Genomic DNA, 72,089 nt, shown 5'->3' with positions numbered 1-72,089 from the left:
TCTCGTCTTTCAGAAAGATTTCGTAGAGCTTGATGAATCATTTGTGTTGCTAAACTGGTAATATCTCCTACTTGTTTCTGTACTGTGGCAAAAGTGTTTTGCTACTATTCTTAAGTCTGCATCATTCAGCTCCCTTGCAGCATCTGTAGTTACCCATTTGATTTTGGTGTTTTCAATGAACCTACCAAGATCTGTCTAATTCTCTAGCATCGCTCTCAGGAGTCCTGGGGATGAAGGAGAGACCCTTGGACAACAGTGTTATCTACTGCCTGCTGAAAGGTTTGCCGGTCAGGTTCACAACGTACTACCACCACTACTACTGCTATTCCAGCCAGTTCTACTGTCACCACAACTGCTGCTATTCCAGCTGGTTCTACCGCTACCACTACAACTGCTATTCAATCCAATTTTATTGCCACCAGTATTCCAGCCACTACTACTACTGCAACCCCAACTAATTCTACTCCTACTAATGCCATCCTGGCCAATCGTATAGTTTATGCCACTTCCTCAACCACCACTAGCAAGGTAGCCAAAACATAATTGCATGTGAAAAATAATTACCAAACTGTTTGCTTTATTTATGAATGCCAGCAACTGGAAAACATTCTAAAAGGGCAGCCAAGTCATGCAGTTAAGGCAAGAATTGGTAGATTTACTATACATCATGGGAGTTTTCACACATTACTTACATCAATGATGAGGTGAGATAATAACCATATCCATTGTATGCATGATGTACTAAGCTACCTGTATTGTATTCTAGATCGTCAATGGATACCTACGATTGATTGCAAATATCCATGGGAATTGTTCTGTTATTGGAACATTTTCACTGACAGCCATCATTAACCGTGCTGCTGTGAACATTTCTTCACACCTATTATCAAAGGTACATATATTCACTGTACATATGAAACGTTTATACAAAGGCTATATATCTACATAGGAAGTGTTAACCTCTAAAAAATTAGTTGCTGGTGCATACATAATTATACTTGCATATGAGCATTGGCTAAATCAACCTGCACAGGCAATATACTTAGAAAGAGGATAGTGTACTTATTTCTTTACTGTATTAAGCTTTAGCTGAGTTGTTTTGGCAACAATACCTAGTAGTTAACATGCACTTGTACTCTGCCTGATATAAATGCAAGACTGTAGGCAGAAAACAAACATTGTATAACTGTTCTGTACCACTCACTCAATATTAGACTGCACAGCTACATTTCTGTATGAGGTAGAATGCTGATATTGATCATGGTCTTAATGCAACAACACGACAACATTTGCACTCTTGGAAAGTCTAAAAACTGGTTGCCACAATTTAATGTAATGAGCCTAAAAACTGGTTGCCACAATCAAATGTAATGGTGAGGTTTATTTAGCTTTTTAGGAGTGAATTGCAAGGTGAACTGTGAAGATGGAGTCACTAACTACGTTCATGTACATACATACATGTACACTAAAGAGCTACTGTGTTTGCTTTTTAGATTGCCATTGACTGCTATGACATTTGTTGTATACCCTTACACAATTGAATTTTGCATTATAAGACTTTCAATCGAACTTTAAAGTATCTTTCCACCTGTCAAATGAGGTGCTGTAATGGTCTTGGTTACCGGCACTTATGTAATGTTGCAAGAAACCACAGGCAGTGATATAATGCAGTTTGTGCCATGTGGCGCATCTCATGATGTCAGAGACTAGTTGGAGCGACTTCATAACTGAATCATACATTATTACATGGTAATTTCCCAGTAGTAGAGGTACTCTATTCTGTTTCATACAGTACTTACAACTGCATGGGTAATTTCCCAGTAGTAGAGGTACTCTATTCTGTTTCATACAGTACTTACAACTGTATGCATAGAGAAGTGCCTAGCAGTGACAATTATGTTTAAAAATTCACAAAAACGTGATATTATCTTATGTCACAATGGTGAACAATGTATTGTAGGTATGCATAAAGAGCGAACCGCAAAAAGTAGACCAGTTACAAGAGTTTCTCCAGAGGGATGGATTCCCACATTTGGTTAATAATCAATACACTAATATTTAAAGGACACGCCCCCAAAGGTATGTAAAATGCTTAAAAATACAGTGATTTTCATGTATTTTCGAAGCTCCCACAACATTACGTAGTGGTACCCACAAAAAAAAATTGTCTGCTGATTACTCACATACCTCTAAGGAATACTCCACCTTATTTTCATGGCTGTAGCTGCAGCGGATATGTGGGGCCAGCACAGCTTCTGAACCCAGTTCGTCATTTCGCCCAATGCATAATGTATTGTGGGATTCACACGTTACCAAGACTATGGGAATTCACCTTAAACTAATTAGTTTAACCGCAAAAAAAATGGTCTGGAACATTGTGTACATGAATAATACTTCAGTTATTCAAGGAAATTGTACAAATGGTTGTTGCCCTAGAGCAGGCCATTCAGTTTAAAGACAAAAGTTAAGGAGAGCCGCTTCAAGAATAGTGCCGTGTGAGTAACTTAGAATAGCTTTGTTCTAGTTTCTGTAGGCCTATATATAAATAGACACCATGTTTTCAAAGCCAACTTTTAGTAGGTTTCTTGTGCATTTTTGACCTTACCATGTCTGTAGATATGCAGAATTCTGTTAAATAAATTTTATTAGGTTCACAATCCCAATGGCTATTTTCAATATGCTTCATGTGCATAACAGATTAACTGGAAGAAGGAGCCCCATCCGTAGTTCATGTGGAGAGTTATAGTCCAAGATGGATTTGCTACCCGTACTTTTGTATGGGATTCACGAGTCATTTACTGTCAAAAATTCTTGGCATGCCACTAATCTTATTGTATTGATCATTTTGTTCTCATAATAATAAGCATATATCCTCTATAGAATGAGTTTATTTCTCAATATGAAACACTCCAGCTCCTGTTTTGCAGTGGTCCTAATATCAGCCAACAAGCTAAATATTCTGCAGTGGTGAATAATCTTTATGATTTTTACTTTGCCTTGACCCTGTCAATTTAAAGATCACCACTGCAGCACAAGACACACACAAGCAAATAGGTGGAAATCAGTTTTACCACACATTCCCTACCCTGATTTTACCTAACGTATTTAATATTTTCCCTCAGCTACAACCAGATTATACTAATTTCCCGCCATTTAGAAACTGACTTTCTATTGTAGCATCTGAGGTTGAATGTCTGCCTCGCCAGCCATTGTCTTTTACTCACTGTTGACAATTATTCCCCTTCTACCACCTCTGTCTACCTCGTCTGTGCTACCTCGTCTGTGCTACCTTATTAGCTGGTCTTCACCTTCTGTATAGTATTGCCCCCACAAGAAAAAAAGATATTAGAGTAGCTGCACCATTTTCAACTAGTAAGCCTATGCACTACAGTATGTGTACGAACCATGGGTCATCTGAACAGATCTTCCAGCTGGGTGCAGGACTAGTATAAGTACCCAGTGGGAGGGCTATCCATACCTAACAGGTGAAAGTGTGGGCGATCTGGAGTACTTGACTACACTTATTAGATAAGACATAGACAGTTGGCATTGTTAACAAATGCCAAGTCTCCATTTATACATGTAGCTTTAGGTATATATTGTTGCAAGTTTCTAAAAAGAAAACAACAACAAAAGTATGATAATGTGATTACAGCTGGACATTTAACTGACTACCATGCAGGCCTGTTGTTAAGTAGTTAAGACCACTAATTAATATTGTCTAAATTCATGAAGTGAGTATGGACTTTACTGTACTAGCTTTTTACAGTGCTTGACTGCTACTGCCTAACGCTTTCTTTATGCACACACTCAAACAAGTCATGACACCTTTATAAAATTTCAAGGCTTACTATTGAATCTGCTTATAATTTGATAGAACACTTTCTAGGAAGCATTGTTCATAAGTCAGTGTAAAATAACAATTGGACAAAGGATATATGCTATACAAGTACAACAGTTGTACTGTGTTCTTATATGACTGATGCACAATAATGTTTACAAATATGAAGTTGTTTGGTTAGTAGGTTTCTACCTGTAGTGGGTAATAGATTAATCTAGCAGAGGGTAAAATTTAAGTGCTACATATGTATTTTTCTCAAAACCATAAATACTGTTGTACTATTTTAGTGGTTAGAGAGATCTGGTAGAAGCAAGTTACCCTGTAGAGAAATCAGCTAGAAACAAGTCACCCTGTAGAGATAAGCTAGAAACAAATCACTCTGTAGAGAGATCAGGTAGAAATAAGTTACCCTGTAGACAGTTCAGCTGGAAAAGTCACCCATAGAGAGATCAGCTAACTAGTAGTCAGGTTCACTATGTACTTTTGTTCAAATTTTATGGGGATTAGCAAACCTATAATGTTTGCATTTGCACAGATTCCTGCATGGTCAGCATTTTTTAAAGATCGCAGTGGGTAGTGATGAAAGCCGGAATGGAACCAACAGGGGCACGCGCCAAATTAAAAAACCATTTTCAACAGATTGTGCACTGTTTCCAACTTTCACACAATAACTAGAATTGTGCTAGAATTAAGTTTGTTTCTGCTATAGACATGTTAGAAGTCATTTGCTTGACGGCTCTATTTAATGCCCACTGCAAGAATGCATTGTCAGAGTTTTCCATGACTAACTTTAACTCCTTCACTGGCCTCTCTTGCTTCAACTTCGTTTTTTTATGATGCTCAACAGATCATCTAGCTTCCACACATCATCCTTTGTTTCTCGAGCAATTCGTAACCTGATTTCACTAGGAAGCTTTGACATCACAATGGGAATCAATATACTACTGTATTGTTCTGACCCGATTCCTAGTGTTGCCAACCCCCGCACATGCACATTGATTTTATCAAACACAAATCTAAGTGAGCTAGGTTTGTCATTACTATTGCTGGTAATCTTTATTAACTCATCCATGTGAGCTGCTATAACAAGCTGTTTTTTGCCGAAACAATTTTGGAGAAGCTCAATAGCATTATCGTAATTATCCGCAGTAACTGAAAGTCCTTCAATGCAATGCGCGGCAGGTCCTTCCAACCACTACTTCAGGCAATTGAATTTATCGACATTCGAGATACTCGGGTTCTCGTGGACGACGGAGTTAGAAAAATCCCAAAAGGTGGTCCAGATTGTTAAGTCACCCTTGAACTTTGGGAGCTCCAACTTCGGTAGCTGCGTCCTGGCTTGCGATACTGTCGACGGAGGTATGATAATGGAAGGACTAGTGTGCGGATTGCTTACAGTAGGGGGTGTGGCGCTAGCTTCAACAGCTGATTTAATAACTAGTTGTAGTTTTGACTGACACTCTATTATCTTTGCAGTTACATTATCTGCCTCTTCTACCTCCCCATTTATATTGCTCACCTCACATAAGTTTAACACTTCGGAATCCAGATTATTCAAACAACTTGACTTAAGACTGAATTACTTACTGATCACGTGTAGACGGGACTTGGCTTCAGGTGACAAAGGAGTGGTCGAGAGTAGTTGTTCGGCTTCTTTTTGGTCACACCTCTATGGCCTCTTCGAGCCTGCCTTAACCGCTCATTTAACCGCTCATACTTCTTTTCCTTTCTTCATCCATCGAGCTTACAATAGCTAACTGTATACAGCAGTTTCCTTCAAATCTTCCAGACAACTAACTAAATAAATGAAAAAAAATGAGAACAAGAGTTGTATACAGCAACATAGTATCACCTTTGAGGGTGTCTGTAAACCCAGCACCAAGGAATTTACGTTTAGGCTTCGGCGTCTCTTCTCTAGACGCTATAATCTCGTTGAGTAACACCTCTCAATCGGTCGTCGTTGAGCCCCATGTTGGGTGCCAGATATTTCAGAACGTTACTCAGTTAGATCAACACGGTGTATCTACCACAGTTTCTTTACGGAATGTAATTAATTTTATATCACATGCACACATACGTAATATTGCGTTACAGCATACACGTTGTTCTACAATTTCCATGAAAATATGTATGAAATGTATACACCATTTAGACCACGCTATTTATATAAAAACAGTAATGAATTTAACGTGAAACTTGATAGTGAATAATGTACAGTACGATAATTATGATATTAGTTATGATTGTGTACATAGGCTAGTGTAAATACACACACATTACACATGTGTGCTGTACAGGCATTTTAGTTCCTGTACAGTGTCAAGCTTCAGCATGATATTACCGCTAAACTTGATGCCACTCATAATGACACTGTTTATGTCAATACAGTCATTGAATATCACTGGTTTTCCCTCCCTCCCTCCCGCCAATATCCACTGTAGCTGCCAACCATCCAGTATCTTTGTATGCTGTCATCAGTGACATGTACATATAGTGCACATATGGTAATTGTTTCCACTGATCTAGGTCATCACATCTGACCCTTCCACACATAAAATCTTGAAACAGAATGTTTAGCTAAATAAGAAAGAATGGACTCAATTGTTGAGATTGGTCACTTTTCTCTTTTGTAGCTAAAATGAGACACTGGGTGTTTATCCATCTTGTGTCATAATTTCAGCTTGTTATCGTAGAGGGTTCCAGAGATATGGTAAATTTACTGTCTAACACATGACAAAGTAACTGACATTCTATTGGAGAAGTGGGTGAGGCTCTACATTTGATCACTGACAATAGTCGATAAGTGGGCATGGCTCACGAAGGAAATTGGGTTGCAGCAGAAAATGTACTCGAAACATTTCAGTCGTGATCCAATCACCAGGATGACCAGATAACACACATGCAAAAAGTTTAATACCAAGTCATTATCAGAGAGTATTTCACCAAAATAAAATGTCACCAAAGCAGATCACCAAATATGTTGATATATGGTATTTGCTACTGTGTTTGAAATACAAAATAGTACCTATGTAAACATAATGGTACCCCACTGAGCAAAAACCCTGCATAATTTAGTTTTTGAGGTAAATTACATTGAAACTAGGGGGGGGAAATTGTAAACTTAGAATAGGAATCAAAGATGTGGTTTTGAAAAAACTGTGTAAATAGGGATGTTAATTTACAATACTGCTCAATGCAAGCCAAGCAGCTTGATTTGTGCACATTGAATTTGAGACTTCTATTTGTTACCGGATCTGCGAAAACTCGACATAATGGCACAACCTAAATTTTAATATAGGCTATTGATTCAATGGATAAAGTATTTGCGTAAATGAAAAAAAATCGTAAAATTTTTAAATGCTTTGTTCTTAGTGAAGAATGGGTATAATGATAAAAACATGGATATCATCTTATTCGCCTATTCAAAGGGGAGATTGAAGATCTTTGTTTCGTAGCAGTAGCCTAAAGGATACGTGAGTTATGGGCATTTGTTTACGTCACGTGGAAGCGATCATACGCGATTGATTTTTCTTCAATGATTTCATCTCTGTTTGTAGTGAAGAAAGGTTGTAGGAGAAAAAACCTGCCACGTAATGGACTTCCTTATTCATGGCGAATACGATGGTACAAGTTGCAACTCTGTACTGCTTGCATTTGTATGTTACAGTCGTTTTTGTAAGCACCTGTAATATATTTTGCCAATACTTGCTGTACAAATCGATCATTCTGTTACTGCTACTTTGTAGGGTTATAACTCCAAAAGTTGTTGGCATACAAGGCTGAAACCATAAATAATATAGGGCGTAAACGGGATTGGAAACGCGCTCGTATTTACCTAGCAACAGCTTTCTATCTGTGTTATCAGTGCGTAGTGACTAAATTCAGTGAAGTTTTGGTTCTTCTAGTTATCGGTTTAACAGCTAAAGAAAGTGTATGGCAGGTGCAGGTACTTAACTCGGTTCTTGTTGTCTGCTAACTAATTATTTGACGTTGTAAAGGGTGTGGCTTACAGCGTGCGGTTTACCGCATTAGCAGTGACAAAGTATACTACTAATTGCCAGCTTCGCCTACATTTTGGTTACAAATTGAACCATATTTCCATAGCTGATAACTTCATACCAAAAGTTAATGTTCAAGTAGTCCATTCTCCTGCCATCGGCTGAGAATTATATCCATGCCATATATTATTGTTTTTTACTCTCTATCTACAGCTAATGAATCCAGATTTGTGAAAAGTGGAATTGAGTCAATTTTGAAAGAAGAATCTTTTACAGTGCCATCACATACAGCAAGAAATGTAATTAATATAGCAAAAGAAATGAAGAAATGGATTGAACAGCCTGAGAACAATGCGGAAACGAAAAGATTTGAAGAAAACTTAATGAAATCCATCGAATCATGCTTCACATACAAGGGAAAAATTCCAAAGAAACAGAGGGAGAAAATGTGGAGTGCATACCACACACTGTGTACATCAGCTAACTATCTGAGCTTATGGAAGAACTTTTGTAAAACAGTGGGCACTAAAGGGTCACCAATTTTTTGCCAGTACATTGGAGATCATGTGCTGAAGGAACTAGCTAAACTAAAATACCCAATTTCAACTAATATTACCATCGAAACTGAAGAGGCTGCACTTACATATGAAGAAAGGAATGGACTTCGCTATGCTGCAGGGTACGTGCCAAGGTCATTAAAGAAGAAGCTATATCGGTCAAGCCATCAGCATAAAGAGGTATTAATTTCTCTTTTGAGAAATCTGCTCAATGAAAGAAATGATGATTTTGATGACTCAACAGATTGGATCAGTTTGATAGACAGAGGTGGAGTGAAAAGAGTCAACAATGATACATACCAGTTGTTTGTGGCCTTAGAAACACAATTACGAAAGCAGATCAATTCACAACATATTCCACTACTAGGGGCAGAGAGCAAACAAATTCTGCTGAACAATGACAATGTCCAGTTCTTTTGGAGCATAGTTTGTACAGAATGGGAAGAAGAGATTGGCAATGTCCTACTTGAGATGATTGTAAATGAATGGGTCACAATACGTGGATTTTCATATGCTAATAATTGGATAGAGAAGTATAAGCAGGATACCCAGACAACTACTAGGAAGTCTAAAGGATTACGAAAACAACTATTGGCAACTAAAAGTGAATAAAAAGCAGCATGTACAATACTCACTTCACACACATGTACACATGCACGCACGCACACAAACCCACACACTACTAATCTGCTACCAATACTGCTATACATATGCACATTTCATGTAGCTAATGAAATAAAGATATAAATCTAGTCAACATTTCTTTGATATGCGTGCTCGCTTTGGTAGTGGCTCATTAATATCTTCATTACTTAGTGAAGTGTCTTGCTTTCCTTTGCGACAGTTTCCTCCCCTTGGAGCCCTGGCTACTGAGTTCACAACTCTCAGTGTACAATTTTGTACTTGTGCAGCCAAGTCAACATGCATCTTAGAGAAAGATGTAAGCTTGATATGTTCCATCTTGATTTTGGGAATCAGTCAGAGGATCACAGACGTGATGCACTATGTGGCATTAGTTACCACACATCAAATACAGAATCGTATTTTCCAGAAAGTACGTATGAAAATGGTGCTTTTGATGCAGATGGCAATGTAGTGTATTCTGAATTTCCATCTTATAATGCAGATTCTGGGCCAAAGACTTGGACATGTTCGTCTGAATTGTGCAAGCTAGGCCCTCTGGAGCAGGTAAACACCACTATTACCAACATATATGAAAGAATTGGAGAGTGCACACCTTTAGATGGTAGATTATATGTCCAACATATGAATATTTGCACCATGATGGAAGCACATGACCCAACATTGCTAGGGAATGCTAAAGAATGCCACTTGGATACAAATGCTTGCCAGTCTACACTTCTTTATTTACGTCGCCTCGCTCCTCATTACCCTGATATTCGAAAAATAGTAAATGTTGTATATTCCGTACTTAAGGCTGACAATAATATGACTATTATTGGGCGTGCACTACAGTTAGGACACCTTTCAAAATTAGAGGTAAGCACTAAAAGTATTAAAGACAGTAGAACATCTGTTGAAGTGTCCTGTGAGATTGTGGATGAAAGCCAAATTCTTGTTAAATTTAAAAGGGCATTTACCACATACCAAAAGCGGTGTTTAGAATTTGCAGAATATCCATGTATCTCATGTACGAAGTTGTGTTTTAAAAGAGAGTGTGTGCAACTTGACCACTGCATTAAGCCAATTACTGGTGAAGCATGGGAACGATTACAAGAACACTTAATGGACAATCCTCCTCCAGATGATGGTCTTCCAGATGGTTATATATGTAAATATTGTTTGGATAAGTTCAGAGGAGGCACTCTTCCACCTCGCTGCATGTTAAATGGCTTTGACTTTGATGCAGTTCCTGCAGAAATTATGAGATTAAATCAATATGAAAAGGTGTTGACACAACGAGCTAAAGTATTTCAATTTGTTACTAAAATGTTGCCAGTAAGTAGTAAACGTTTGCCACCCAGTCACAGGCTAAACAAAGTACGTGGTGCAGCATTCCACCTCCTGTTACCTATTGAGGAGACCTTAAAACGACTCCCATTACCAACAGAGCCTATGCCAAGTCATGCAGAACTATTTATTTTAGTTAGAAGTATACCAACAGCAAGGAATGTAGTGTGGCAGGATATGGTTGATATGCATAAGGTCTATGAAGCTCTTTGCAAATTAAAGGATATAAATCCACTCTATAGTCAAATTACACTACCCTCATCTGCTACGGCCTTGAACTTGGACCAAAGAATTACTGAAGTAAAATCATCAGGAACTGATGGAACCGAAATAGCAATTCATGAAGAAATTGAACCTGAAAATGAACAGGTGCCAGTCAGAGAGCCTATGGTTAGAAGAGTAGAAATAGAGGAAGAGCAGCAGCTCTATGAGAATTACACAATTCAGCCCCTGCATGCACCTAGAGCAAATGAAAAGGCTACAACTCTGTATCAATTTTTGCGTGTTAATGAACCTGCATTGGACAATCGGTGTAAACAGCTTGAAACAATGTGTTTCCCAGACTTATTTCCACGTGGATTCGGTGGACTTCACCAAGCTAGGGAAATTGCATTAGGGGCTGCTAACTATGTAAAGACACTTTTACTCTTTTACTGTCTAGGGTATCACGATTTAGGTTCAACCTACAATTTTTATTTTATCACTTCCATCAGGCTACTTTACGACAGCTGTCAAGTGGCATATTCCATAAATTAAAAATTTTGCGGCCTCACGAAAAACTAACTGCTGGTGAATATTTAGAGAAAATTGAAAACCAAGAGCTGGAAAGTGAATTGACCAGCATATTTGGTCACTTACGAAACAGTGAATCATTTTGGGTCAAACCGAGAAATGATCTCAATTGCATGACCATGCATTATGGTCCAGCAACTTGGTTTTTGACAATAAGCCCTAGTGAGTGGATGTGGCCAGAATTGGGTGAGTATTTGCGGAAAGTGAACCCACCAGAAATGTCTCATCTTTCAATAAGTGAGCTTATTGCAGCAGACCCAATTTCAACCACTAGATTCATAGAAAACAAATTAAAAGCCATGTTAGAATTTCTTACTTCTGATGATTGTCCGATTGGTAAGGTAACGCACTACTTTGTTCGTATGGAATACCAGGGTAGGGGAATTGAACACTTTCACATTCCCATTTGGATTGACAATGCTCCAATAATTGGATTAAATAGCGAGGAGGAAGTCATTGCCTTTATTACAAAATTTGTAACATGTCAGATCCCTGATGCCTCGCTCTCTCCTATATTACATGATAGAGTGCTTAAGCACCAAATGCACCGCTGCAATTCTTATTGCATGCGCTCCAAAAAAAACCAAATGTGGTATTCGGAAAGTTTGTAGGTTTGGTTTTCCAAGGCCCGAGACTAAAACCTTTCGCTTGAGAACTGTTGTTGAGTCAATTGCTGGTAGAAAAGCACTAAAGACCAATTCTCGTCTTTATGACTTGCCTCGCAAATCTGGTGAAATGAGAGTGAACGATTATAATCCAGCAATTTTGCTAGCCTGGGAAGGCAACATGGATCTGCAGTATATAGGTGAGCGCTCTGCAGTACTTAATTGGTACTGTACTAAGTATGCCACGAAGGCTGAACGTAGTCATGCAAACTCTGCGTTTACTGAAATTACTTCCACTAAGTCTGTAGCCAGTCAGTTGTGGAATATTGCTCTTAGGAGCCTATCTAATCGAGAATGTGGAGCTTTAGAACATAGTGACACATTGTTAAGCATACCACTGTATTTCACAGATCCTTCTACTGTAATAAGATGGGTTGATGTAAATATGATCCGGAATCGCAGGGTTAAGAAGCATCATTTAATTAGTGAACTTCCTGAGGATTCTGAAGACATCTTATACCCATCTTGGGTTGATAACTTTTATCCAAACAGGCCCCATGAACTTGAAGAAATGAATTTGTATGATTTCTTAGCATGGCATGACATGCTAACCAAGAGGCCAAGTGATAGTGCTACCTATTATGAAATGTTAGGGCGTTACCTTAAAAAGCGACAAAAGCCATACTTAATTAATCACTTTAGGTACAATCCAGAGCTAGAACCTGAAAAATATTTTACTCCATACTTTTGCTTTTCAAGCCGTGGAGAGACTCTGGTACTCTCCTTGGAGATAGTTCTACGTATATGGAAGCATTTCATTCTTGTAAGGAAGCATTAATTGATGGCCTTAAATACCATGACCAATTGACTCGTTTGAGAGAAGCTCATTCCAAAGTACGCGAACTGATTCGAGAGCGAAGAGCTGAAATTGAAGCTGAGGAGTTAGAAAATAGTGGTCCCCCAGCTGGTGGTCCTTTGCATTTTGTTGCCACAGAGGTGCAAAATGCAATGATTGAGTTTGAGGATGCCATCCACCATGATGAAGTTAATGTAGATGAGATGATTCTGAAATTAAACGAAGATCAATTACGTGTCTTTAATAAGGTTAAATCTGTCATTGAAAAACAGTATTCAGATGATTCAGTTACACATGAGATTCTTCGACTATTCATAAGTGGGTGTGGTGGCACTGGTAAGAGTTATCTCATAAAAACGATAAAGGCTTGGGTTCAGTCTACCACTGGTAAAGATGTTGCCATAGCAGCACCAACTCGCGTTCAACTGTACTGGTCTTACAATCCACAGATTACTCATGCTGCCAGTTGAACATGGCAAAACTCCCGAGTACCGCCGTTTGTCTGATGCCGCCTTAAAAATAGTCAGAGACAAGTTACGGAATGTAACTTTATTCATTATTGATGAAATATCGATGGTGAGTAATATAACTTTATTATACATTCATCTTAGGTTCACTGAAATATTTCAAACTGAATCAATTGAAGATGGGTGGTTTGGCCAGAGAAATTTACTGGGGACCTTTTACAACTCCCTCCAGTATTTGAAGGACCTGTTTTTAAGCCACTTTCATTAGAAAGTGCGCAAAAGTACACAGGGTGTGCAGGAGTTGTAAATTTGTGGAGAGACCTTTTTCAATATGAGGAACTTTGCATCAACATGCGTCAAAAAGGAGACCCAAAACTTTGTCTCTTTGTTGTCAAGGGTTTGTTTAGGACATGTTACTAATGAGGACATTACCATGTTAGAAGGATGTAAGCTAGCATTAGATAGTGATAGTGTGTCTGGTAAAATGAAGCAAGTAGTTAAAGCATTATCTGACCTTCCTAATGATACAGTGTGTTTGTTGCCTACCAGACATATGTGCGAGCAATTAAATCAAGAAATGCTTAAATGCCTTCCTGGAGAAGAATTTTGCTTGTTAGCAGTAGACAGTGTTGATTGCCCTGAAAACCTTCGCCAAAAAGTTACTAAAAAGCTCACAAATTACAATGACGACAGCACACTGACTGCTGGATTGGAAAAACAAATTACTATTAAAATAGGGCGTAAAATTATGCTTCGTAGAAATATTGATATCTCCCTTGGACTTGTTAATGGGGCTATAGGTACTGTATGTGCTGTAAAATACAGCATAGACCAGCTTAAAGTAATTGACAACGTTATTGTAAAATTTAGTGACAGAAATGAGCATCATTTGGAAAAAGTTAATAGTTTCAAATTTTAGACAAAGCTTTTGTTATTAGGCGACAGTTTCCAATTACCAGTGCATATGCCATCACAATCCACAAGTCCCAGGGATTAAGTCTTCGTAATGTTATTACTGACATAGGGAACTCAATTTTTACATGTGGTCAGAGCTATGTGGCTATGTCTAGAGTAACAAGTCTATCTGGTTTACATTTGATAAATCTGGACCCCAGGTCTATAAAAGCATTGGATTCTGCTGTAATAGAATACACTTATCTAAGAGAAACATTTCGTCCAGCCTTGCCATCATTGCCTACTCATAAGAAAAGGTCTAAACTTGTTCCTGATAGGCAATGGTGTGTTTCAAAATCAGCTTTAATGATTCAAAAGTGTACTAGTGGCTCCGCAGACTATTTAACTATGCTACCTAACAAAGGGTTTTCTAATAGTGATGGTTTGTCGAGTTTTGCAAATAGTGCTATGCAGTGCGTAAGTTTTACGTACTGCACTAATTAAACAATCCAAAACATGTCTTAAGCACATGGCTATAAAATATGAAACTAGTGATAAGGTCCCACTAGATTATACTAGTTTACGTGCTGAAATCGGCTTTCCTTTTGTTACAAGTTCTGAGCTTAATCCAGATGATTTTGTAGCTGCAGTTTCATTGTATGATAGTGAATTATATTCTTTGATCAATCATGGCATAATTGAGGAAGAAATGTGTAGTAATTGTGATGATTGTTATGACTTTAAAGAGTCTGAAGTAATGATAAGATACATTGATGTGATTGACCCACCTAAAAGTGTCAAACTTGATGAAATACTTTCAGGTGATCAAGATTGGAAAGTGCATCCAACTATAATTTGTGCTAAATGTAAGGTATCCTGTAAAGTACGCAGTAGAATAGTTGATGCCCAACAAGTTCTTATAGTTAGGCTTAACGTTTTTGATAGTACAACTAAGATGAGAGCACGATGTAATTTTAATGCTGTCTCAAGTAGTACAATGAAGGTGGGTGATCGATCGTCTGTTTAAATTAAAATCTAGTGTCCATTATAATCATAGCAAAAGTACTGGTGTAAGCTATTACAGTGTTGTATCTGCTGAAAAGAAATGGATACATTGCACTGACTAAACAATAAGAGTCGCACCATGGCCAAAAGGTGCAAAAGATCTGTGCATGCTGTTTTATGAAAGTGCAGTGCCCTTGATTAATACTTCTAAGCCTGCAAATAATCATAAATCATCTAGCAGAAAATTTCATCCAGAAATGCCAGTTGTTACGTCTACCACTAACCTAGTCTGTTGTAAAAGATTTTTTAACATAGATCGTGTTTCTTGTTATGCTAATTCTGTTATTCAATGCTTACTACAGTCCCCTGTACTAAGAAGAGCTTTACAAAACAGTTCATTAGATCCTATTAGACGATTAGCTGATGACTATGCTGATGCCTCATGCTTGCTAGTGACCCCTATCAGACATGCTCTAGGCCCACCATTTAGTCTTCCCCATCAACAAGATGTGTGTGATTTCTTTCAAAAACTAACTGACGTTTGCACCGAAATTGATGCAAATGTTTCATTACAAGCACGTTGTGATTTTCGTTGTTCTGCTTGTGATAAACAGTTATTCTAGACATCTGCAGAACCGGATGTTAGTTTTATTTGTACCCAGTAATGTTGTAGATATGGGTGAACTACTTAGTGCCGCAGGACAATGGAATAGTCCTCCAGATTTTATGTGTTTCTCTTGTAGAGTGGGACAAATGCAAAAACGCGAAATACTTATATCTGCAGGAGATGTCATTGTTGTAGTTTTAAGTATTTTTAGCTACTCTGCTGATGGAACAATTCATAAAAAATTAGTGTTGGTAAACCAGGTAGACACTTCTGTGATATCATTAAATGGTGTCACGTATAGGGTGCATAGTACTATATATCATCATGGAGTTAGTCCCCACTCAGGTCACTATACAAGCATACATAGAAACGGTGATAGATGGTGTCTATCGGATGATATGACTGTTAGGTTTGTGTCTTGGCCAGAGGGTTCACTTGGTCTATATATGCTATTTTATCACCGTGTTGAGATGTTATAAAGGTCTTATCAGTATTTGTGTTATCCTGACTTGCACAGTGTAATAAATTGGCTTGTACTGTAAACATATATCAGTCACAAGAGAAATTTGCTATCTAGAGTGATACAGGAACACTGTGAGAAACATATAAACTTGTGTATATTATGCTGGTATCATACATAAAGAGTAGCTATGAGTGGAGGTGGGAGAACCTCTGTACTCTAATTCTTAATAATACAGAGGAATATATTTGCAAAGTGATTGTACATTTAGTAGGCATTTTTACAAGGCTCACTGTGTGCACTAGCACTGTAAGGTCATTGTACAGTATGCACAAATAACAAAATAATTTTTGTTGAACAGACAGTGCATTATTGTTAAGTTCCTTTATCCAGTGTGCCACAGTAAGTATCAGTGAAGACCACCTATGCATACTAGAGTAGCTATGGGTGGAGGAGGGTGATGAGTAGCTATGAGTGGAGGAGGACCATACCAAGAGCTCATTATTCTACCATGCGACAGGAAATCTTGATGAATGAAAATCTGATGAATTTTTACAAATTGGTTTCTTTAATTCATCAACCACCTTAAAAGTCAGTGTTTAAAATGTTTAAATCTATGATTTCTTGCTATTCATTAGATTAATTTGTCAAATCTCATTAATTGTTGTAAAATCATCAAATTTGTCAATATTTCCTGTTGTACAGTAATATTTGATTGAGTTCTTGGCCTATATGTATACACCTTAATATTTCAAGAATTACACAGAGTGACCATCTACCATCTGTTGTTTTGTCTTTAATTATGTGTCTGTGCATACCTTAAAATATCAAGGTGCTATTATGTCATGAACTAGCTACGGGTGGAGGTGGGACCTACTGTATGGTCTATATATTCCAATGTTTGTGATTTGATTTTACCAAAAAAAATTACACAGCAGGATAGTGCACTAAAGTATTGGAATATTGACCATACAGTAGTTATCTTAGATGCGTTATGTATATGTTAACATAGTTTGTCTTTAATAATATCAAGGTCATGAAATAGCTACGGGTGGAGGTGGGACATACTGTATGGTCTATATATTCCAATGTTTGTGATTTGATTTTAACAAAAAATTACACAATAAGGTAGTGCACTAAAGTATTGGAATATTGAACATACAGTAGTTACCTTAGATCTAGTCTCGTGCCCAGACCCCACCCACCGCGTTGAATAGGGTCTGGTGACATTTGCAGGAGTTTTGGGCCCTACGCCATTTTTCTTTTCTGATTAATCGGACGCCTTGATTCAGGTACAACGCGATTTGATAGGCTGGAAGTAGGAAAATGGCCGACTATAGCTATGGATACAAATGCGTAAACAATACGGCGGCGGGCCCAAAAAGATTGCGTAAGTCACCAGACCCTACTCAACAACGCAGTGGGTGGGGTCTGGGCACGAGACTACCTTAGATCTGTTATGTACATGTTATATTAGTGAACATAGTTTGTCTTAAATATCAAGGTCATGAACGGGTGGAGGTGGGACCTACTGTATGGTCTATATAGTCCAATGTTTGAGATTCGATTTTAGCAAAAAAATGAATATAAATTACACAGCAGGATAGTGCACTAAAATATTGGAATATTGACCATACAGTAGTTACCTTAGGTGTGTTATGTACATGTTAAATTAGGATTTGTGTGGGGTGAACATTGTTTTGCTGTAATTATTCCTAAATTATGTTGATTTTACAATAGTGTGTCATGGCAAAATTTATGTAATTGATGTACAATGGGTCAAAAATGAAGATACGTTTAGGCATGTATATCCCAAGGGAACAGGAGCGGTGGAGCAGGCCAAAGAGTGAGGGGGCCAGGCCAGCTATAAACTGAAGACCAAAAAAAAAGCCTTAAAAGGTAACTAATTACTGACAACAGCTGCTCTCCACCAATTCTATCTCCTTATTTATAACTACAAATGTAGTTAAGGAATTTGCTATACTGCTCTGAATACTGTGACTGCTCTATTAGAGTATTCAGATCCTGACTGTTCTATTAGAGTATTTCAATCTTTTCTTGCCCATAAAAGAGGGGGAGGGGCTTGGCCCCTCATCTCCACTTCCTATGCAAGGGAAAGTAATTCTATATCAGTTCCTTACATTTTTATACATTCTTTTCTGCAAAGAATTGAGGGTATAAGAGAGTGCCACTTAGGGCCATCTGGTCTCATGTTTATAAGCTTGCTATTTATAAATTGATACCTAGCTAGTTCTGTGTAGGGTATAATGCAGGTTAAAATTACATACATTAGATTTGAACAATTGTTCCCAGTATCAAATTTATGTTACTACTACAGTACTACTAATGTAGGAGGGGTCATTTCAATAGGTCACATATCTTGTTCAAGTGTGTACAAGTATAGCACATGTATATGGATAGGTATAAGTTAGGGCTGAGCGATAGTGAAATTTTCACTGCCCGAACGATATCATGACACTGTTCACGATAGACAATAGTAAAACAATAGTGATAATTCACCTATTTCCTATTAGTTGCCTTCAAATAGAGTTGTAAGGAAGGATGTACCCATGCATGTATTTTGCATAAGATATTAAACAGCCTTTTAGGCTGATTCTTGTTCCAAAAAGTTATTATTTTGAAGTATTTTGCAGATATTTCTCCATATTTTACTTGTTAATTACTGTCTGATAGTAAATTTTCAAACGATATAGGTGATACCGATAGTGATACTATCCCGATATTCCGATATGCACATACTATCTAGCGATATGTCATGTGATCAACTTCCTCTGCATTAACACAGAATGTCCTACTATACCTACTATAAAACAATTGGTTGTTTACTTACATCTTTTAAATAGAATTCCTTGCATATTATCTGATCTATGTCCCATAGCCACTTTCATGTTAATTAAAACCTACTGTATGTATTGTATTCTCTTTGTACTATAGCAAATATATTGTGGATTGCTCCAGCGATATAAAAAAATGGCTAACAGATTTCTTCACATGTAAGTTTTGTCCAAGACCAAGACTGATAACCTGGTGTATGTATATCACATATGCATGTATGCACACAACACATGATATTCAACCCTTCTTTTGTTTTGAGGTATCCTCTACCTATCCACGTGCCTATGCTGAATAAGCACGGGTATACACTCGAGATGAGAACAAAATTTTGCATGCTTTGTTTATTTAATGTGCAGTTAGTGTGCGTGTGCATGTGTGTACATGTGCTTCTGTGTGTGCGTGTGCATGTGGTGTCTGTTAAAATATTTTTGTTTGTTGATTTTCTCAGGTTATCACATGTAGTAGTACTGAGGTGGACAACCTACATCTTGGATAGACAAGCTAGAAAATAAAAGGTTGGCTTGATGACTTGGTGTGCTGTTCACGTGTGTGTGTGTGTGTGCTCTATTAGAGTAGTAACTGTTCTCTTAGAGTAGTTGAATAATACTGAATTTTTGCCAATGTTCTTTAAGGTATTTACACAGTTTCAGAGATATGGAATTTTCAGACAATCTCTGTTCCCAAGAGGTTTGGAAAACGTTCCACTGTACTATAATTTTGTAATAAAATTTACGTAATGTCTGTTGTCATTTCTGTTTATGCTTTACTATAGGTGGTACCCAACATTCAAGTTGATCTGTATGGAACAAACTTTAATTATGTCATAGCATTATGTTGACATTATGATGATAACGTCATGAAAGTATGACAACATACAAGAGAAAATGGGGGCCTTTTTTACTCTGCATGAAAATCTATTATCTATTCACTATGCTCAGTGATCTCATTACCACGATGTGTGCTAGTGGGTCAGGTAGCACCGCCCATACCCATACCATATCTGCTAACATAACAATTAAATTTTCTCTCATTTGTGAATGCACTTTGCTAGCGCACGTGGGAAATTAAAATTGCATGGATGTTTGGTAGATGTTTAGCGCGAAAAATTTGTCTTTAGCGCGAACTGTTCTGGCAGAGTGGTAATTTTTTGCTAGTGCGTTAAACTGCTGTATTGATATCGGCAATGGCTAGTGGTAAGTTTATAGTATTGGGCTAAAAATTACCTGTAGGGATACAATCGATTGTATTCAATATAGATGAAATTCAACATCAGCTGGAGGTCTCGCAGTTAGTAGCTCCCTCGGCACCTCCGATGCAGCATCAACCACTCCAAGGGCAACAGCCACAACCAACGGTGATGCTACAGCCACCCATGATGCTGCAGCAGCAACCACTTGCAGTATTACAGCCACCAGCTGCGGGATCATCAGCGCCAGTGCAACAGCCACAAGCAGCGATACAGCAACCCCATTTACCTCAGCTACATGTAAATCCATTGCAGTTTGTGCAACAACCACTACAGATACAGTCTGTGCAACCCCAAGCAATCGGTAAATAGAATTAATTTAACCCACATTGATCAATATTATTATTTTAACACACAGGTGTACATGAATTTTTTTCTGCTGTGCAACTCTCACAGCGGACCACCAGCCAACTAGGCGTTGTGGTGAAACGATTGGGTAAGAATATGTAATTTTTTTCATACACTATCAGTGGCAAATCCAAGAGGGCACGTCGTCGTCCCCCCCTTAAAAATTGAGATACTCTAATAGAACATTCAATTATTATATACTCTAATAGAACGGTCACCACAAATAGCATTATTGCAGGACAATTCTTGGTTGCTGAATATGGAATACAGCAAGGGCACACTAAGAATATTTTGTAAATGAAATGTTATGGTCTTGTGTATGCCATTCTTTAGGCTCATATATAGCTAGCTTGACTACTCGTGACAGTCACTTATCCTTATACAACATTTGTTCACTCTACATCAAACTTTTGAGTCATATAACTATATTATGAAACAGTTGTAGTTTCTGGAGAGCTGTGCCACTCAGGCTTCCCTGCTCCATATGCCTACTGGTGTGCAGCCTGGCCTGCTGAATCTGCCCTTGACTATATTGTATACATTGTTTTGTGGAGATTGTATGTTTTGGTGTATTGATAGGCCATCGCAGATATAGTCTAACAAATATTCATAGTATTTATAGTAGCTATTCATTAGTGCATGCACTGATCAGTGTCAGCACTTTCCAATGCAGTGGTTTATGACCTAAATGTATGCTCTGTTATTGCATGTATATAGATATAAATATAAAGGTGATGGAAATTTTTATAACTTTATGAACTATAGTATGTAGCTACTGTCTCTTGTACTTTTATCCATGTAGGACAAGGGAATCGTGGACATGGTCGTGGACAATTTAGGCACCACCCTTATGATAACAGGAACGGGGAAGGCCAAATTATCCAGTATCATTATTGGGGGCCTAACTCATAGTTTGTAACATTATTATCAAAAGCTTTTTGTTGCTACCTAATGGCACATATTCATTTATTAAAAACGCGTAATTAGAAAATATGGCACAGAGGGCATCGCGTAATTAGTGTTTTGTTGTCAAGGTGTAGTTGACAGTGTTTTTGTGTAGTTAGTAGTGCTTTGCTTGTACTGGACAGCAGTTTTGAACAAGGTTGTAATTAGAACACCAGCTGACTAATTTGGCAAGTAGCGGCTCCAGCGGCTCACGCTGTGGTTAAGTTTGTTTGCATTCACTGAACACATTGCATAACAATCTCGGTAACAATACAGGAATTTAGTTTTAAGGTTTGTGTACTAGCTGGTCATAAGTTGTTTAGAAATAGCAGTGTTATTGGATGACAAGTGATACTGAAGAATTACCATCAAACAACTTGTTACCGTGGGTCAATGAAAAAGATGTGCCTGGTGCTAGTTTGTGTGGAAGAGACCCATCCACTTTAACCATTCCACAACTCAAGCGCTGGTTACAATGCCGGCAAGCCTCTCTTAAGGGAAAAAACCTGATCTTGTTGCTAGGTTAGATGAAAACTACTTGGTATATAGCTAACACATTGTGTCACAAATCACAGGGTAACAGCTTACATCAGAAATGGGTGGGATAAGGATGTTGTGAACCCTGAAAGTTGTCAAAGTGCTACTGTTAGTTTTTCATCACTGATTCCAGAAGATAGCTGGAAGAGGCTTAAAGATATTTATTCAGGAAAACAGCCAGAAGATGTTTTTGTGTTCACCAATGCACAAATGATCAGTTATTTTGTGGAGAGAACTCTTGCAGATGGTGAACCAGCCAATGATGTGAAAGCATTGAATAATTCTGCTATGAGTCTGTTTAGGTGTGGGCACATCCAAGATATCATGATATCTCAGGCTAATGGTTTTTTGAACTTACATACCAAGTGCATGCCAGAGATGAAAAAGGACAAGATGTACAAGCTGTTCTTGCATTTAGATCCTGATATACTTGCTATAGTAGGTGCTGAGTGTGGATGTCCTGCTGGTAAAGGACCACATGCTAGCTGTAAACATATTGGTGCTCTGTGTTATGCTCTAGAAGAGTTTAGCAGGTTTGGTAAGATCCCTGGTTTCTTAACCTGTACAGACCAGCTTCAGTGTTGGGGTATACCACGAGAAAAGAAGTTGGATATCATACCGGTTTCAGGTCTTTCATTAAGAAAGTGTGAGCTGATGAAGGAAAATTGTAATAAAAAATCCAGGAGTGTATTTGATCCTCGACCACTAGAGTACCGCACAATGGACAGCAAACTCTTGAAGAGTTTAGATGTGGTTTGCTGTCATTTGGTGAACTAAGCGCTTTCCTAGACATCCTTCTTCCACCTGAAAAGAAAATTAAGCATGACCACACATATTCGTTACCACCTCAAAGTGAACATGAAACAAACTGGGCACTATTACCATCCATTGAAGAGAGTTCTACTTTTGAAGATGATGAATTGCCTGTAGTTCAAAGTGATGAAATGACCTTACAATGCCTTCTTGTTAAGCTTAACCTAAGAGTTACTCCTCATGAAAGACAAAGGGTAGAAATGGAAACAAGGAGTCAATCTTTGCAACCAGAATGGCACTGCTTACGCTACAAGCGGATAACAGGCTCTAAACGTGGAAGAATCCTGATTCAGAAGAAAAAAACGGTTGCACTGATTACATATTGTCTCTACCCCAAACCATTAGATCCCTTACCTGCACCAATGGTTTGGGGACAGCACCATGAGTCCATTGCTATACAAAAGTACATTACATCCAAAAATCAAGTGACTGTTAAAAAATGTGGCTTTATTATCCATCCAAGACATGGTTGGCTTGGGGCATCACCTGATGGTCGTGTGGTTGACAGGCTGTGTAATGAAGCAGAAGGAATTTTAGAAATAAAATGCCCATTCTCCAAGCGGGATGTTACACCATTAGAAGCTTGCCAAGATATCAACTTCTATTGTGAAGCTAAAAATTCTGCAGTTACCTTAAAGAAAAACCATGCCTACTATCATCAAGTTCAACTACAGTTGTATGTTGGGTCAGATCTATACAAATGGTGTGACTTTTGTGTGTATACCACCAAAGGAATGTCAATAGAGCGAATTCTACCAGATTCAGCATGGCAATCTGACAGCATTTCAAAACTTGAGTCATTCTTTGACAATTATTTACTACCAGAAATTGTATGCCCTAAATACAAGCCTAACTATGTTATATAATGTTCACCCTGTATGTATGTACTGCAATAGAGTTAGGGTGATTTATTTGGGTATACACAGTGGGACATCCATTATTTGATCACAAATAAGTGGATTGGGGAATTGTATTCATTCACGCACAGAACTCTACTTTAATAGAACATACAATGGTTGTCAAAATACTCTAATAGAACAGTCAATCGTACTATGCATAATTGAGAGTTTAGACAATCGAAGACCTACTTTATGTATGTGTAATGGTGGATACCACCTGTAGTGGATAGCTACTTACCATTGTATGTTATTATGTATAATTTTTGTTTGATATATACATTTATTACTTACACAATGGTGGATTAAAGTTGGTGAGTACTGCAAACAAAAAACACTTGATTTGCTGTGTCTCTAAAAGATGCTGGAAGTGCCCTATCAAATATGTGAAATTTTTTTAATTGTTCCATGGCTCGTTCCACATGAATGCGCAATGAAGCAATTCGCCTAGTCTCAACCAGCTCTGAATTACTTAGCTGCTCCTTTCCTTTCATAAAGGGAGGAATGTTTAATTTGACCCCTATTAAAGCCAAATCTTCTGCAATATCAAAGCCCCTATCAGCCATAACACTATCATTGCTTTCCAACAGTTGCAACAAACCAGACTTTCTGGTGAGTTCCTTGTCTGAGATACTTCCAGGATAAAGATCTGACACAAATGTCACTGCTCCAGATGGTGATATTCCTATCAAACCCTTGTAAGTAGTATGGCTTTTATACTTGGAATATGTCAGTTGTTGTAATTCTATGATGGCAGGTTGTTCAACACCACAATAATTCTTGTGCAGGGATATTTCTCTTTAAAGGGTTTAGGCATATTAAGTGACACAAGCTCTTTTGGAGGCCAGAGTGGAATGTTTTTAAACTGAAAAAATAGAAAATTAATCCAGGTGTTGAAGATCCTGGAAACAGTAGGCTGTGATATACCAAACCGATTAGCTAAGTCTTGTTCAAATAGACCCAATTTTACACGTACTAACACAAGAAAAAATTCATTAAGTGGTGAAAGTGCTCGTGGTCTTCCTTTATTTGTCTTCTTATCATTCTCAGTAGATGTGCTACCCCAGTAGTTCAGTTTGTTAACACATGGACCCAAGAAATTAAAACAAACCATTAACATGTGTAATGACGAAAATCCAGTGTAGAAATTAACTTTACTGTTATCATCCTGAATATTCTCCAGCCGAAAAAATTGATTTTTGTGTAATGTTTGGCAAGCTTTCTCTGATTCTTGTAGTTTTCTGTTTGTTTCTGATAAGGTTTCCTCTAGTGTTTGAAGGTCTTGGCATGTTAGATCAGTGTTCACTCCAATGTCACTATATTTAACTTCTTTGGGTTTTACTGCATTCTTTTTTGTAATTAATGGGTGGTGAACAATTGGTCTGCGTGGTGGTGGTACTGTGACTCTGGTTGGTAATTCTGGTAACTTTAAAGTTGGATATTCATTCTTGTGCAAACGTCTTCTTTTTGCATTTTTAAAATGGTCACTGCAAATTCTGGTGGAAGTATTAATGGGTAAGTCAGATCTACCTATTTTATGTACCCATACTTTCAGCAGTTTTTTGTTGTGCAGTGGTAAACCAAAATAGCTGATGTTGGTTTCACGGGTTGACCTGTTGCTACACTCAGGAACAGCACAGGAATTAACCATAATTCGCTATAGGTATCCAGAAGCAGTAGTATGAACTATATCTTCACAAAAGTACTATGTCTTGCTACACAAGTTAAATGTTTAGTGTGAGCCACTACACAAGTGACTTGCCAACAAATTAGTCGCTATGCCACTTGCCAACAAATTAGTCAGCTGGTGTTCTGATTACAACCTTGTTCAAAACTGCTGTCCAGTACAAGCAAAACACTACTAACTCCACGAAAGCACTGTCAACTACACCTTGACAACAAAACACTAATTACGCGATTTAACACCCATGCCCTCTGTGCCGTATTTTCTAATTACGCATTTTTAATAAATGAATATGTGCCATTACTTTGATGATAATCAAATTAACTTAGCTAATGAAAGCACTTGTCCATGGTAATTTATAGGGTTAAAGACTGATATACTCTAATAGAGCAGTCAGAGAGAGTTGTCAAACATTTGCCTTCATTTAGTTTTTAACTGAATGCAGTATGTCCAGCACTGGAAATCATAGCTAACTGATATACTGTGAGAGATCAGGCCAGATTCAACAGGCCCAGCAGCCATATAGGGACTGAACATTGTTATTTGTATCATGATATAACAATCTTGACTATTCTAGAACATTCTGAGAATTTTGTATAAATAGAGCTGTGTTGTACAGTATATTTTCCTTCTCTTATTTCATTTGAATGAATGATTGCTGCTGTATCCCTGGTGAAGCTGTTGAGGAGACTGCTACTGTTGGCTAGCTCGGTGTTGTTCCTATCACATATACTTAACCACTCGCCTGCATACCACATTAGACCTGAGTTACATATACTCAACTTATTGTCTGTCCGAAAATTCTTCCAGGAATTTCCCAAACTTTTCACCTATTATCCTTCATCTTTAGTGTGTTCCCATGATGTTTGCATTGTGCTCCTAGGTTAGCAACATTTCTACAATATTCTTGGAACAGTTTATAAATGAATGCTCTATTAGAATATTTCATTACAATGTAATTGTTCTATTAGAGAGTATATCAATCTAAGGAGCCATGTACGATGTATTTGAGTGCTGCCCTAATGCAGTTTCCACTGACTACTCTATTAGGAATTATGGATCTATATATATTCATGGAATTAAATTCCATCAATTTGAGATATTCTTTATGCCCAACATAGCACTCGAGCTCCATGCAGCCTACTATCCTGGCATACTTGACACAGCTGGACCTATACCACATGCAGGGCCATGCATGCATATGGAGTTACATGCTATAACTAATATGTGACCAAATTTTGGAAAATCACCAATATGGGCACACCTGAAGTAATTAGAATTTTCATGTTATCAACAAGTAGATTTGCACATTAAGTGTCGAATGCACCCATATGGTTGATGTTCCAAAATACGGTCACATATTGTAATGCTGTTTATGCTGTTTGAATATAATTCAGCCTTCTAGCAGACATTGAATATATAGCAGACATTGACTATATCAATAAATTCAGTGTTCTGGTTGCCATGGTAGCAAATTTTGTAATTCATTATAGTATTATGTGCATGGTCAGCGAACAGCCACGTGGTGATGTAATATTTACCATTAATTGAAATAAAAGCTATGACTCTTCCCAGCTCAGAGATTCCATGGCTAGATGAAACTTGTTCTAAATTTGAAGATTCACAGCACTCGTGTACATTTATTGTTAGCCATGTTTGTCTTAGTGGTACTTTTGTGAGCTGAGTCCCATAGGCGGCAGAAGAGGGGGTAACTATTTTACTGGGGGTGCTGAACACCCCCAACTTAAAGCTGTATTGCACAATACTCACCACGTGAACTCCTGCAAGGTTTCCAGAAACTGGCCAATCACGATCGAGATACTCTAATAGAGCAGTCACCCTAATACAACGGTCAAACATGTATCTATTTAATGGTATCAGAAAGCCTATACACTTTATATTTGAATAGAGAGTTATCTACTGAATGGTATTAAAAGTAACATGTGGATATAACAACTTGTAGCATTACTTATAATTAACTACATGTCAATAATAGACTTCACCAATGACATATCTGATGTACATTATGACATAAATATCTATAGGCCTCACACATCCATGGCCGCACTCTGGTATCATAACTTTTTGTTGCAAGTGTACCAGTTACTTTAAATCAGACACACTGTTATTTCACCACTGGTATGGTTATTATGTAGCTACACAGTATATAGATAACTTATAAGTACATGTTCTGCTCTTTATTATCACTTAGCTATTTTGGATGAATTTCATATTCAGTTACTTCTACTTTACATGGACGCGCCCTTTTTTTACAGCTATGCTGTTTTTGGAGGCGGTTTTGTTTATCATAGATGTCTTGCTTTATAGCAATGCCGATTCAGCAAGTGTGAATTTTGCATCCATCTTAAACTTGAGTCTAGCAAGCCGACAACATCAATTGAAGAACGAAAGAAGCTTCAAGAGATTCTAAATGATCATGTAAATTTGCAAGAGTAAGTTTTTAATCAGGCTGATTTTAATCATAAGTGATTGTTTTATCGAGAGTTAACTCTTGGTTTTATCCATGTCTATGTACAGTGAGTACACAAATGAGAACCACAGCCCACAAGTTCAGCTGTTGTGGATGTGCACCAGGTTTACTCAAATTTTATTACAAAAATTGTGTGTGTATGGTTGTTTGTAAACATTGTCCTTCCACACCCACACTTGTGCGGCAAAGCAGCTTTCTGGTTAAATAAAGCCTACAATAGGCTTGTATCTTAAACTTGCGAAGGTGGTTAACTTTCTTCTCCGCCCAAACTGGGCATAACGACTTATAAACTTTGTGGGCTGCAGCCTTGCCAGTGGACATTTCAAGTGTTTGACAACTGATAAACACCATAAATGTACCACATTGTATGCGCTATTGTCTAACTGCTTTTCCCTTGATCCTTCTTAATTGTGGCAATCGCTCATGAGTAGGGTTTTCATTAAATTTTATAATGATGCTTTAATGTATTAGAATACACGTTTTCAAGTGCAGGTACGTATGGTAGTAAAATATTGTATCAAAATATTCACTCATGATTCAGTACAGCAAGGGTGTAGAACCTGTTCTATATCGTATAGAACAGGACCTGTTCTATATCGTTCAGCCATGCACAAATGGAAAAAGTACGGATTAAAATGCATACACTCAGTTCTTGAGTTGTGTCTCATCTCAGCGGCTTGTTTCAGTGTTTTTTATTGCAGTCCCTACTCATGTTGAAATTCCTATTACACTTGTAGTATAATTAATTCTGTATGCTAATATAATTGTATTACTTTGAATCCAGGTAGAGCTGCACAGTGGTGCCTGGTTTTTAGAAGTAGAACAACATCAACTTGTTATATATCATATTATTGTTAGAGTATATCTTTTGTATATACATGTATAAGCCGCATATTTTACTCATATGAACCTATTTGTCATGTACACTGTAGCCAAGAATGTCAAAGATACCGCAAAAACCAACTAACAGACCTTAGAAAGCCATTCAGCAGTGATGTTTCGAAGATCATTGTGGCGAATGAAAGTGAGACCACCATGTTTGCACATCATTGCATGGCTCGCAATACTCAACAACCTAAGTCTCACACCCTCTCCCCAGACCCAATGATACGGATGACATAAATATTGATCATATTGCAAGAATAAGCCAATACCAACACTACAGCCCCAATGATATAACCAACTACAGGAACCTCCTCTGCAGCTCCACCCACTAACCAAGTACCTGTGGACCAGAGGATGAGCGTGGAATAAATGCAGTGAATAGTATCCATCCTGATGTGTGCCAAAAAGTAATTATGAAGTGTTTGACAATATAGCAACAATAGATGTTTTGACATATGTTACCAATGTATTGGTCGGATTCTTCTTAGGTAACACATACAGCAACATAACTTCTTCCTCATATTTTATGCCACATAATCTTATGTAATAAGAGTAATTTTGCTTATTTCAGTTCTGTAGGCGTATTCTTCAAAGATGGGGGCTTGCGGAACAGGTCACACATTTCTCTATGGTCTTTGTATGCTTGTAACAAAATTTAGTATCAGTTGACATTCTGTGCCAATTTTTCCTGTCTTCAGCTAGCACGGCACTTAATGCTTGCTACTGCTCAAGTATCCTTGAAATCATGAGGTAGGTTGAGCCCCAGCATGTTACAACATCACCCAAGAGTTTGTGCTCAGGTAGTCCGAGGACTTGTTGCTTTTCTCGTAAATCCCTAGCTTTCTTCCAGCTACAGTGAGAGTTCCACCAAAGAATGACATCTGTTAATTGCCAGGTATAGATTATGACCAAAACAGCTAATACAAAGCCAGTAGTCCAGTCATTTTATGGTTTGACCTTAAACTAATTGCAACACAAATGGATTCAACAGTTTCTAGTACAGAAACATGTGCTCTATAACATATCAAAGTCCCAGAAAATCCCATAAGGGGAAAGCAACCTTTTTAGCCATTTTTAGCAAAAAATTAGAATTTGTGCTTTTATTTCAGATGTATGTCATTATCCAAACTATTTACAATTGGTATCAAATGATTGCTCTCACTATAAGGAACAAGATGATACTTGTTTGGTATCCTGTGTTCTAAAGTTATCATCATTTTACTGTACAAACCGACATTATTTAGTCCCGCCCACGCACTTAATTAAATTTTGATTTAACCTTTTATTGCTTGTCTAATGATAGTTTTCCCACAGCAAGGGACATTTAGTTTGTATTGTATTGTATTGTATTAATGCTTTACAGTGACCAGCACTGAAGGTCTGCAGCAACATGTGCTGCAGCCTTAGGATTACCTAACCTAATTTCAAGGACTTAGACTTAGTGGCTTATAGCTGAAAAGGTGTAATAGAAAAGGGGCCAAAGTAAGGAAAAAAAATCCCTCCAACCCCAGGAATCAACTGCAGGTCACCCAATGTCTAGTAGGGGCCACACTCAGTCTCCTCCAGGAGGGATGGTTTTCCCATGGTAAGGAACATTTGTATAAGAGGGTCATAATGAAGACTAGAAGGTACATGTGTTACCATGGAAACCAAGACATAGCATAGCTTTATATCCAATTTGGTTGTTTTCATTCTCTATTGTCAGATTTAATTCTTTACAATTCCAAACCTGACAGTACTAATTAAGTTCAATACATACACAAGGACGTTCATTATAATAAAATCGTACTTTAACCATGGCCGTAGTAGCCCTTATGTGGTCTAAGTGACGGCGTACCACTCGATCGTCATCTAACACAACTCGGTAAGAAACTGGACCTTGTTTTCTATCGATCACTCCTGGGAGCCAAGTATCTGCGTTGTTGAAACATTACACAAATACAGTGTCCCCTTCAGCAAACTCACGACTCTTAGAATGAGCATCATGTCCTTCTTTCTGTTTAGTTTGACTCTGTCTAACATTGTGTCCAATACTTGGTTGTAACAAATCTAACGTTGTACGTAACTGTCTTCAAACATCAGTTCAGCTGGAGGTACTCCAGTGGTAGAGTGTGGGGTCACCCTGTACTTAAACAAGAACCGAGATACTTTATTCTCAACACTACCCTCGGACATTCTCTTCATTGCAGTCTTAAAAGTCTGCACGGCCCTTTCGGCCAACCCATTAGAGGATGGGTGATATGGTGAAGTCTTCACATGAGCGATCCCATTTTGCTTCATAAACTCTTGAAACTCATGGCTAGTAAATGCTGATCCATTATCAGAAACTACTGTCTCAGGTAAACCCAAAGTCGCAAATGTCTGTTGAAGTTTCTGAATAGTGACTGCTGCAGTACTTGACTGAGTAACGTGAACTTCTAGCCATTTGGTATGAGCATCCAAAAACATTCTATTCATAAAAGGACCCGCATAGTCAATATGAATTCTTGTCCATGGCTTCTCTGGCCACTCCCACGGATGTAGTGGTGACACTTGTGGCCTGTTCCTGCTGGACTGACAAGCACAGCATGACTTCACTTTCTCTTCAATCGCTGAATCAAGTCCTGGCCACCATACGTAGCTGCGAGCCAACTGCTTCATTCGTTCCATGCCAGGGTGTGCCTCATGTAACAGCTCTAACACCTTCTTCCTTCCTTGAGGTGGTACCACAATTCGGATACCCCTCAGTATACAGCCACTCTCAACACTCAGTTCAGTTCGTTTGTTATAATATGGACGGAGATCCTTGTCTTTAGGTGGTAGCGTCCACCCTTTCAGTAGCAAATTCTTAACTTTAGCCAAGACAGGATCCTGGGCTGTCCACTTCTTGATCATGGTAGCTGTAACTGGAGTAGAATTAAGCTGTTCAATGAGGTGGATGGTGTCTGCTGGCATTGGAACAGTAGCAGGGGCTGTGGGCAAAGGCAATCTACTCAAAGCGTCAGCATTGGAATTTAGCTGGCCAGATTTGTACTCTATAGTGTAACTGTAGGCTGAAAGTGTCAATGCCCATCTCTGTATTCGAGCAGAGGCTAACTGTGGAATGGCTCTACTGGAATCAAATAAATGTGACAAAGGTTTGTGGTCAGTGAAAATGACAAAGTGACGGCCAAATAGGTATTGATGAAACCTTTTCAACCCAAAAATGATAGCTAGAGCTTCTTTATCAAGTTGACAATATCGCCAGATTTGTACTCTATAGTGTAACTGTAGGCTGAAAGTGTCAATGCCCATCTCTGTATTCGAGCAGAGGCTAACTGTGGAATGGCTCTACTGGAATCAAATAAATGTGACAAAGGTTTGTGGTCAGTGAAAATGACAAAGTGACGGCCAAATAGGTATTGATGAAACCTTTTCAACCCAAAAATGATAGCTAGAGCTTCTTTATCAAGTTGACAATATCGCTTCTCAGCAGGGGCTAGAGTACGTGATGTGTAAGCTATGGGTCGCTCAGTTCCATCACTAAAACGGTGTGCCAAGACAGCACCCACCCCATACGGAGATGCATGACAGGACAATATTAACTCTAAGTCACTATTATAATGTACAAGTAACTCACTTGAAATCAACTGTGACCGTACTGTGTCGAAAGCTTTCTGGTGCTGTTCTTTCCACTGAAAATGAGTACCTTTCTGAAGTAACTTGTGTAAAGGAGCTAAGGTGGTTGAAAAATGTGACAAAACTTTCCATAGTAGTTGACAAGGCCAAGAAATGCCTTTAATTCTGATACATTCTTGGGTACAGGTGCCTTGGAAATAGCTTCTAGCTTGGAATCTGATGGTTTGAGACCATCCTTAGTGATTTTGTGGCCTAAGTATTCCACTTCTGGTAGCAAGAATTTACACTTGGTTTGCTTGAGACGCATTCCTGCTTTCTCCAATCTAGACAACACTTCGTCCAGGTTTGCCAAGTGTTCAGCTGTGGTCTTCCCCGTAACGAGTATGCCGTCCAAATAGACTGTGACAAAATTCAAATCTTGAAGCAAGTGTTCCATCACACGTTGGAAAATGGAGGGAGCTGTGGTCACACCAAATGGCAAGCGGTTGTACTTGAAGAGACCCTTGTGGGTATTGATTGTGACCAACATCCGTGACTCATCATCTAGTACTAACTGCTGGTAAGCATGTGACAAGTCCAGTTTACTGAAATGCTCTCCTCCTGCTAAGGCAGTAAATAGTTCGTCAATTCGAGGTAGTGGATATACTTCGGACTTCAGAGCTCTGTTAACTGTGACCTTGTAGTCACCGCAAATGCGCACTGACCCGTCTTGTTTGATAACAGGGACAATGGGTGTGGCCCAATCTGAGAATTGAACAGGCTCTATCACAGAAGCATCTTGTAGGCGCTGTAGTTCAACTTCAACTTTCTGTTTCTGGGAAATAGGAACTGGGCGGTGTAAAACAAACTTAGGTTGCACAGCAGTGTCAATGTGAAGTTTCACCTTCTTGCCTTGGAGTGTGCCCAACTCATCTTTAAACACTTCGGAATGACGGTCTAATACACCTTGTACTCTGTCAGGTGAACACAACTGGTGGATGACTGTCCAATCAAGTTGTAATTGTGTCAGCCAGTCTCGTCCTAGTAGGCTTGGACCATCTCCACTCACAACCAATAATGACAACTGTTTCTGTTGTTGGTTATGGAGTACTGAAACTGAAATTGATCCTAAAACTCCAAGAGACTCTCCCGTGTATGTACATAGCTTAGCCTGAGTTGGTTGTAATGACAGAACTGTTGACAATGACTTGTACGTGGCCTCACTGATGACAGAGAGTGAAGCTCCTGTATCAACTTCCATCAGAACATCTTGGTTCTCTATACTCACAGTAACCTGAATAGGATTAGTCTGTGGTCCAGGTAAGCTGTACATTCTGTAAACATCATCTTGTGTTCCTTTATCGTCTAATGTCACTTGATGCATACCCTTGGAAGCAGATTTACCAGTTGTTGGGTCTCGACGGTTTCGACACATCTTGGCAAGGTGTCCCTTCTTCTTGCAGTGATGGCAAGTAGATTCTTTGAAGGTACAGCTACTGGCTTTGTGGTTCCCTCCATATCGGTAACACTGAGTTTTTGCTGGCAGTGATGTGGCTGTTGCACTCTTCGGTATTGCATTTACTGGTAATGGCTGTTTTGGTCCCTCTTGAAAATGGCGGGCATCTTGCATCGCGGATTCAAAAGGCTGTGCGATATCCATTGCCTTAGCGAACCGCAAGTTAGGCTCTGCTAGCAAACGCCGTTGTAATTGTTCGTGGTTAATTCCACAGACCAGACGGTCCCGGAGCATATTGTCAAGAGTGTTTCCGAAATCACAAAACGGTGTTAAGGCACGTAGACGTGAAACATAAGATGCCACTGACTCTCCCTGGTTACGTGTACAAGTGTTAAATTTGTAACGCTGAACTATTGCTGAGGGCTTCGGCGCAAAGTGTGTTTTACTTTTGCTATCAAGTCGTTGTAGGCTATCTCAGTCGGCTTTGTCGGCGCGACAATATTGCATATTGTTTTGTATGCTGCCGTGCCACAGGAGCTCAGTAAGATTCCTCTCTTCTTGCCAGCTGCTGTGATTTCATTAGCAACAAAGTAGCTTTCCAACTGTTCAATGAATGCCTCCCAGTCGTCAGGGTTGCCAGAAAACGTCGTTAACTGTCCATGTGACGTCGCCATTGTTTATCCTCGTCGCCAGATGTAGTGTTCGTTCACCACGTGTTTAAGATTAGTACGCCATTTTATGATCACGAGATACAACAGCATGCGTACAGCTATGCGTATACAATTACTTATACCTACTACAGCAATACTACAATAGTATACCATGCTTCAAGATGCTGATGTGGTGAATGTACAAAAAACCGTTAACACCAGCACAGTACACAATACATCTAATCTTAAACCACATCTAAAGCACTCTTCACACAACTCGCACCCCACCACTACCCAACACTTGCTAAAGTAACAAACCCCTTAGTGTTCAACCAATATACCACCCTTATAATCAAGGTCGCACAATCACTTTACACACACACATACAATACTCAACAAAACTGATTGAAGATCATCATATATACATTGCGGACACTATTACATAGACTTCATTCTAACCCCTCACCGCCCATCATGCTAAGGTGTACTCCCAAACCCATTAATGAGACGGCACTGGAACGACGGCATGTCCAACTGAGACTGATGCATCCCTGCGCCGGCAGACATATTCTGCTTACACTTGAGTCAAAGTCACTTCTGTTGTATTCTTGCTCTTTAACCTAACCCCCCATTCCGTAATTCCAATTGTTCTATTTTTCCGTTATGAAAACGTGCCATATAGGTGTAGTAATCTAAACAGTAAATCTCTTCTGCTACCATGACTAGCGCCTTAACAACTAGTGACTGCATTATGCAACCACCTTGAACACATGTGCCCACTTCAATCAACCTGCTATACACAAATTACCATCATTATTAAACACATAACCTTATATGGCCAGTTTTCAGCATCAACAGTCAACGCATTCTTCATATGTGACCTAATTTTAGAAAACCGTCGATATCTACACAATTTTCGAGTTTAAAAAAATTCATTTAATTTGATCTTTGTTTTCTGACTAGCTAAGTTTCAGCTGCATATGAGAAGAACTCCTTGCATAAGAACTCCCTGCATAACTGAAATGGCGTGGTTTGATGCAGACATGCCAAGTCTCACGCATTGGGCGTGAGTCTCACACATTTGCCTATGATCTCACGCTCACACGCATGCAGCTAAGAATCTCACTCTTAATTCTGGTAGAACCTAAAAATCAGGAACAAGGAATATGCACATCCATCAGTGACTCCAGTCCAGTTGCTCGTGTCCAACCACAGGGCCCTGGGGTCTAGCTACATTCGACTAGACAACAAAAAATAATTCTTAGCACGTTAATAGTTAGGTGTGGTTGGGCGACGCTTCTCATTGGCCAATCTAACGCGCGGGAGCCAATCAATCACGCGGGAATATCCATGTAACAAGTTTGTCTTTGTACAGTTATTGTAGCCATGGATCTCGCCATGGATGGAAGCCAAATTGTAATTGATGAAAGTGCTGACGCAGAGACTGATTCTGAGAGCGAAGATTGCCAGTTCGCAACTCCCCCCAAGGAGAAGAGACCCAGAGCATCGTGTGGTCAGTGCAGCCGCTTACGGAACTAAGTATAACTCTGACTGGGAATCCAATTTTCTGTTTATATCGCGTGGAAAGGAGGATAAAGTTTATAGCTTTTACTGCAAACTGTGTCAGAAGGATGTAAGTTGCCGACACCAGGGTGATGTTAAGAGACATGAGAAGAGCAACAATCATGCTATTCGTGTGAAATCACTGGATGGAATTAAGCAGTAGACTGGACAACATGGGGTTTGTCCCACTTCATTGTACGATCAACATCCAGGTGCTTAATATTCATCACAATAGGTATTGCCATCATAGATATTAGAGTACATGCATAACACTTAACCTTTATAGGTAAAGCGAGCAGAAGTGAAAACAGCTGTTTTTATAGCTCATCACAACATTCCTTTGGCTGCAATGGATCATCTTTCACCACTTTTTCGAGATATATTTCTTGACTCCGATATTGCCAAGGGGTTCTCCTCAGCTAGAACAAAAACAATGTGCATTCTCAACAAAGCCTTACAGCCTCACTTTGAAAGCTTACTGGTGGCACAGATGAAGGATAAGCCATTTTCATTGGCAGTAGATGGATCGAATGATGCTGGACTGCACAAGATGAATCCAGTCACTGTGCGGACATATGATTCTGTCACTGGCTTTGTAACTACCAGGTTACTGGATATGTGTTTAACATCAGGCACCAGTTCTGGAACTGCAGCCACTATTTCTGATGCGATGAACTCAGCACTTGATGCATGTGAAATCCTTTGGTCTAATTGCATCTGCGTGTCTGTTGACAATACATCAGTGAATATGGGAAAGCACAGCAGTATGCTCATGATAAGGTATTCATGATCCCTTAGTCAGCTTGTGAATGGGTGTCTATAGATGAAAGAATTTATTTTGCTGCTAATGCCAAAATTTGTGAAAGTGCTGGCTTTAAAGGATAAAAGCCTGAATGATGTGAACTATACAAATGTTACTAATCAGCTAGAAGGTATGATTTTTACCTATCTATATATGTGGCTAACCAAATGTGACATGTGCTTTGCTCGTGTATGTATAGATATAGATTCCAGCTTGCAGATTGGATATGTGACTCACCGGAAAGTTAAACAGCTTGTTGAAGAAGGATCCATCACTGAAACAGCTAGTAGGAAATTCTACACAGCCATAAGGAACTTTTTTTAAAAAGCAGTAGAATACAGTCTTGAACATCTTCCACTTGATGATGAATTACTCAAGAGTGCCTCGTTTGTAAACTTTGAAAAAAGGCTCAAGCCCAATTCAATAATATTCAAGCTGAATATTTTGTAACCAGGTTTGTGAACATAAATTATACTGCATATAATTATGAGAATAAATATTGGACAATCATAGGTACCATTATCTCTTACCATTTTCAACTCCCATACAAATATCAAAGCTTGGAGAAGAATTTGTGCAGTACCAACTGTTGAATCAAGAAGATATCCCACAGATAGTTTGGCAGAAAGCACTGATAGTTAATGACGATGAAGAACACAGCATTACCGTATGGATGTAATATGGCATCATATTTCCACAATTAAATCTGCAGATGGTCACTTGAAATTCAACATGTTATCAAAAATTGCCAAACTGGTACTGTGTATTGCACACTCAAATGCTGGAGAGGAAAGGGTATTTTCGATGATAAGAAAGAACAAGACACCTTTTCGTCCAAACCTTGCTCTAGACAAAACATTACCAAACTTGCTTTCTGTTAAGTTGGCAACAGATGAGCCTTGTCATAGATATAGCCCTCCAGCTTCAGTTGTTCAAAGAGCAGGAAAGGTGACATGGGAATATAACAAAGAACATTCCAGACCTAAGTGACACATGTGCTTAGACTGCTGACTAGCTACATGCATGCACAAGTAAAGTTTTAGCTTAAACGAAGTACTTGTATTTTGTGATTTGTAGCTATTATATATATATCAAGACACACGATAGCGTGTCGTGCGGCCCAAGAAGCCGGCGCGCCACACCGTGAGTACATTGACAGGAAGAACGAAAACGTCATTTTCACACCTTTGTATCTCGGTGATCACTTATCTGATTGGAACCAAATTTGCTACACAGTTGTCCGCCAGCCAAGGGAGTCTACATTCCAAATTTGAAGGAAATCGCTCCAGCCATTTCCGAGATACGAGCTGCCAAAGTTTGGTTTTTTTTTCTTCGTTTTTTTTTCTTCTTCTTCGTCTTTTCGCACACTTGCAAAAATTGCTATAACAAGCAAACGCGTACTCCGATCGCCTTGAAATTTGGCACACAGAAAGGGAGTCCAAAGGCGAATCCTAGCATCAAATTTGGTACAAATCCGATGAATGGTTCAGGAGTTATGACCGATTATTCGCGTAAAACAAGATCGATTTGTTGTTACGCCTACAGGGTAAACCGCTTCATGGAATGAGTTGAAAATTGCTATGTAGATGGAGTAACCATCGTAGGAGTGCCTTTTGGTGGTTTGAAAGGAATCGAGATAAAGACCACGGAGATATGACACAAAACCCAACCTATGTCACAATTACGCGATCGATTTTTATGAATAAAAAAGTGTTAGTTTTCACGCCTACTAGGCAAACCGCTTAGAGCAATGAGCTGAAAATCGGTGTATATCTGGAATAATCTTCATAGAAAGTTCTTGCAGTAGTACAGAAGAATCGGATTACAAACCACTGAGTTATGATTCGAAAGCCAACTCCGTGTAGCAAATGCGAGATCGAGATACTCTAATAGAACAGTCACCCTAATAGAGCATTCGGCTAATTTATTTACTCCATTATAGAATTTTATTACATCACAAGTTATTCTGTAGGGAGTTTAGCTGCAAACAGTTAATCTTATAGACAGTTCAGCAAGAAGCAAGTCACCATGTGGAGAGTTAAGCTACAAATATATCACTATAGAGATTCAGAACATTACAAGTCACACTGAAGAAAGTTCAGCTATAAACAAGTCATGCACTGTGTAGAGAATTCAGCTACAATTAAGTCACTCTCTAGAGAATTCAGTTACACAGAATTCAGCTACACACAAGTCACTGTGGAGAGAGTTCAGCTACAAACAAATTACCCTTTAGAGTGATCAGCTACAAACAAAACACTTTGCAGGGTGTTCAGCTGCAACAAATCAACCTTTAGAGCGATCAGCAATGAACAAATCAACACAAATCTACCTGTAGAGAGATCAGCTAGAAACAAACCACCCTGAAGAGAGTTCAGCTACAAAAAATCACCCTGTAGAGACATCAGCTAGAAACTAGACCCAATGTAAGGAGTTCAGCTACAAGCAATCACCCTGTAGAGAGTTCAGCTAAAACAAATCAACCTACAGAGAGATCAGCTACAAACAAATCACCTTATAGAGAGTTCAGCTACAAACAGATTACCTGTAGAGAGATCGGCTTCAAACAAATCAACCTGCAGAGAGATCAGCTTAGGGACCTGCCGATTATGCTCATAATTTTACCTATTATGCTATGCTGCACAGCTCAAAGTTCACCTATTATACTTAAATTAATGCTCAATATTTACCTATTATGCTCGATTATGCTCAATCTTCATGCCTTAGTTCATATGCTTTGCTACTAGTTTAACACTGTATAGAAAGAAAAAAATGAGTGGTTAGAACGCAAATAATAAATTCTTGCTGCATGTAAGAGAAAAGATCGATATACTCTAATAGAACAGTCAGTTTCATGATTGTTCTATTAGAGCTACTGACTGCTCTATTAGAGTATATCGATCTTATTGTGCAATTGTCATTTTTCCAGCAAGAATTTATGCTATCGTACAAATATTTAAGCTATTATGCTGGCATTATGCTCAATGCTTTTAGGTACCTATCATGCTCAAAATTATACCACCATAATCGGCGGGTCCCTAGATCAGCTACACACAAATCAACTTGTAGAGAGATCAGCTACAAACAAATCACCCTGTAGAGAGATCAGCTAGAAACTACACACAATGTAAGGAGTTCAGCTACAATCAAATCACCCTGTAGAGAGATCAGCTACAAACTAGACACAAAGTAAGGAGTTCAGCTACAAGTAAATTACCTTGTAGAGAGTTCATCTACAAACAAATCAACCTGTAGAGCAATCAGCTAGAAACAAATCACCCTGAAGAGAGGTCAGCTACAAAAAATCACCCTGTAGAGAGATCAGTTAGAAACAAATCACCCTGAAGAGAGGTCAGCTACAAAAAAATCACCCTGTAGAGAGATCATCTACAAACAAATTGCCCTGTAGAGAGATCAGCTACAAGCAAAACACCCTGTAGAGAGTTCAGCAACAAAGAAACCACCATGTAGAGAGTTCAGCTACAAACAAATTACCCTGTAGAGAGATCGGCTACAAACAAATCAGCCTGTAGAGAGTTCAGCTAAAACAAATCAACCTGCAGAGAGATCAACTACAAACAAATCACCTTATAGAGAGTTCAGCTACAAACAAATTACCTTATAGAGAGATCGGCTACAAACAAATCAACCTGCAGAGAGATCAGCTACACACAAATCAACTTGTAGAGAGATCAGCTACAAACAAATCACCCTGTAGAGAGATCAGCTAGAAACTACACACAATGTAAGGAGTTCAGCTACAAATAAATCACCCTGTAGAGAGTTCAGCTAAAACAAATCAACCTGCAGAGAGATCAGCTACAAACATATCACCTTTTAGATAGTTCAGCTACAAATAAATTACCTTATAGAGAGATCGGCTACAAACAAATCAACCTGCAGAGAGATCAGCTACACACAATTCAACTTGTAGAGAGATCAGCTACAAACAAATCACCCTGTAGAGAGATCAGCTAGAAACTAGACACAATGTAAGGAGTTCAGCTACAAGCAAATCACCGTGTAGAGAGTTCAGCTACAAACAAACCAACCTGTAGAGCGATCAGCTAGAAACAAATCACCCTGAAGAGAGGTCAACTACAAAAAATCACCCTGTAGAGATATCAGATAGAAACAAATCACCCTGAAGAGAGGTCAGCTACAAAAAAATCACCCTGTAGAGAGATCAGCTAGATACAAATCACCCTGAAGAGAGGTCAGCTACAAACAAAACACTTTGCAGAGAATTCAGCTACAAACAAATCAGCTTGTAGAGAGATCAGTTACACACAAATCAACCTGTAGAGAGATAAGCTAGAAACAAATCACCCTGTAGAGAGTAGCTACAAGCAAAACACCCTGTAGAGAGTTCAGCAACAAAGAAACCACCATGTAGAGAGTTCAGCTGCGAACAAAGCACCTTATAGAGAGTTCAGCTACAAACAAATCACCCTGTAGAGAGATCAGCTAGAAACTAGATACAATGTAAGGAGTTCAGCTACAAGCAAATCACCCTTTAGTGAGTTCAGCTACAAACAAATCAACCTGCAGTGAAATCACCTACAAAAAAGCACCTTGTACAGAGTTCAGCTACAAACAAATTACCCTGTAGAGAGATCGGCTACAAACAAATCAACCAGTAGAAAGATCAGCTACACACAAATCAACTTGTAGAGAGATCAGCTACAAACAAATCACCCTGTAGAGAGATCAGCTAGAAACTAGACACAATGTAAGGAGTTCAGCTACAAGTAAATCACCCTGTAGAGAGTTCAGCTAAAACAAATCAGCTTGCAGAGAGATCAGCTACAAATAAATCACTTTACAGACAGTTCAGCTACAAACAAATTACCTTGTAGAGAGATCGGCTGCAAATTAATCAACCTGCAGAGAGATCAGCTACAGACAAATCAACTTGTAGAGAGATCAGCTACAAACAAATCACCCTGTAGAGAGATCAGCTAGAAACTAGATACAATGCAAGGAGTTCAGCTACAAGCAAAATCACCCTTTAGCGAGTTCAGCTACAAACAAATCAACCTGCAGTGAGATCACCCACAAAAACGCACTTGTACAGAGTTCAGTTACAAACAAATCACCCTGTAGAGAGATCAGGTAGAAGAATTCACCTTGTAGAGAGTTCAGCAACAAAGAAACCACCATGTAGAGAATTCAGCTGCAAACAAATCACCCAGTAGAAAGATCAGCTAGAAGAAGTTACCTTGTAGAGAGTTCAGTTACAAAGAAACCATCGTATAGAGAGTTCAGCTACAAAGAAATTACCCCGTAGAGAGTTCAGCTAGAAGAAGTCACCTTGTAAAGAGTTCAGCTACAAAGAAACCATCATGTACAGAGTTCAGCTACAAAGAAACCACCTGTACAGAATTCAACTACAAACAAATTACCCTGTATAGAGATCAGCTAGAAGAAGTTACCTTGTAGATAGTTCAGCTACAACAATTCACCCTGTAGAAAGATCAGCTAGAAGAAGTCACCTTGTAGAGTGTTCAGTTACAAAGAAACCATCATGTAGAGAGTTCAGCTGCAAACAAATCACTCTGTAGAGAGTTCAGCTACAAAGAAACTGCCATGTAGAGAGTTCAGCCTCATACAAACCACCTTGTAGAGAATTCAACTACAATAAATCACCCTGTAGAGAAGAAGTTACCTTGTAGAGAGTTCAGCTACAAAGAAACCATCATGTAGGGAGTTCAGCTACAAGAAACCACCATGTAGAGAGTTTAGCTGCGAACAAATCACCTGTAGAGAGTTCTGCCAGAAACAAATCACACCGTAGAGAGATCAGCTGGACGAAGTCACCTGTAGAGAGTTCAGCTACAAAGAAACCATCATGTAGAGAGTTCAGCTGCAAACAAATCACCCTGCAGAGAGTTCAGCTACAAAAAAATCACCCTGTAGAGAGTTCAGCTAGAAACAAAATACCCTGTAGAGAGACTAGCTAGAAGAGGTTACCTTGTAGAGAGTTCAGCTACAAAGAAACCATCCTGTATATAGTTCAGCTACATTTCAAGTCACCCAGTAGAGAGATCAGCTGCAAAAAAATATCCTGTGGGGAATAATGGGCATGTAATAAATATATGTATATAATTTGTATAATTACTAATAAAATCAAAAATAATTGAAGTACTAAAATTCTTCTTTAAGTTCTTTTCTTCTTCCTGTAGTAAAGAAAAAAACACATGGGTTAAAAAAGCCCCAAAGCCAGCCATAGGCCGGCTTTGCAGTATACAAATACAAAAAGAAGTGATATCTAATCAAAAACAGCCAAGCTGTAAAAAAAGGTGCGGCCCCCAAAAAGGCCATGGTGAAAAAAGATGTGAAATCCAAGGTGGCGGCTAAGAAATGGCTGTGATGGTAGGTTAATGGTTACATTTTAATAACGACAATTCAGGTGAATTTTGTGCCGCTTGGTCTTGGCACCAAATTCACCTGAATTGTTGTTATTAAAATGTAACCATTAACCTACCATCACAGCCATTTCTTGGCCGCCACCTTGGATTTCACATCTTTTTCACCATGGCCTTTTTGGGGGCCGCACCTTTTTTTACAGCTTGGCTGTTTTTGATTAGATATATCAAGACACACGATAGTGTGTCGTGCGGCCCAAGAAGCCGGCGCGCCACACCGTGAGTATATTAACAGGAAGAAAGAAAACACAATTTTCACACCTATGTAGCTCTGTGATCCCTTATCCGATTGGAACCAAATTTGCTGGAGACGTGCCGCCCAGTTAGGGTAGTCTACATACCAAATTTGAAGAAAATCGCTCCAGCCATTTCCGAGATACGAGCGAACAAAATTTCGTTTTAATTTCTTCGTTTTTTTCTTCATCTTCATTTCGCACACTTCGCAAAATTCGCCATAAAACACGAATGCGTGCTCGGATTTGGCTGAAATTTGGCACACTTAAAGGGCTCATTAAGGCGGATCTCCGTACCAACTTTGGTAGGAATCCGATGAACATTCACGGAGTTATGACCGATTATTTGCGTAAAATAAGGTCGAAGGTCTGTCACGCCTACAGGGTAAACGCCTCGGAGGAATCAGTTGAAAATTGATATGTAGATGGAGCAACCATCGTAGGAGTGCCTTTTTGTGGTTTGAAAGGAATCGGGATAAAGACCATGGAGATATGACACGAAACCCAACTTGTGTCAAAATAACGCAATCAATTTTTATGAATTAAAAAACTATTAGTTTTCGTATCTACCAGGCAAACCGCTTAGAGCAACGAGCTAAAAATCAGTATGTAGCTGGAATACTCATCATAGAAAGTCCTTGCAGTGGTACAGAATAATTGGATTACAAATCACTGAGTTATGATTCGAAAGGCAACTAGGTGCAGCAAATGCGAGATGGAGATACTCTAATAGAACAGTCACCCTAATAAAGCATTCAGCTGCAGTTATAATTTACTCAGTTATATTACATTGTAAGTTATTCTGTAGGGAATTCAGCTACAAACAAGTCACCCTGTAGTCGGATCAGCTAGAAGAAGGTACCTAATAGAGAGTTCAGCTACAAATAAGCCATCATGTAGAGAGTTCAGCTCAAATAAATCACCCTGTAGAGAATTCAGCTACAAACAAATTGCCCTGTAGAGAGATCAGCTAGAAGAAGTTACCTTGTAGAGAGTTCAGTTACAAAGAAACAATCATGCAAAGAGTTTAGCTACAAACAAATCACCCAGTAAAAAGTTCCGCTATGAACAGATCACACTGTAGAGAGTTCAGTTAGAAATAAGTCATCCTGTAGATAGATCAGCTAGAAGAAGTCACTTTGTAGAGAGTTCAGCTACAAAGAAACCACCATGTAAAAGAGTTCAGCTGCAAACAAATCACCTGTAGAGAATTCAACTACAAACAAATCACCCTGTAGAAAGATCAGCTAGAAAAAGTTACCTTGTAGAGAGTTCAGCTACAAACAAATCACCCTGTAGAGGGTTCAACTACAAACAAGTCACCCTGTAGAGAGTTCAGCTAGAAGAAGTTACATTGTAGAGAGTTCAGCTACAAACAAATCACCCTGTAGAAAGTTCAGCTACAAACAAGTCACCCTGTAGAGAGATCAGCCAGAAACAAGTCATCCTGTAGAGAGTTCAGCTAGAAGAAGTTACGTTGTACAGAGTTCAGCTACAAAGAATCTACCATGTAGAGAGTTCAGCTGCAAATAAATCGCCCTGTAGAGAATTCAGCTACAAACAAATCACCCTGTAGAAAGATCAGCTAGAAGAAGTTAACTTGTAGAGAGTTCAGCTACAAACAAAGCACCCTGTAGAGAGTTCAGCTACAAAGAAACTACCATATAGAGAGTTCAGCTGCAAACAAACCGCCCTGTAGAGAATTCAGCTACAAACAAATCACCCTGTAGAAAAGTAGATCAGCTAGAAGAAGTTACTTTGTAGAGAGTTCAGCTACAAACAAATCACCCTGTAGAGAGTTCAGCTACAAATAAGTCACCATGTAGAGAGTTCAGCTAGAAGAAGTTACATTCTAGAGAGTTCAGCTACAAAGAAACTACCATGTAGAGAGTTCAGCTGCAAACAAATCGCCCTGTAGAGAATTCAGCTACAAACAAATTACCCTGTAAAAAGATCAGCTAGAAGAAGTTACCTTGTAGAGAGTTCAGCTGCAAACAAATCACCCTGTAGAGAGTTCAGCTAGAAACAAGACACTCTGTAGAGAGATCAGCTAGAAACAAGCCACCCGTAGAGAGTTCAGCTAGAATAAGTTACACTGTAGAGAGTTCAGCTACAAAGAAACCACCATGTAAAAGAGTTCAGCTGCAAACAAATCACCTGTAGAGAATTCAACTACAAACAAATCACCCTGTAGAAAGATCAGCTAGAAAAAGTTACCTTGTAGAGAGTTCAGCTACAAACAAATCACCCTGTAGAGGGTTCAACTACAAACAAGTCACCCTGTAGAGAATTCAGCTAGAAGAAGGTACATTGTAGAGAGTTCAGCTACAAACAAATCACCCTGTAGAAAGTTCAGCTACAAACAAGTCACCCTGTAGAGAGATCAGCCAGAAACAAGTCATCCTGTAGAGAGTTCAGCTAGAAGAAGGTACATTGTAGAGAGTTCAGCTACAAACAAATCACCCTGTAGAAAGTTCAGCTACAAACAAGTCACCCTGTAGAGAGTTCAGCTAGAAAATAGACACTCTGTAGAGAGATGAGCTAGAAACAAGCCACCCGTAGAGAGTTCAGCTAGAATAAGTTACACTGTAGAGAGTTCGGCTACAAAGAAACTACCAAGTAGAGAGTTCAGCTGCAAACAAATCGCCTGTAGAGAATTCAGCTACAAACAAATCACCCTGTAGAAAGATCAGCTAGAAGAAGTTACCTTGTAGAGAGTTCAGCTACAAACAAATCACCCTGTAGAGAGTTCAGCTAGAAGAAGTTACATTGTAGAGAGTTCAGCTACAAACAAATCACCCAGTAGAGAGTTCAGCTACAAACAAGTCACCCTGTAGAGAGATCAGCTAGAAACAAGTCATCCTGTAGAGAGTTCAGCTAGAAGAAGTTACATTGTAGAGAGTTCAGCTACAAAGAAACTACCATGTAGAGAGTTCAGCTGCAAGCAAACCGCCCTGTAGAGAATTCAGCTACAAACAAATCACCCTGTAGAGAGTTCAGCTACAAACAAGTCACCCTGTAGAGAGATCAGCTAGAAACAAGTCATCCTGTAGAGAGTTCAGCTAGAAGAAGTTACATTGTAGAGAGTTCAGCTACAAAGAAACTACCATGTAGAGAGTTCAGCTGCAAACAAATCACCCTGTAGAGAATTCAGCTACAAACAAATCACCCTGTAGAAAGTTCAGCTACAAACAAGTCACCCTGTAGAGAGATCAGCTAGAAACAAGTCATCCTGTAGAGAGTTCAGCTAGAAGTTACATTGTAGAGAGTTCAGCTACAAAGAAACTACCATGTAGAGAGTTCAGCTGCAAACAAATTGCCCTGTAGAGAATTCAGCTACAAACAAATCACCCTGTAGAAAGATCAGCTAGAAGTAGTTACCTTGTAGAGAGTTCAGCTACAAACAGATCACTCTGTAGAGAGTTCAGCTACAAACAAGTCACCCTGTAGAGAGATCAGCTAGAAACAAGATCAGCTAGAAACAAGTCATCCTATAGAGAGTTCAGCTAGAAGAAGTTACATTGTAGAGAGTTCAGCTACAAAGAAACTACCATGTAGAGAGTTTAGCTGCAAACAAATCGCCCCGTAGAGAATTCAGCTACAAACAAATCACCCTGTAGAAAGATCAGCTAGAAGAAGTTACCTTGTAGAGAGTTCAGCTACAAACAAATCACCTTGTAGAGAGTTCAGCTACAAACAAGTCACCCTGTAGAGAGATCAGCTAGAAACAAGCTATCCGTAGAGAGTTTAGCTAGAAGAAGTTACATTATAGAGAGTTCAGCAGTTTAGCTGCAAACAAATCGCCCTGTAGAGAATTCAGCTACAAACAAATCACCCTGTAAAAAGATCAGCTAGAAGAAGTTACCTTGTAGAGAGTTCAGCTACAAACAAATCACCTTATAGAGAGTTCAGCTACAAACAAGTCACTCTGTAGAGAGATCAGCTAGAAACAAGCCACCCGTAGAGAGTTTAGCTAGAAGAAGTTACATTGTAGAGAGTTCAGCAGTTTAGCTGTAAACAAATCGCCCTGTAGAGAATTCAGCTACAAACAAATCACCCTGTAGAAAGATCAGCTAGAAGAAGTTACCTTGTAGAGAGTTCAGCTACAAACAAATCACCCTGTAGAGAGTTCAGCTACAAACAAGTCATCCGGTAGAGGGATCAGCTAGAAGGATCACCTTGCAGAGAGGTCAGCTACAGAGAAATCACCCTGCTTCATCTTTTCTTCTTCCTGTAGTAAAGAAAAAAATGACAGGTTAAAAAGCCCTAAAGCCGGCCATAGGCCAGCTTTGGGGTATACAAATGCAAAAAGAAGTGAAATCTAATCCAAAACAGCCAAGCTGTAAAAAAAGAGTGCGGCCCTGAGAAAGGCTATTGTGAAAAAAGATGTAAAATCCAAGGTGGCGGCCAAGAAATGGCTGTGATGGTAGGTTAATGGTAAAAATTTTAATAACGACAATTCAAGTGAATTTTGTGCCAAGACCAAGTGGCACCAAATTCACTGAATTGTTGTTATTAAAATTTTTACCATTAACCTACCATCACAGCCATTTCTTGGCCGCCACCTTGGATTTCACATCTTTTTTCACAATAGCCTTTCTCAGGGCCGCACTCTTTTTTTACAGCTTGGCTGTTTTGGATTAGATATATATACACACATGCATACGGATCCCTTGTTCTGGTGGGTCTTGTATCTCTGTAATATTGCTCCATGTGCAGCTGCAGTGAGATACCCATCCTCTCGATGTTCCGGCACACTTCACAGTCTCACTCCTAGGCTTCACCAAACCTTGGAATCTCTGTTGATGCAGTAGTTCTAAACAGGGATATGCTGTCCTTGGCAATAAACGCATGATGTGATGTCACAGGTGACCTTGCAACTTACATTCAGGAAGGCAGCATATAGACAATACGTTGTCTGGAAATAGGATAGTGCTAAAAGCCCTGAACGGAATGGAACAGAACCAATTGGGGTGCACCAAGTAGAAAAATCGTTTGAGACGGATTTTGCATTGTTTCCAACTGCCACACAGTGACTAGAATTGTGCTAGAGTTCCTTTCCTTCTACTTATATGCAAGCTAGAAATCACTCTCAAAGTTTCTATTTAATGCCAGCCACGTAGCATGTTGTGCTCTTATCAACAGAGATGCCAACCTCTGAACAATTTTAGGAGTGAGACCTCAAACACTACTGGCAATGTGGAACAGATTCAAGTGCAGCTCCAGGATTTTTGGTAGTGAAGACCAAAAAAAAAAAGAAAAAAGGTCGTCGCATGTTCTAAGTACAAAAATAAGCACAGGTCTGCCCAATTTTAAGTACAGGGCTAATTACGAAGTAGATCAGGCGTGAGAAATGCGTGAGAACTAAGCTGAAAGAGTGAGAAACAGAGGGTTATAGGCGTGAGAGCATGAGATTACTAGCCAAAGAGTGAGACTCACGCCTAATGCGTGAGAGTTGGCATGTCTGTATCAATCCATCAAATTCTGTTTAATCCTGATGTAGAATTGCTTCCTTATCATTCTAAAAGGTAAACTACTGTAGTATTTTCATGTTATAGTCATGTCCAACTCTTTAGTAACAGCGAGGATGGTTTTCTAAGTCTGCTAGTATGGGAAATAATTTATGAGAGTTAACCACAGTGTATGTTAGTGGCTGTGAATCATATGCTTACAAATAATAGTGTAGCAGGTTAAATGATAGTTTTTCAGTGTAGGTAATTGCAAAACGCTTTCGTATAGTGAGCATTAAATAGAAACTGCGAGCGAGCGATTTCTAACATGCCTACAAGTAGAAGAAAACTAACTTCAGAACAATTCTAGGCACTATGTAATGGTAAGAAACGGTGTACAATCTGCAAAAACGGTTTATTTACTTTGCGCGCATCCCGTTCCGGCTTTTGGCACTACCCCTGGAAATACGGTTATTTGGGGAGAAATAACCGTCGAATTCTTCCATCGTGTGTTGTTCTGTTTATCAGAAGGAAGTACCCTGCTCCAGATGGCCGGTACATCAGATTCCGACAGTATAGGGATGATGAACTATCTTTGTAATAAGTAACATATTACTACAAACATGTTGTTCTAAAATATCAATGAAATGTAACCTTTTGTTTGACACTAGTTCTGTAGTTGGTAGTGGCTCAGTGGTACCTATTGTAGACTGTCGACGCTTAGGATGATTCTCTTCCAGTACTACCTTGTCCTTTAACTTGATAGATGTTGCTATCCTCAGTCTCATTATATCCTTCAATAAATCTGCTATGTATTCAAGATGTATGAAGGGTCAAGGTAGTGTCCCATTTTTTTTTGGTTTACTTACTAAACTTCCTTGCAAACATTAGTTCAACGCTTTCCCTGAGCCTGTCCTCGATCACTATGAAAATTATGATCAGTACAGCCAACTGTACCAGTGTGTGATATGATGAATTCCTACGAGTAATTTTGGTTACTATCAACAATGTTATATACGCACTGGAAGGAAGTCCATTTTGAAGCATAAGCCAACACCAGGTTGTGAAACGATTCCAGGTTCCCAGAAGCATGTTGGAAATAATGATACAGGGGTTTCAGCATTTCTGGCATATGCATGCGTGTTTTTTAAAAAGCTATTTAGTACCAAAATCAGAACTTAGGCTGTTATACACACATGATTTTCATAGCAAGGACTATTTCACTCCAACAACAGTCAATTATAGCACTCACACATGCATACACAGTACGCCTTTCATACGAGAAGTGCTGAAACCGCTATATCCCACTACTAACCTTTCATTGACAGTAACCATTTATCGTCCAGCACTAATTTCTGTAGTGCCCTGAAAGCTTTTTCAGTCCTATCAAAATAGTGTAATGGATTTCCATCCACATCACTTGGTGGTCCTGTCAACGCATCGTGTTCACAACTAGTAATATACTCACAGTTGCAATGATTCAGGAATTCACTGTACATACCTTTCAAGAATCCACTCATGTTCATTCTGAACATGGTGCAACAAACCCAACCACTTTCTCTGTGTTACAATATTACACTTATTATCATTTTTTTGATGAAAGCATACCCTTAATCTGCTCTCATTCCCATCACATGTTCAGCAGCAATACCAAAAGTGGTTTACAATATTGCAACTCCACTGGCATAGCTTCTCCCTTAGGTTTTCCTGCCTGTATTAAAAAATAAAATTCTGATGACTAAATCAAATCAGTACTTTATTTAGTGCCTTCCTCAACTTCTTAGCTTTATGCCAGACGTCAAGGGAATGGATTATATCTGGATATTTGCTTCCTATATGAAATCAAACTGTATTACTCTGAACACTGGATTATTATACCTATTGTTTTGCGAATTGAAGATGATGTATCGCTTACTAGCTCACTACAAATCATTCTACCATTGATGTAACTCATGGAACGAATAAATGCTTCATGCTCCATATTGGGTGACTGAAGCTGAACATCTCTTTTGTCCACAGTTTCCACATGTAATATTTTATGGCTTTCCATTGCCATCAGAGAATATGAGCATTAGTCCTTATATTGACAATACTTTTCAAGCATACACAACCTCAACATGTTTTTATAGTATAATTATGATGTAATACATGTACATAATAATGTGATTTATTATGTCATTGTCAATAAGTTTTCTCTCGTGACATCATCAAGTCTGTGCATCTCTCTGTGACACCTTCAGCTCCAGCAGATATCTCAACCCAGTTTTGATCCGTTGTGAGACAACATGAAGTGATGCCGAAGAATTTTTAAAATGATGACTACTCCACTTGAGTTTTTTCTCCATGATCTGTGACAATTTCACAAACTTGTGCACAAGAATTAAGAGTTGTTAAGCTCCTCAAGATGCCCTCCCAGCCAACTTACAACTTTCATCCACTGCTACTGGTAAGCCCATCATACCAAAGGTACCCTTGTAATCAGCATAACATTGTCCATTCATGTCGGTTCAAATCCAATGAAGGAGCAGGACCATGGTGACCAGTTGGGTGGATTGTGGGTGAATAATATATTGTGATTTGTGTATTGTTGGTGTGTAATGATTCAAAGTTCCACCCAGCTTTCTCTAACTGAGTAACAACTTTATCTACTATACTATCAGGAGAGTAAACAAGTGAATCATGGTAGAAGAGTTGGAGGAGTGCTGCACTATTGAATTTTTCACTAAAGACTGCATTAAGCAGCATATCATATGCACTTTGTCTGAGCGAAGGCAACATATAAAAGTAGGATATGACTACTCTAAGGTAAAGTACCTAGATTTTAATGGGAACGCTTTTGCATTGTCTCCTAAAGCTTGAAGTAGCTGCAAAATCAAAAGGTGCGTGGTTGCGTGCGCGCACACACACACACACACACACACACACAAAGAGCATGGACGCACATATATAATAAACAACTTCCTTTTTATCCCCATCAACTAGAGAGGTGAAGGTAAAGCCTCCATCATCCTCCAGGTAAACACTGAATGTCACACCACAATCTCTTATGCAGCTCAACAACTTTTTCATCATGGGCCTCTGTAACTCTCCAGAAATTTCAGGATTGTGTTGTGCATCATAAGACATACCAGCTTTATTAATCCTTTCCTTTCTTCCTCTTGATTTGGAGTTGGGAGTGTACTTATTAATGCTTCTATTTTATGCGCTCTCCTAGTACGAATGTTGTGTCTAAATTTACCTTCAACATTACACCATAAACAAGATTATTTGACATAGGCTTTAGTTTTTTATATACAAATTTTTATTTTACTTTGCATACATTGGAATAAAAAGTCAAACTACAGTACCACTCTCGTGCAACTTCATGCACGCGTAGTAAGACGACGTGTGCTAGTCAAAATCCTTATGCCAAATTATTGCAAATGCATTTTTTGAAAATTATTGCGCAGCACAAATCTATGCACATTCGTACCTCATCCACCACATGAATAAAAACTAAGAAAAATACCCAGTGAAGAAGGAATGTCCATTTGAATGTTTTCATATCTCTTATGCTATTTCACATCTCTGTACTTTTTAGTTATAGTTTCCTTATACATAGTGCTTCTAAACCTGGTGACACTTTTTTAATATCTGCTTTAGGTATCAAGAAACTACAGGAACAATCTAACGATATGACACTTCAATCAACAAGAAATTACAAGATTAATATTAACATATGAAAGGTTGTAAAGACATGGTATTCATATTACTATTGAAGTTCAGAAATCATCCTGTGAGATTTTACTTCCTTTTTGTAGGTTTTTACTAGCTGTTCAAGTTCCGTTCTTCCTGAATGTCCCTCTAAATATGCGAACATATAATGTCGGACTTTTTTCTAAAATGTTTCTGTATGGATTCAAGAGATACAGACTCTAGTGCTGGAACTACAGTTTTCCTCAGTGATACAATGCTATACTTACAGTAGGCTTTTGAGTATCTTTTTGCTTGTGCCCAAACTCTTTCAATCATTAGGTCTGCATTCATTTTGCTTGTGTCAACTCCTCTCTGCTGAAGCACGACACACAAACCTTTTGGAACACCAATGGCATAATTCATTTTAAACACTTTTTCATTCCAGTAACCATCCCTCATCACTCTCTGCTTCCCGCCTGGGTTCACATTCATTTTAGACACGTTCAACGAATCATCGGCCATAGCAGCATGGCAACCACTCTGGTCAAATATCCATACGTGCTTCCAGCCATCACTTTTTGGATACTTGAATTCTGCAATTTTGATTGCCCTTTTCATTTGCTCCATAAAATTGTCACATGTCCAATATCCCTCTCGTGCTTCCCCATATTCAAATAGACACCTCGCTTGCATTTGTATTGTTGGTTCAGACTGTCGTGCTCTTACATACTCCTCCTGCGTCAAGCATAGGTACCCATTTTTTCATCTATGAAATCTGATACCATTATCCCTGAACCCTTGTTTTTCGGTTTCATGACCATTGTTCCCTTTGTACCCCAAAAAGTAGACTGATCGTCATTGGCTTGGAAAGTACTTTCATCATGAAAGAAAATTACGGTTTTTTCCAGCACATTTTGTGATGGACATCGAAGGTCTTCACTTCAAAGCCAAGTGCATGAAACCAGTTCCGTGCAGTCTCGACCAAAATTTTCCTAGGATAACCTGGCTCCAAGGTTTCGTTAACCAGCAGTTCATTTACCCACTGGCAAAATGATATTGTCAGATTTGCGGGTCCCTTTACAGAAGCATTATCCCGTACATATTTACACACCTTGTTGTTGAGTGCTTCATTGTGGTACAGTACCCCGGACCGCTGATATTGACCTTGTGTGCTTTCGGGAATTCTGCCATCGTTTTCATAAAATTGCACTTTCCAATCTCGAACAGTCCTGTCAGACCTTCCAATCATCAGTCCAGCCAATTCTGCAGCTTCTGTTTCGCCTTTTCCAATTGTTTCACAAAGATGATATTGTAAAAACACTCCCAAAGCAAGTTTATCATCTCTTGATAGTTGACTTACCCATTCCTCACAAAACGTTTCGCTTTGGTGATGAGTGTCTGATTTAACACTGGAATCAAGATCAAACGATGGATCCAACTCTTCATCATCCGTATTTGCTGCTTTGTGCGATAGATCAAGCAGTTCCTGCATTGTTTCAGCTGCAGGTTCAGGAATTGAATGAAATTCCACGTTGCTGGAAGTAGCTATAGCTGAGGATGAACTTGAGATTGAACTGTCGCTAGCGTATTGTCCGTGTCGGCGTGCTCTAGCGTCAACTAAGTTTGTACAGTCTTTCTTGAATCTCTTCTGGCTTCTTGGCATCTTTATTCACCAAGGAAACAGTCAACAACTGATAGATACAACTAGCGTGTTCGCGAAATTTAATTTTTGAAATCGACAATATTTTTGATTTTTTTTGAACGGGCTACCCGTGATTACCCGCGTAGTTGTGGTTTATTCGCACAATATACAGAATGCGGATCGACGTGATCGTTCTACTATGAATAGTGGTAAAATATATTCAAATTAATGCCTTGGTGCACTATATAAGTTCCAAAATGTAAATATCCCTTTCCAGTACTGAGTTATGCCCTGTAATGTGATGGGGTGTGGTTTGTGCCGACATGCCCGGCTTGCACAGGCCCATCACATATAGAGTTTTAATAATTCACATACATATAGCTAGGCACATAATATTTTGTAAGTGACATAGCTATCCCCCTGGTATAGGAACCATAAATAACAAGTGAATGACTTACAATCAAAACATTATAAGTACATCTATGCATAGCATAATTTTAACTGTGCATGCCCACAGCATTTGATAAAATACTGGAGTTCTATATTTTTAAACATTGCACACAAAAGCTATAGTAGTTGAATATAATGCTCAGTTTTGCACCCACTAATGATGTTCCTTAACTGTTTTCTACATGCACGTTATGTCAAAAAAATATTAGCAGTGGAATATACCAGACTGCTCTATTACAGTATATCGATCTTTTAAGCAAGTGTTGGGCCTGTTGGCCCAAGTGCTCAAGGTAATTTGATCACTATGAATTCGGTGCATAGCTAGAGGTACTCCTTGATGGCCCCTTTCGGGCTAAGGCTCGGGGAAAATTTCCCCACTGCCCTCCCCCCCACCCCAATCTGGGATGGGGGGGCTCCTGGGTACAGTTGTGGGTACGGCTCCTGGGTACACTAAATCTAGATTTGTGGGTTCAGTTGAGCCACACTTTTTCTTTGTTTTGTTTAACCATTTTAAAAGTTTTTTTTAATAGCGTGATGGCAGTGCGACACTTAAGGTAATTGTAATATTTAAACAGGGAGTCTACTCAGCTTGAGCTGATTTTCTGTGGAGCCCTGTGAACAGCATACAAAAATACACACAGGATACAAAATTAATAAACACCAGCAATTATTATAACACAATTAATTAAAATACAAATAGGGCCTACAAATACTTAATGAAGACAAAACGGTAGCCTTGTGCCAAACTATTCCATAAGTACTCCCCGATGAAAGAAACTTCTTTTGCCAAAGTTTGTAGCAACTCTGGGAACAAATAGGCGATTAACGTTATGTCCACAATAACCCGTCACATCTTTACAATAACGAAAAACATTTAGCAAGTATGAGAGAAATAATTATCTACAGACTTGAAAACTTGAGTGGCTGTGTGGTATCGTCAACATTCAGTCAAAGTAAAAGATAACTTGGAAGCACAGGATGGTGGCAACTTCTTGGTAAACTTAGAATGGACTCTTTCAATCATACTTGAAAGCAGTATACAGCAAGCAAAGTATTTCTGGTGGTAATGACCCAAACCGAAGAATTGAAGCGCAATTCTATATAAGCTCTAGACACCACATTAGAAACATGCAAATTCCACGAGAGTGTATAGGGTCATTTGTAACTCCTAAATAACGAACAGAACTAACTTGAGCCAATAGAATGCTTCCAACAGATACAATACAGGTTTTATATACTAGCAATTCTCTGATGACTCCTGATAAACATTGAATTGGATTTGACAACATTTAAACAAAGCTGAGAACTGCAAAACCAGTGAGTTACAGCATTTAAGTCAGACTGTAAATATGACTCCTCTTAGGTCTACATGACTACAGTGCATCTTAGTGACATCATTATACAATTACAATTACAAAATTCTATCCAGAAATATCGGCCAATATACTCTTATTAAATGCTCAAATGCCCTAATAGAACAGTCAAGGCAAAACGTATTCCTAAAGAGTTTAAAACAAAAATGGAAAAAGTTTCTATTGTAGAATCAAACCAAGTACCAGTTACCTTAAGAGTTGTTGTCCTACAACCCTACCAAGAATTTCCAGGTTGCTAAAGGCAGTTTTGTACTGCTTTTAAGTGCTATATTATGTTCCTGATTAACACCTGTTAGTGTAGTAGTGTAGTCAATAAACACAATGCCAAAAGAGGTTTATTAACAGTTCATATAGCATACTTTTTACTAAAGAATTGTGCTTTAGTTGAATTGCTTCAAGTATTGTACCTATAAAATTGCTATAAATCAATTTTGGTGCAATGTAAAACTAAAAATATCCACAGCTTAGTTAGTTAGGTAGCTAAGGTCAGAGTAAAATTCTGATAAACAATATTTTTAAATTCCATAGCAACTTATTTGAAGGGTTGGGGTAACTCTAAAAGCATCATTGGACAACCAAACTTTAAAGCTGATTGCAAAGAAGTCAAAAAATATTCGACTAATAATACACTACCGTATTGTAAACATCAAGCATCAAATGGAATGCAAGGTTAAAAAGTCACAAAAATGGCAAGCTTTAGATAGTGATATATAGCAAGGTGGCTTAAAAGTTAGTAAATGGCCTAATATACAGCCATGCCATTAGCAGTTAAACAAGAATATGCATAATTATAGCAATCTGGGTAGGGAATCTAAAGCATTAAATTAACAATAAAGAGGCCTAATACGGAGCCATTTGCAGTGAAACAGTACTACAATTCAACAATTTATTAGAGCAAACTCTTGATCACAATGTAAATATCATGTTTCAACGTCGTGTGTTTATTGGATTGGGATCTACTATCTAATTCAATAACCTGAAATCAAGGTTTCCCACTTTGTCCTTAGAATGATGATGTTATAAACTAAAATTCATGCAACTCAAATGTGCAGATCACTACCACAGGTACTTGCATGTGCTTTGCATGATCAAGACACACGGTAGTGTGTCATGCGGCCCAAGAAGCCCACGCGCCACACCGTGAGTATATTTACAGAAAGAAAATAAATGCGATTTTCACACCTTTGTAGCTCCATGATTCCTTATCAGATTGAAACCAAAGTTGCTACAGAAGTGCTGGCTAGGTAGGGGTTCCCACATTCCAAATTTGAAGAAAATCGCTCAGGCCATTTCCGAGATACGAGTGGCCATAGTTTGGGGTTGTTTAATTCATTTTTTCTTCTACTTTTTGCACACTTTGCAAATCCGCCATAAAACACGAATGCGTGCTCCAATCGGGCTGAAATTTTGGCACATTTAGAAGGCTCATAAGGCGAATCTTATTACCAAGTTTGGTAGGAATCCAATGAACATTCACGGAGTTATTACCGACTATTTGCTTAAAATATATACTCCATCTTGGCCAATGCATGGAAGCAGCTATCTGTTTTACCATCTACTCGTTCCTTGTATTTAAAAGCTAAAACTCAGCTTACACAGTACAATAAATCTCAAAGAAAATCACTTGCAGACACTCACTGTCCAATCCAAGTTTGGTTACTCTGCTGAATTGGAAAGCTCCTGCAAGACTTGGAATAGGCTACTGGCTGGGTTTCATTCTGGCCAACTATCATTTCTCTTACGAGCCGCTTCTGATACACTCATATCTTGAATAGTTGCCCTGTTGCTTTAAATCAGCAGCATTACACCTATCGTCATAACCAGGTGCTTTCTGCTCTAGCCACTATGCTTACTAATGCTTTTGCTGACTTGAATAAACACCGAGCCTGTGAAGCTCCTCAAGCTACCATTCCAACTTCGATTCTGATAACTCCATATCGCCCTGATATTGTTGTGTACAATTCGCAAATCCATCCTGTTGCTATGTTGGAATTGACCTGTCCACTAGACTCTGCCCATCTTCTGAAATCAGCACGGAATAGAAAGCAATCGAAAGTTGAATATTTACGGCAGAATTTGACAGATTAAGTATCTCCAGTTAGTATGAAACTATCAAAATTTCAGCACTTGGCCATTACCAACCAGCCACCATTGGAAACTACCTGAATTTCATCAAATTTTCAAACCCTACCATAACTATCCCCAAATCTACTGTAAGGAAATGTTTAGATGATGCTGTCTATCAAAGTATTCTAGCCTCTGAGAGGATATTTTTGGCTAGGAATAATAAAGAGTGGCTGGATGTGACTAGTATTAGCTAATTTATATAGCTTATTTTTATTTTATTTTTATATTCACACCCTTGCCATGCCCACGCAGGTTCTTCCGTAGGACCATACACGTGGTCGCATATGACCGAGGACTATCACACTTTCTGTAATTTATGTACTTTCATCACTTCATAATTGATGGTTTTCTCTGTCTGTCACGCCCACAGGATAAACCGCTTGAAGGAATGAGCTGAAAATTGCTAAGTTGATGGAGTAACTATCGTAGGAGTGCCTTTTTGCCTTTTTGTAGTTTGAAAGAAATCCAGGTAAAGGACATTGAGATATGACACAAAACCCAATCTGTGTCACAATTATGCAATCGATTTTTATGAATAAAAATCTATTAGTTTTCATGCCTACCAGGCAAACCGCTTAGAGCAGTGAGCTGAAAATCGGTGTGCAGCTGGAATAATTACCATAGAAAGTCCTTGCAGTAGTACAGAAGAATCGGATTACAAACCACTGAGTTACGATTCCAAAGCCAACTACGTGTAGCATATGCAAGATCGAGATACTCTAATAGAACAGTCACCCTAATAGAGCATTCAGCTACGTTTATAACTTACTCCATTATATTACATTGCAAGTTATTCTGTAGGGAGTTCAGCTACAAACAGTTCATCTTATAGACAATTCAGCTACAGGCAAATCACTCTGTAGAGAGTTCAGCTACAAATATGTTGCTGTAGAGATTCAGAACATTATAAGTCACACTGAAGAGAATTCAGCTATAAACAAGTCACCTTATAGAGAGTTCAGCCACAACAAGTCACTCTGTAGAGAATTCAACTACAGACAAGTCACTGCGTAAAGGGTTCAGCTACAAAAAAAGCTACCCAGTAGAGAGTTCATCTAGATCAGTTACAAACAAGTTAATTTATGCAATGTTCAGCTACAAGTAAGTCACTCTGTAGAGAGTTCAGCTACAAACAAGTCACTCTGTAGTACAAACAAGTCACCGTGTAGCTGGAGAGTTCAGCAAAAAAACTACTCTGTAAAGAGTTCAGCTATATGTTATAACTCTATAGAGAGTTTCTCCCTCTTTTCGTACACTTACAAAAACTACTATAAAACGCGAACGCCATATCCGATTGCCTTGAAATTTGACACACAGAAGGAGAGTATAACGGCACATCTTGGTACCCACATTGGCTTGAATATGATAAACAAGCAGAGTTAGGAGCGATTATTCACGAAAAATAACACCCAATATGTTGTCACGCCTACAGAGTAAACCGCATATGGGAAGAAGCTGAAAATCGGTGGTGGTCTCTAACCAACTTAGAAAATATATGCATTATATACAGTGTTGGGCAAGTTACTTTGTAAAAGTAACTAGTTACATATTACATATTACTTGCAACAGAACTATTTAGTTACAGTTACATATTACCCATAAAATAAAGTAACTGTAATAATATTACATATTATATTACTTTGTGTCCACAGCCTTAAGCTGTCACGTGTGAAACTACCACCTTATCACGTGACATGATTGGGTTGTTGGACAATGTACAAATCTTGGTTATAAGTAAGAAGCTAGTGAATAAGCTTCATTCAATAGGCCTCGTTACTCCATTGTGGTTAGGCGTTACTCAGAGGATTACTAACGAGATTAGTAACTCCGTTACTATTAGCAATAATATTATGTCATATTAGACTCGTTACAGTAATTATATTACTTAGGTAACGTGTTACGTTTGTAAGTAAAGTATCTTGCGTTATATTACCTGTTTTCATAGCGTATTTCATTGTATTACTTTGTTACCACAAAAGTAACGCATTACTCCCAACACTGATTATATATATGGGCATATAGGTGGAGTCATTGTGGGATTGGGTTACATGTCGTACTGAAATCGTTGTGCAATGTTAAATAATCACGGAAGACTGAACATGTTTTTGTTGCAGTGTTGAACAAAATCGAAGCTTGCACCGTTTCCTTTTGCAAGTTAAACTAATTGGATCTGACACAGCTGGGAAACAGCAGTGATCGATAACGTCGAGCCAGGTTAGCAGTAGCCAGTGCCTATGGGCGTCACAGCAGTGTAAAGAACACGTGTCAAAGAAGCAGTTTGTGTGGCTTTATACGATGGGAACAAGTTGTCACAAGTTGTACCTTCAGTGGCACCAGAGTAGCACAAAGAACAGTCACGGTTTCTAATTGGACCACACCCACATTACACGTAGCAAAAATAACGTTCTACAAGGAAGCTTACTTAGTTAGATCTTGGTAAAGTCCATCCATAGTTCAATAAACAACGAAAACAGCCATAAAACACTCTAGAAACAGATGGGCGCTTAACAGAATTTTCCGTAATATTTTTGGATTTCTCCGTTCATCGTGACAAACGTACGTACAACGCTAGATTGTATCTCCCATAATCGAATTCTTTTAGGTATGCCTATAAAATGAACAGAGTAGTTAACCACATGTTGGTCTGGGTGACTGGTCACCCACTGCAGGCTATCAGCCTGCTTATGCTTGGAGGGAGCATTGCAAATCAATGATCGGAAATGAGATTTGTGATGCTTGAGGTCTTTTCTGCTAGCAGGTTTCTAACCATTTTAAGAACCTGCTAGCAGGTCTCTTAGTGGATTGTAAAGACCTCATTATCCTCCAAAGATCAAGGCATATTATGCATACCATTTTCTAATTGTTCTTAGAATCATTTGCTGTAGCTTTGCACTGACCATCCAACCTGGTAAATTGTGCCATGCATACGGATTAATCACATCTCAACTTCTTCCAACTGATATAGCTTATACAGCAGTTTTATTAGATCTTGCGCGACAACAATTTAAAGCGGAAGTCACGTGCATGTTAATTGTTATGACGTGTCCATAGAGCGCGGTTTATTTGAAACCTTAGTTTTGGCGGACTGAACCAAGTCAAGTGTGAATGTTGGTGCTAGAATGAGCCAATACACAGAGCTCTTGCAGCAAATGCTTCGGCAGCTATCGCAGCATAACGGCGTTGTGTTACCACCACTAGCAGTGAATTCAGCAGCGAGCTCAGTGGTGAATACAACTGTTTCATCACCGTTGACTGTAGCTAGCACTGGTGGCCCCAGCCTTATAAGTAGGTTAGCACCACTGAATGTCCCAAGTTCTCAAAATAGATCGTCCTGGGATACGAATGACCGTGATGCAGCACCAATAGGCGTGGAGTATTACTACAGAGTGAAGCTGATTAACTCTAATAAAAGAGTGACTCCATTGTTAGACAACTGAACAATTTCACTTCGAAATTTCGAAGCATTCAAGAGGTAAGAGGAAAGTTCAAGGAGCAATTTGGTGACCAAGTGTCAAGTTTGCCAGACTTTTCTCTTGGATACTTGGATGGCTCACAACAGGCGAAGGTATGGTTGTACATAACAGAGGACCTGACTGCTATGTACAGAAAGTATCCCAAAGGAGGGGCAATTAACCTCTGGTGCGAGAGAAATTATGATTTGGCTGATGGAGGGGGTAATAAGAGGAAGAGAGGAGATGCTGCAGAACAGTCTTCTCACCGTAAGGCAAAGGAGGATGAAAACGAATCCATCTTTAAGGACTTACATGAGAAGCATTCTGGCAAGTATGATACACCAAGGCTTCGGTTATGGTCCAGAATGATTGCAGCTGGTATCCATGATGATTATGATGAGCCTCCAGACATACCAGCTTTTTCTAAGAGTAAGAGGGCACGTAAGGAGACAGTGATGGATAGCATTAGTGGTGCTGCTGTTGCTATTGTGGAAGCACTGCAAGACAAAGGCAAGACGACTGGAACAAGTGCAGCACCTGTGTCAACAGGGATGTCACCTGGTAAATGTATTGATCTACGAATGAAGAACTTTGAGCAGTTACGGTACCTGCAATCATTGCTGGATGATGGAATACTGTCAGAAGCACAGTATGCTGAACAGAAAAGGAGCATTTTAGATATTTTAAATAAGTTAAATAAATAGTAAACATGACTTAATAATTACATTACTTGATAATCACACATGATGTTTTTGATTAATTTTGTGCTTGAATTAACTATCAGTCATAAATAGTGCAATGCTTAATCCACTGTGTGCAGTCGTAAAACTTGAATATAGTTGTGTCTCTACATCAAGGGCTTCATCACTTTCACTCCTTAAAGTTTGCTTTACTTTTGAAAAAGCTTCTTCTATTGGATTATAGTCTGGTGAGTGTGGTGGGAGGTAGTGTACCAGCACACCAACCTCCTCTAGCACTTGCTGCACCTCACTGATGCGGTGAATTGAACAATTGTCCAGAACTACCACTGAGTTAGGGTTCCTACCATCAAATGGTAAAAGATGAGGCAACAAATGGCTATGTAAGAAGTCGTAAAATGTGTCACCATTACTGGTTCCCTTTACAACTTTTACATCTAGGATACCCATAGCTGACATACAGGCAATAGCAGATGCTCTCTCTCCTCTTACTAAAAGTGAATGGTTTTGAGGTGGCTTTCCCCTTACACTATACCCTTGCTTATGCAACATGTTTCTACGATCAGCACCAGTTTCATCAATAAAAACAAACATTTCCATTGAATATACTGATACATCTGATACATACTGTGCCCTCTCAAACTCATCCCTTTGTAATGCAATCTGACGTAGCTTCTGTCTGGAGAATCCACTTGATGACAGAAAGGTGGCAATGGTTGATATATGAATATCAATTAAAAGGAACTCTTCTACAGATGCTTGAACTTCATGTAGATAGATTGCTGGGTTGCTGATAACCAAGTTTAAGATAAACATTGCACAGACAGGAGTTATCTTTCGAAAAGCAGCCTCCTTAGGGTAGCTCTTCTTTGATACACAGCCAGTACTCAAAAATATTTGCAAAACTCTGTCTACAGTTGATCTGTGTACATTCAAATTCTTTGCTATGTCCAGCGAATTCAATCCCAAGGCATGCTTTTGCCAAACCATTCTCCATCTGAGATCTTCACTGTAGGCGCTACTACGGCCAGATTCACACGAATCCATGCTTAAAGAACCACTGCAACAACAACCGGGTAGAGGCACCAAAATACGTATTTGAGTTTATACAATGAAGCGATGTGATTGGACGTTTCTCATTGCACGTGACTTCCACTTTAAATTTGTTGTCGCGCAAGATCTAATAAAACCGCTGTAATCACTGATGTAAGTCATTTCGGTCTTTACTCATGTGATTGGAATCTTGTTAAGAATCCACACAGCATGCAGTTTACTTTTAAAATTTTGAAGTTATGTATACAGAGGTTTATCTGCACAGAATCTCTGTATACCTTGAAAATATCAAGCATTCTCATAGAACCATTCTCTAACAAAACTGATTATTAAATACCTGTATCTGTGAATCAAAATTAAGTACAGGTAAGTGTGTCTGCCTATACTGTCCTACAAATAAATATGCTGAATAGAAGTAATTTCTAAGTTACACTGTAGAGAGTTCGGCTACAAAGAAACCACCATGCAGAGAGTTCAGCTGCAAACAAATCACCCTGTAGTAAATTCAGTTACAAACAAATCACCCAGTAGAAAGATCAGCTAGAAGAAGTTACCTTGTAGAGAGTTCAGCTACAAAGAAAGCATTTTGTAAAGAGTTCAGCTGCAAACAAATCACCTGTACAGAATTCAGCTACAAACAAATCACCCTTTAGAGAGATCAGCTGATTTCATTCAGCGATCCCTTCTTGTTTTGTAGGTTTTTTCAGTGATCCCTATTCCTTCTTTTAAAATTTTTATTCAACTGGTTTGTTTTCTTTTTTAACAATCCATTTATGGATTGAATTGTCAATTAATTTTGTTGAGTGTTAATGATATTGTTGAAAATATTAAATTATTTGTATGGTGCGTAGTATATTTTGCATAGGATGGGTTTTGAGCTTATAGTGTTGTTGATTGTATATTACATGTAGGCATGCGTCTATTATGCCAGCATAATTTCGGGAATAATAGGTGCTGAAAAGCATTGGGGAATATTCCAGAATAATCGGATGAATTCTAAGAATAATTGGTACAAAATTATAAGTTTTTGTTGTGGTGTTGTCTTAGATTTACTACCATAACAGTGCAAGCATAAAAAAGGTGAAAACGATCGAGATACTCTAATAGAGCAGTCACTTACTCTAATAGAGCAGTCAACTTTGAGTCCATAATTCTAATAGAGCAGTCACCTGCTTAAAAACCCTAACAAAAATGCTAATTTGGCACACATATTTGGGAATAATTTGATAATAATAGGTAGACTCAGGAATAAATTTGAGCATAATAGGTGAATAAAAAAAGAAGTGCCAGAAAGAATAATAGGAAGATTTTGGAGCATAATAGACTCAAGCCTAATTACATGCTGATATCTTGTTGACAGTTCCTGACATCTGGCTCAACTTGGTCACTATAATGGGATGCAATAGTTGAACAAACACAGATCAGTATTAATTGTATGGTATTAACACAGATGGAAAGGCTTTCTCTGAGTCTTAATAATTAATTAGGCCAATGATTTATTAATTAGTGAGCAATTTTACTTAATCACCCACATGCTTTCAGTACACCTAAATGTAATTTCATTATTGGATAAAATGATTAAGATACTATTCCATAGATGCACTCCCTATTTTTGTTCACCACTATGGGTGCAGAAACATAAGTAAATTGATTGTTATATAGAAGTTGCACAATCTAATATTATTTACAAATGCAAACATACCTGCAGACCAGGTATGTCATGATCGATCACTGTCACCAGTACACATTCTGGCTTTTATTTTGAAGCCTAGGAGATGCCAAAAATTCCCTTTTTGGTCCTCTCTAGTCAATGGCAGGTTCTCCCATAAACTGTACCTATAGATGGCAAGTCAGCATCTCACGTACCTTTACAGATGGTGATGAGCCTTTCCAAATCGGATGACTTATTCTTGACAAATGTTTGTCCAGGGTGAGTGCTACTGAAGCAAAAATGATGCATTTTAGTGAATGAGAACCTAGCTAGCTACAACAAAGCAAACTGAATGATGAAACTCATTTAGTAGACTCAAAACTTGTAGATGACGGTCTTTGCTGCTTGTTGTGATCTCCTCAAGCTCTCCCTCCTACCACGTGATCTAAGTTGAAATCTAAATGCTAAGAGATTCAATTATATAAAGTAATGTAATGAGTTTTACCTAGGTATGGATAGTGTAAGGTTTGTATCCATTGACCTGCAGCAACTGGAGGTGGGATTCTGCCTGTATAAGGATTAACAAGTGGAGGTGGCACTGGCACTGGTTGATTTGATTCACAACATGATCTGACACTGCTGGTGGATTCACAACAGGAACTGTACTCACAACAAGAGCTGACACAGGTGTATTCAGATGATCCCATCTAATGATGTGCTGATATATGGCATCTCAATATCTATAAACTGTCCTGCTTTAGATAGTTAAAACTGCTCATGCTCCTTTACTACACTTTTTATATAAGCTTGTACAGCTTGAGCTTCATGGTCACAACTGGGTTTAGAGGATAATTTGCAGCACATTGAAAGCATGTCTCTTGAACAGGACAAGGACTACCAAAGGGCAAGTAATTTTTATAGAAGTGTCCAACCATTGCATGGTGATATTGCAGCAGTAGCTACAGATTCTCCTGTGCAGCCAACAAACATTAAGTATCTTAATACTTGAATAAACTAAGATCTTTCAATCCAGATTGGTTTAAACTAGCTATACTCATGGCTGAAATACTCAGTCAAAGAAGATGCATGCTTTTGCTTTCCATGCCCTATGTTTGGTGGCAGTGGTGGTATGTCAACTAGTAGGCCTCAGAAAACTTTTACAGAATAGGATTTAAGAGCTGGAAGCATGCTACAGGGAAAGATGGGATTCTGAAAGGCCATGATGACACAAATCAGCAGTTGTAGCATGGAATGAATTTATGAGACAAATATCATCTGTTGTTGATCAGATGGGAGGAACAGACAACAGCACATTGCAAGAAACTGGCATTACTTGAAAACAGTATGTGAAATTCTATTGTTGTGTAGCTACCAAGAGTTAGTATTGCGTGGCCATAGGGAGAATGAATTGTCTCTTTATGTATTCACATCATCCACAAAGGCACACATGCTGTATATTACTGTATATTAAGAAGCAGACAGAGCTTCACCCAGGCAAGCAAACATGCCAATTACGACTCTCTGATACCAGATGGGCCTGATTATAGTTATTATTATTGTCGTATCGTTAACTTTCCTTACCGAAGCTATTTAATCACTAAGTGAAGTCTCGATCCCGTCAAAGCATCGACTCGATGCGCATGCGTAAGCTAGAGCACTGCATCTAGTATTTACCCAAATTATCGATTGTGGGTTGCTGTCGATGTTGTGAAGAAGCGATCACTACACTGACTACACGAGTGGCGCCTTCCACCAAGAGAAGAATTCCAAGAGAAGAAAAGAAAGTAATGTTTGCAAAGTGGAGGTACGATATGAAGTATAAGATGGCCATTTCGTGGTTATAATCTGTAGCCACAGGGTGTACGTCGCACACTAGGTCTATCTTATGGCCATGCAATTTCAGAAATGGCCATGCAATTTCAGAAATGGCCAATCAAATTTACTTTTGATTGGCCATTCTGTCCGAGCAATAATTTTCCCTTATATTGTACACTGCAAGACATAGCTATATTAAACAATATTGAAATAACCTGGTGACAACAGCAAGACCATCTCGTTCAAAACGACTGTCTCAACGTTTACAGACTGGAATTGTGATGGAATCGACAGGATCACGAGAAGTTTCAAACTCCAGTAACAAAGACGATCTCCTTTTTACAAAGTATCACATATATTATTACCAAATACTGATGCAAATGGAGGAGTGTCAAGCAAAATACCGTAACTTTGTATAGTGGAGTAAGGATCAGCTATTGTGCCAATGTCTTTTGTGGTGAAGAATTTATTAAGCCTATGCTAGACAGTTTGGAGAATTTATCAAAAAATGTTTTTTGCCTGAGCTGATAGCTAAGTGGTTTACAAAACCTGTAAATGGTCATTGCCTCACAGTAGTGATATTATGAGGCTGTAAGTACTCATAATAGTCTTGTACATCTTACTGGTTACATGACAAAGCTGTGTATACTCTCCTTAGCTTGCCAAGGAAAATACGTTGCTCTATTTTGTGCAATAATTCAGATCCCACATAATGCCAATGTTGGCAATAATGGAGGCTACGAATTATTGCCATATTTGACAAAAAATGGTCCTGCCAAATTTGGGCTTAAAAGAACCAGTTTTGGAAGCTTGGTAACTTTTACATTAATTTTGTTGTCACAACTTGGAGGTTGCATTTCGTAAATTTCCAACAGTGACGAAATAAAATTCTCTACATTGCCAGACTGCTTTTAAGGGTGTTCCAAAATTGGTAATAACTCAAAAGCTGCAATATATGGAATCCAATAGATTGACAAAAATGGCAACATGTTTTAATCTACATTTGGCAAGTCTGATATTTAGGTTTGCCATTGGCAGGTCCGTTTACATTGTAATGATTTTATTGTGTAAAAGTCAGTTCCACTCCTACGATCCCATTGTTCAAGCTCAGCAAAAGAATCAAAGGAGCAATGTTTACAATGCTTTATAAGCATTGGGGATGGTTTTCGATCAGTCTGTTTTAGTGTTACGCCACCATCACCAATCTGTGAGTCTCTCCAGGTGAAAGTTTATCCACTTGTTGTTCTTTTGGTCAAAAGTTTCCCCATAACATTTGATGTGCCTAGAAACATGAAATCCATGCAAAACAAAGTCACATAAATCAAGAAGTTCACTATTGAAATTAATGGTGTATCACCCAGATACATGGGTTACAGGTACGAGTTTGTGTACAAGACAAAGGACATGCTGTATAACTGTTTGCTGAGATGTTGTCTGCTAGTGTAGAGGTTGCTAAGGAAATAAGCATAGACTATTACAAAGCTAATATTGAAAAAAAGTGGCTGCAGAAGCTGAGAGCCACAAAGTTACATATGGAAAGTATGTTCAAATGTATGGTTTTCCAAAATAATTATGGTCACATTTATGGTTCGAAAGTAATGTACTGTAAACCTTAATCCTTTTATATTGTGCAATTCTTCGAATTTTTTCATATGTGACCCAATTTTGGAAAACCATCCTTTTGGGCACACGCAAAATTTGCAAGAAAACTCAATTGAAAATTTCAGCAATTTTTTTAAAATTAATATTTTCACACATTTGGATAAAGCAACTACTAAGCCTTCTTCCTGTGAAATTTTACACCCAAAGCTTCTTCCTGCTAGGAGATATGGATGATTTTATCAGACCATGTAGTGATTTCACCATGCATGGGACACCAATTTGTTCAAGTGCTAGAATGGTTAAAACTAAGTCTTAGTAGAGGTGCACTGATATAAGAAAACTAAACCGATCCGATATGGATTAATCATTTTGAAACTGATACGATACCAATACAATATACCGATATAACTAAGTGTAGCTATTTATATTTGAGGAACCACATATGCCATGTTTAGCTACTGAAGACAGTCTTAAGATTATTGGCTATGCTTGGTTACCCATGGTGGTGTGGTCCCTATTGACAGTTCAGACTATAAGGCACCCACAAATATTTTAATACATGCCCCTGCCAAGATTAGTCCAGATTACTTTGCATTTTAATGGCTTGTAGAGATGGCTGGTTGTATTATGCTGTGCTCTTGGTTCACGCTGTTTCCCCAGGCCCACCACTATGATTGTTTGTTGTATGTATGATTGGTAAACTTTGTGACAACAAAACAGTAATTATCCACGTATTTAGATGGCTTCCGTAGCGTACTGCTTTTAGACAAGGAAGATAACTACTGTTTCCCACCCTTGTTAGCTAAATAATAGGGTTTATAATTTGGCTTGATCATTGGACAGTGTCCTCAAGATAGTTCAGTTGTATATCGGTATACAACTTCTTTGCTGCACAAGTGTGAGTGTTGACAGACAAAGAAACCAAGTGCGTGCCCAGTTTTGATCAACTTCAATGTGAGGTCATTGCTGCACTGACCGGTTTCCACATTGCATCACTTTTCAGTTATAAAAAGACCAGGAATCTCATAGTTATATATACTTCTATGGTTGACTCAAGCAAACGATCTTGCCAAACTGATGAGTACTGAATTTAGTCAGCAGGGGTGAGCCCTTTGAATCATAATAAGTATAGATCAAAGAAATTTGGATTAATACACATCTGTAAAATAAGTGGGCACTAAATAGAATGCAGATTGATAAATAAATAATATTATGGATTCCACACATGCTGTTTGATATTAGTCTTAACTTCACTTATTGAAAGCAAGCCTATAATATTATTCCATCATCTGGTTATACAATGGGCAATATAAACATTACCACAACACTAGTATTCTTAAGCAGTTGCTGATACTCGTAACTGACGCTACTAGTTTTTTCAGGAGACCCTCTCAAGTGGCAGCCATTCCATGATTCATTTGACTCAGCTGTACACAACTACCCTACCCTCAACAAGGTACAGAAATTTAATTATGTAAGAGCTCAACTACAAGGGGATGCAGCAAGAGTCATTGCTGGCTTGCCATTAACAGAGAACAACTACGACCATGCAATTGAACTATTAACCACTAGGTATGGTCAGTCACACAAGATCATAGAGGCACACTTACAAACCCTATGGAAGATCAGCACCCCTACTAACACCCTGTCAAGTCTGCAGTTCTATTACGATACCATCGAATCTCACATAAGAGGATTGGCAGCACTAGGAAAGAGTTAAGATACATTCAGCACAATGCTTGTTCCTGTTATGCTTGGAAAGCTACCCGTTGATATATGTAGAAATCGCGCTTGTGAGCATGGCAACAAGGAGTGGACGTTGTCAGATTAAAGAAGCTATCCTCAAAGAGATATCAGTGTTGGAATGTACCTGGTCATCTCCAAAGGGATCTCAACCATCCATGACTACTACCTTACATACTGGTGGTGGCTGTCAACACCCCAACTCAAGGTACAAATAAAAGTACATGTGTGTTTTGTAAGGGGCCTCACTTGTGAGACTGTAAGGGATCCACAGAAGCGACTAGACATTGTGAAGAAGGGGAAACATTGTTTTAATTGTTTGGCCCCCATAGGGTATCACAATGCCCCTCCAAATTGCATTGTAAGCGTTGCTATCAAAAGTACCACACCAGCCTCTGCGGAGCTGAATTCGGTACTAAACAAACAAAGACAGCTCCCATGCCACCAGTTACAACTCAGACTGTCACAACCTAAATACAACTGATACCCCAGAATCAACGGTAACAAATCCAACAACAGTCATTACAGCTATTGTTCCACCTGAATCAGTAGTCATACTTCCCTTTGTTTGTTAAAAACAGCAGTCGCTCAAGTTAATGTTGGTGGAATACATGCTGAAGCCAATATTCTCTTTGATGAAGGGGCTCAACGATCATTTATGACTAAGAAGTTAGCGAAGGCACTAAACATCTCACCTCATGACACTGAACATGTCAATATATTGGCCTTTGGAGCTGAGCTATCTTCCACTTCGCAACTGGGCGTCATAACAATTAATGTTATAACACTGACCAACGAACAGGTACCTACGTCAGTTTTGGTGATGCCAATAATTGCAGCTCCCTTACACAATACCTACCACCAGCACCTGATGCACACGAAACACTTACAAGGGCTCAGATTGGCCAAGGAACACACCTTTGACATCACGCTGTTAATTGGGGCTGACTATTATTGGCAGGACCACTCACAATGTCCATTGCCTCACATGTTCAGACTAACGCATTCCATGTTGGATTGCAACCAGTAGAAGGCAGCACATGCTCAGAAATTTGGAGTATTGAGTCAACTGATGCTACACAGCAGCCAGGAGCAGACGCAGAATTTCTCAATCAATATCAACAATCTTGCATTAGACGTGAAAGTAATGGTGCCTACTGTGTTAAGTTTCCATGGAAACAAGAACACCCACCCCTTCCAACTAATTACATGATTTTGTAAGAGCGTCACACGTTCGTTAGTACATAGACTTGGTCAGAACCCAGAACTGTTACACCTTTATGAGAAGATCATCTTAGACCAAGATCAGAAAGGCTTCATTGAGCGAGTAGCAGAATCAGACACCACAGCCATAAACAATGTGCACTATATACCACACCACCTGGTAAAGAAGGCTTCGTCAACAACACCAGTTAGAATTGTCTACAACTGTAGCTGTAGCCAATCAACGCATCCCAGTTTGAATGATTGATGATGTTTCCTTCCTTTCTAGTTGACTTATGTGGCATTCTCCTGTGCTTTCGCTCAGCTCATACAGATCTGCAATATCTACTGACCTAGAGAAAGCCTTCTTGCACGTTCGACTCGATGAGGGGGACCGAGACTGTACACGTTTTCTGTGGCTATTTATATCATCCGATCCAGACAGTAAGCTTGTAACTTATCGCTTCAAAACTGTCCTGTTTGGCTACACCAGCTCATCCTTCATGCTAAATGCTACATTGCAATGTCATCTCAACACCTTTAATACACCAATAGCACATGATATGAAGAGAAACCTTTACGTAGATAACATCATCTCAGGGTGTGATACTGAAGAACAAGTTATTCATTACCACAACAATGCCATAAATAAGGATCAAGCATTGAGTGGTCAAATGTCCTAGCAAAATTGAA

The 72,089-nt window shown here is 38.8% G+C and overlaps 4 protein-coding genes and 2 long non-coding RNA genes across 7 annotated transcripts in view; 4 read left to right on the top strand and 2 right to left on the bottom strand.

The window, feature by feature from the left end:
* The window catches only part of LOC136245201 (mucin-3A-like), an 8,787-nt gene extending 7,996 nt beyond the window's left edge, over positions 1-791 (top strand). Inside the window, exons 7-11 of the mRNA XM_066036700.1 lie at positions 1-57; positions 208-287; positions 332-528; positions 595-704; positions 767-791. The exon at positions 1-57 is cut by the window's left edge and continues 5 nt beyond it. Of these exons, the coding sequence (XP_065892772.1) occupies positions 1-57; positions 208-287; positions 332-528; positions 595-704; positions 767-791 (469 nt within the window). The remainder of the gene's footprint in view (positions 58-207; positions 288-331; positions 529-594; positions 705-766) is intronic.
* Positions 792-15,004: 14,213 nt separating this feature from the next.
* On the top strand, positions 15,005-19,810 carry LOC136245794 (uncharacterized). Its single transcript, XR_010696126.1, has 5 exons — positions 15,005-17,110; positions 17,575-17,952; positions 19,009-19,067; positions 19,358-19,424; positions 19,682-19,810. It is a non-coding gene; the product is annotated as an uncharacterized lncRNA (long non-coding RNA).
* Positions 19,811-23,999: 4,189 nt separating this feature from the next.
* LOC136245200 (uncharacterized) lies at positions 24,000-25,345 on the bottom strand. The gene is made up of 2 exons (XM_066036699.1): positions 24,627-25,345; positions 24,000-24,492 (listed from the first exon to the last, which is right to left on the bottom strand). Exons 1-2 carry the CDS (start codon positions 25,343-25,345, stop codon positions 24,000-24,002), a joined length of 1,212 nt encoding a protein of 403 aa, XP_065892771.1.
* Positions 25,346-35,718: 10,373 nt separating this feature from the next.
* LOC136245761 (uncharacterized) lies at positions 35,719-37,849 on the top strand. 2 transcript variants are annotated; one of them, XR_010696115.1, is made up of 5 exons: positions 35,719-36,234; positions 36,286-36,779; positions 36,823-36,931; positions 37,007-37,255; positions 37,315-37,849. It is a non-coding gene; the product is annotated as an uncharacterized lncRNA (long non-coding RNA). The 2 variants fall into 2 exon arrangements; XR_010696114.1 differs by having other exon boundaries at positions 36,286-36,931.
* A 24,555-nt stretch (positions 37,850-62,404) lies between these two features.
* LOC136245198 (uncharacterized) lies at positions 62,405-63,376 on the bottom strand. The gene has a single exon (XM_066036698.1). It carries the CDS (start codon positions 63,374-63,376, stop codon positions 62,405-62,407), a length of 972 nt encoding a protein of 323 aa, XP_065892770.1.
* A 6,873-nt stretch (positions 63,377-70,249) lies between these two features.
* On the top strand, positions 70,250-71,664 carry LOC136245197 (uncharacterized). The gene is made up of 4 exons (XM_066036696.1): positions 70,250-70,401; positions 70,746-70,995; positions 71,190-71,337; positions 71,435-71,664. The coding sequence occupies exons 1-4, from the start codon at positions 70,250-70,252 to the stop codon at positions 71,662-71,664; spliced, it is 780 nt and encodes a 259-aa protein (XP_065892768.1).
* Positions 71,665-72,089: the final 425 nt, after the last annotated feature.

This window comes from Dysidea avara, chromosome 15 (genome assembly GCF_963678975.1).
Source record: "Dysidea avara chromosome 15, odDysAvar1.4, whole genome shotgun sequence".
Lineage (NCBI taxonomy): Eukaryota > Metazoa > Porifera > Demospongiae > Dictyoceratida > Dysideidae > Dysidea > Dysidea avara.
The sequence above is the reverse complement of the archived record's forward strand: the minus strand, read 5'-3'. Positions and strand labels throughout refer to the sequence as shown.

What these genes read in the sequence shown, in the direction of transcription:
- LOC136245197 (XM_066036696.1), top strand. Translation starts at nt 70,250, where the DNA reads ATGGCAACAAGGAGTGGACGTTGTCAGATTAAAGAAGCTATCCTCAAA. An exon ending in TGTCAACACCCCAACTCAAG is followed by an intron (nt 70,402 to 70,745) that starts GTACAAATAAAA and finishes CTGAATCAGTAG; the next exon opens with TCATACTTCCCTTTGTTTGT. An exon ending in ATCTTGCATTAGACGTGAAA is followed by an intron (nt 71,338 to 71,434) that starts GTAATGGTGCCT and finishes CACGTTCGTTAG; the next exon opens with TACATAGACTTGGTCAGAAC.
- LOC136245198 (XM_066036698.1), bottom strand. Translation starts at nt 63,376, where the DNA reads ATGGATTCGTGTGAATCTGGCCGTAGTAGCGCCTACAGTGAAGATCTC.
- LOC136245200 (XM_066036699.1), bottom strand. Translation starts at nt 25,345, where the DNA reads ATGGTTAATTCCTGTGCTGTTCCTGAGTGTAGCAACAGGTCAACCCGT. An exon ending in GAACAAGACTTAGCTAATCG is followed by an intron (nt 24,493 to 24,626) that starts GTTTGGTATATC and finishes AACCCTTTAAAG; the next exon opens with AGAAATATCCCTGCACAAGA.